Here is a 72089-nt window from a genome sequence, read left to right on the forward strand (position 1 = left end):
ATCTGTGCTTCATAGCTAAACCATCTGCTTTCATTACTGTGTAAACGCAATAACCCAGTGGGACTCTTAACGGTGTTGGACCTTAGACCTAGTGGGATACCTGGATGCATTACAGACCGTTGTGAACAAATATGGGTTGGGAGGTCATAGCCATTCTCTGGAAAAGGTTAGATCATGTGACCTCTAGTTGACTCTCTACACTTCCATAATCAACATTGGACACAGACAATATTATTGTTTCTTTGACAACACTACAGAAGTATATATATATGTTTGTGTGTGTGTGTGTGTGTGTGTGTGTGTGCTGGCCACTTGTATTTATATAAGGAGTGGTATGTACTATGGCTAGCTAACGTTGGTAGAAGTCTTCATATTCAAAACACATCAAATGCATGTTCTAGTTTCCAAGCCCATGACATTAAACAAAGGACAATGGACATGGCTTAAGTGACTTTTGGCCCATTTGCCAAAGCAATCATTCTTTAGATGACTCTAATCCATGCTCTCTACAACCCTGCTCTTCCTAGCACTTACTACTTAGCTGAGGAGCATACACTCCTGTGTACCTTCCCCCTCCAGTGTACTGCGAGTTTATTTTCATGCATGATGGTTGTAGCTGTAATTCATTGAGCTGTGTCCTACCTATGTGGATCCATGATAAGCACATGTGCTTACTGTTTCACTTGGTGTGGCAGTCTCTGATGACACTCTGGTTCATCCTTATCTTACGAGAAGGAAACTATGGCAAAGAGCATTAGATATGTCCAAGTTCTCTCAGCTAGAAGGAATAGGGCATGTTGCAGCTGCTGTCTCTTGGCAGGACAGGAGTCCATCTCTTACTCATGACTGCCACCTCTAGGGCCAGTTCCATGCCTGCCACAGGCTCTTGATCAGTGCTAACCAGGATTGTGCACTGCAGAGATACCAGGGGCCTCAGCATCTTTGCTGTGCCTCGGGGTGCTTTCTTTGAAGAGGAATGGAGCCCAAATCTTCCCCCCTGAATTTGCATCTATTTCATCTATCCTACTACATGTCCTCCTTACTAAGCAACATGTGAACTTTAATTTACAGCCTCTTTTAGGCAAAGGAAAACAGAGCTCTAACCTGACTGATAACGGGAAAGAGTTGATTGAGAAAGAAGGAAATTGAACAGAAAGGAATTGTTAAACCTAATGAAAACAAAATGTGCCCAACAGCACAACCCCAGAGCAAGTTTTCCTTGTCAGGCCAGTGCACTTTGTTTCTACTTAACTTGCAGCAAGAATAAACAGATGGGAGTGTCATAAACGAACAGATCACATGTGCAATCAGCTGACATCACAGCTAACAAAATTCTTGTGCAACTTGGCCCGGTACACTTGAGGAGGGAAGAAGCCTACAAGGACCCATTAATCTACAGATAGCAGCAAGGACAGACAGCATGAGCACAGCTGGAAAAGTAAGAAAAACATCTTACTGTTAGAAATATATTCTCCTTAATATGCAAAAAGATGTAGGTTCCTAACTCAGGAATAGCATGCACTGAAATGCAATATGAAACGTATGTTACAGTAGAACATATGCACTGGGCTACAGTGCAACTAGACTACTACTATATCTTTAATGAGAGTACATAGAATCCAGGTCTGGGAACGTCTTCATTTCCTCTTTAACTTTGCAGTAGGGGGAATTTATTCTCAGCCAACTGTGACTACTTTGTAAATAAGAAGTCTAAAAAAGATCTTTTATGTAAAGTCTGTGTTTACATTAAGATAACAATAGCCTGCTAGTCTTTGTAATCACATATTTTTATATGAAAACAGAAATGCTTTATAACAGGATTTGACTCCGGGAACTTAGTAGAACTGTCCCTGTAACCTTTAGATAAATTTCTAACAAGAGGTGGATTGATTTTAAAGCATTATGATTGTACACAGCAAGATTACATTACTTTTAAAATTGGGATTTCACAAAATTGCTAGAAATTCTATACAATAGTCTCTTCCCTCTTTAAAAAAATCATTCAGTTTTTTAAAATTTATTTATTTTTTATTATTATTTTTTATTTTACATGTCGGTCCCAGGTCCCTCTCCTTCCCTCTCTCCCTCCCTCACTTCCTCCCTCTTACCTTCTCTCCCCCCTCACATACAACCTGACCACCCTCCCCTCCCATCCCCCAACCCCAATTCCACATGTAGGGCAATGCCATCCATGTGGTCATGTAAATCTGTCAAGTCATTTGAAGTAGGCACTAGGGCTTCTCTCATGTCTCTAGGTTAAGGCAGTATCCCTTCATGGGGGATGTGTTCGCAAAGTCCTTTTGTGCACCAGGGATACATCCTGGTTCCACTGTCTGAGGTCCCTTAGACTGCTCAGTCCTTCTAGCTGAGACCCATGTTCAGGGGTGTCTGAGTCAGTCACATGCTGGTTAACCAGCTCTCAGTTTGTGGGCCCGTTAGCTCCTCCTTGTTCAGGTCAGCAGTCTCTTTGTGTTTCTGCAACCTGGTCTTGTCCTCTCTCTCTGCATCTGGATTCTAGTTCAACTCAATGTTTAGTTATGGGTGTTTGCTTCTGTTTCTAACAGGTACTAGATGAGGGCTCCATAATGGTGGATAAGTTAGTTGTTGACTCTCACTATCCGGGTAGGGCACTTATGGTAGCCTTTCCACAGTTGCTCAGATTGTTAGTTGGAGTCGGTCAGTCTTAAAGTTCCCTAGCCCTTTCTTTAGGTTCAGTTTTCTCTTCAAACCAATAATGGCTCCCTCTTTTATGTTTGTGTTCCCTCTCTCTCTCTCTCCCTCCCTCTGTCTCTCTCTCTCTCCTGTCTTCTCTTCCTACCCTGGCTCAATATCCAATGCTAAAAAAAACTGAATCATGTGTCATCACTAAGAATACACACTTAGCATAGGTGTGACATTTTCCACAAAGTCACAGTTCCTCGTTCAATCTGTGTGTGGCACCCAGGACATACAAGAGGTATTGATAATAATGAACTGATTAGTTCTATCTAATTGCTTAATTATAAAACCTATGACTCTGTTGGCACAGATGTCATTAAGAGTGGGTAAACTTCCAAAAGCTCACAGTGAGAACTGGGTGTTCTGTGCAGAGGCTTCTGCATATACAGTGTGATGCCATTCATATTGAAAGGATGGGTTGAGAGTCACAGAAGGGCCACTTGTCAGTATTTTTATTCTGATTCATATCATGGTTATGAATAAGATTGCTTATTACATCTCAAAGAAAAGTAGTTAGAAAAAAATGACTGAAAAAGTTAAGTGGGGAAACCCCAATTATTTCAACCAATCAAGAAATGAGGATCAGGGAATCCCAGGTTCTCAGGTAAAAGGTCAATAACAGCACTGTGGTGATTACAGGTTTGTATTTATATTTCCTAGAAGAATAAAATAATAATGTAGTTATTTGGGATTTCCCACCTGGTTCTGCAGCGGCCTTGCCCCAAATAAACAGGTAGACACTATATTAACTATCAAACTGTTGGCCAGTGGCTAGCTCTGTATTAATTATTAACCCATTTCTATTAATCTAAGTATTTCCAACTGGTCTTATTTTGCCAAAGAATGCCTGATGCATCCTTTCCTTCCAGTGGCTATATGCCCATTTTTTCTGGCCCACCTTTCCCAGAATTCTCCTCTTCACTTAGTCCTGCCTATCTCCCTGCATGTATTGGCCACAGTGTTTTATTCATCAACAAATAAGAGAAAATTATGCACAAAAGAACAAACCACATCTCATAGCCAGGTATGGTAGAACATCTCTGAAATCCCAGCACTAGGAAGGCCAAGACAGAAAGGTTCATAGTCAAAGCCAGCCTGGGATGCTTATTAGACTATTGTCCCAGAAATCCAAAGCCTGGGTGCTAACTCTGTGACAGAGTTCATGCCTGAATGCACAAAGTTCTGGGTTTTATCCCCAGCATCAAAAGTATATTAATAATTATCATTTTAGAATTAAACATACACCCAATGATTTTGGTCAAACAACCTCTTGCAGAATACCAGAGACAATCAAGCAAAAAAAAAAAAAAAAAAAAAAAAAAAAAGTATAAAAAAAAGTATAAGCAGAGCCTGAAGGAGCTTACACCAATTCTCCCAGGTACATTACATTTAGTTGAATTTTCCTGACCTTGGGCTACAGTGTCACCAGTTTTTAATGTTTTTTTTTAATTGTAAATGAGAAATGTGTGTTTGCATGTAACAATGGGTGGCAGACCCTGAGACATCTCATGGGGCAGTGATCTCCTTGGAGGTGATGTAACCTTTATCTCCCAGGTAATCAAGTGCAAAGCAGCTGTGCTATGGGAAATTCACAAGCCCTTCTCCATAGAGGACATAGAAGTTGCACCTCCCAAGGCCCATGAAGTTCGCATTAAGGTAACCCCCACTTTCACCATCTAGAAAGTTAGGTTTGAAAAACTCAGATAACTCCAGAGACCCATCCAAAACTCCATTAATAGCCCCTTTGAAGAGGCTTGTCCTGACAATGAATAAAGCTGTTACTAAGGCAAGCTATTGATAACTGCTAAAAGTTTGAAGTGACTAAAATATGTTTAACATAATCCCTGAAAAACAATTTAAATATTCTGTGTTTCTAAAGTGCTAAGCATCTTGATTCCAAAATGTAATTAGTATTAGGTAATTTCTAGGTGCTCTTTTCCGATTTCTATTTCCATAACAAGCATGTACTTTTGTATACTGTATAAAATACATATCTCAGGGTCAATGACGCTTAAGCTGTTTATTGCGAAAAGATAGATGTAAACACGAAAACGTTGGACCTATGTGGAATATTTGAATTTGGAATCAATGGGGAATGATTGGAAGCACAGGTTCAGAACAGTGTGTTAAACCCCACAGTGGCGAACTTAGCTAAGTGAACTGCATGTCTAATTTGTAGATGGTGGCCACCGGGGTCTGCCGATCAGACGATCATGTGATTAGTGGAAACTTTGTCACACCTCTTCCTGCAGTTTTAGGCCACGGGGAGCCGGTATTGTGGAGAGCGTCGGAGAAGGGGTGACTTCTGTGAAACCAGGTACAGAATCCTTTATCGTTGGGGCTTGGGTTTTGTTTCTGGTGCCAAGAGCATCATTCCCAGAAGAGGAAGTAGAGGCTGTTGGAGACATAATTATTTATCAGATAATAAACAAGAGCAAAAGTCGCCTTTTATTTCTTAGGGAAAATATTTAAGTCATTGTTAAAAACTGAGATTTCTGTAGTAAGTTATCACTTCTTTGTCATATTTTATTATGCTTCCTCTGAAGATAACTAGGATTATTATTTTAAGTATTCCTTTAATACTAAGAGAAGCACAATCACTTTGAAGAGCTAAACCCTGGGCGATGGAGAAATGACTCTGTGATTAAAGTCACATCCTGTTCTTCTAGAGCACCCAGTTGGACAATTCAGAATGACCTGTAACTCCTGCCCTAGGGGACCCAATGTCCCCTGCTGGCTTCCAAGGGCACCCACACACAAGTGGCATGCACACATTGGTAATCCCACATAAACATAAATAAAAATAAATCTTTTTTCAAAAGGAGAAAAAATAGTAATCAAAATACTTATTTCAATTTTATCATATGATCAAGATTAATTTGTTTTAAGTTTATTATACAATATGTCCTATGTTGTGTTTGGTTTTATTTTAGTTTTATTGTAACTGTTATATAAAATGTCAGACCTCTCCAACATCCTATGCTAACATAGTAAGTTGCCACTAAGGCATATATTTAAACTTAGCAGTGAGAATATACAAGATTTGATTAGACTAATATGTGAAAGTCCCCAAGAGAAACTGAGGCACACAACAAGGTTAACTGCTATTGATGGACATCTCCTCTTTCTCTTTGGAGATCTTCAGGCACATATAAACCTGGATGAATAGCAAGGCTGGGAGGTAACGACCCATGAGTTATAGTGCGGTCGGGTCCTATCACTAGGTGACTTTTCAAAGACACGCGTCTCTACGTGTGGGTCTCATGTGCTTGCTTCATTATTTCCTGGACAGACACTGAAGTCATTTTGTTGTTTCCCTGCAGGTGATAAAGTCATCCCACTCTTCTCTCCCCAGTGCGGGAAATGCAGGGTTTGCAAGCACCCGGAAAGCAACTTGTGTGCAAAAAGCGAGTAGGTTTCTAATGTCCTCTTGCACCATTAGGCTGCCCACTGCTTTCATCCTGTCTCATGTCTTTTTTTTTCCTGTGTTTCTCTGGCCAGTTTGGTACAGCTAAGGGGGACCATGCTGGACGGCACCACCAGGTTCACCTGCAGAGGAAAGCCAATCCACAACTTCGTTAGTACCAGCACGTTCTCGCAGTACACTGTGGTAGATGAGATAGCAGTAGCTAAAATCGACGGAGCTTCACCACTCGAGAAAGTCTGCCTCATCGGCTGTGGGTTCTCAACCGGCTATGGCTCTGCTGTCAAAGTCGCCAAGGTAAGATGAACTGTAGCCTATGAATAAGCCCATGCATACTGGAGGACCAGAAGGGCAGCAATTGCTCAAGGAATCGAGCGTGTTTTTGTAGAAGAGAAATAAGCCTCTCCAACTTATTGCTGTTATATAAGGATCAGGATAAACAAATAGGCCGAATAGATGTTTATTCAGGGAGAAATAACATACAACCTAGACAGATGAACACCAGCAAGTTCCACCAGATGTTCTCCTGTCCAAGTCCCACCAGCAAGACAGCATTCCCCGGGTCCTCCTCAGAACTCCTTCCACAGGTCACTTCCGCCCATGGATCCACCCCCAATGGGTGAGGTCAGTGCCACAGAAGGACTATCTCACTATAATTCCCCTTTTAGTCTAAAGAAAAGATTTAGGCTTAATACAAAACTATATACAAAACAATGAGTAACAAGTGTGCTCTAAGAAAAGGAAAATCGAGAACAAAATGACCTACATATCTAGTCCTAGGGTGAAGGCATAACAGAGTTTACAATAGAGTTGTCCTAAGCTGGAAAACGTAAGTCTAGTACCTAATATATCTAACTAGGAAGAGAGAATAATAGTTGTGATATTTTAATCTTCAAGCTCATCAAGACCTGAGAAGGAAAATAACGATACTAGAGTAGACAGGAAGTGAGGATGGACAACTTCCAAAAGGTGCAGCAAGGACAGAAACAGCAAGCCACCTGGACAGTCACCCTAGGTCTCACAGCAACGTTGGTATACCCAGTTTTGGCTAAGGCCAAGAGAACTTGACAGACCACAACAACATCAGGGAGGTAGAATGGCTGTCTTACCCTGACTTGGCAAGGTCCAGCAGTCTTTTATATTTGTCTCCTGCAAGCACATAGGACTGTATGTCCAAATCAGTGGTCAAGGTGGGGGCAATTATTTGCCCAACAGGCCATTAGCTGAGGCGAGAATGAACTCCAGCAGGAGCAACAACAATGTCCAACATATTTTTGGGAAAGTGCATGGTGCTGTCAGGAGCAACAGTGTCTCATGTCAATGGAGTACTAATATAAAAACATTTAAATGCCATGTTCTGCATGTCTATGAAGTGATTGAAGATTAAGCATCTATATCTGACTAATCTCATAGGTACAGGAAACATGAGTGAAGATAATCTGTAATATTCATGAACTTAGCTAAAAAAAACTGTTTAAAACTTCCCTGAGTAAAGCAGGAACAAATACTTAATATAACTATATACATATACATACATATAAATCCCTAAAATAGAGGTAGAGTAGAAATGTCAATCCAAGAGGTAGAACTATAAAGGGCAGCATGATAAATACCCCAAATTGTATCAATATATAAAATGTCTTGATACAAGAAAAGTATACATACACAAAATATGGTAAAAATAATGTGCAATAAACATCATAAGTGGAATGATTTCACACAATATAACAAAATATAAACTTAATTTTACATAGCTTACCAAATATAAGAATATATAACAATGTAAGCTGTAAAATACTATCTCATTCTTACTCAAAATCACAAGAAAAATAGGCTAATCTACCTATATCCCATCTAAACCATACCTTTCCCAACCATTCCCTATTCCTGTCTAAAAGATAAACCTGAGTGTAAGCATCACCTTCCATACCCAACCCTAAATAACTAAAACCAAGCCAAAGAAGATGACTATTATCCCAAAATTCCAAGGGTAGGGAAAGGGGGCGTCGTTATCTTAAGGTTACTTCCTGTTGAAATGGGATGATGATTGCTCCAATGGATCCTGTAGGAAGAAAATTTTTAGCAACCAAATTTCTCAACAGAACTGGCTGTGACATATGTAGCTAGTCACTGTGTGGCAGAAAATGCTTGACTGTAGTTCTATTTGCAACTCTGGCCAGCATGTAATAAGAAGGTGCATCATTACAGCTACCTAGTCATAAGTTGTCTCGAGCAAAACAGTCTCAAACTGGTTTTAGGGTGAAGTTATAGTTCAGATGCATCAGGTTGAGTCAAGTGGAAACAATGATGTGTAGCCCCATCTTCTTTCTGGAGAGTTCAAAAACTGCTGTTAGGAATTGTTATTATTCCTTGTGGAAAATTTACACATCAATATTAAAGTAAAATTTTCAAGTTTTAAGGTATGCATTAGGGAAAGACAAAACTAAGCATTAAAATGTGTGTGAGAAAATTAGTATTTCAGAGAGAAAATTGCGTATAAGAAATGAGTCCCCAATTTTGTTTTCTTGTGCCTTACACCAATTGGCTTCTTGATTTAAGGCAGAAACCATGAATTTAATCTTAACAACATGCTTGCATTTAGAGAAGGAAAGCCAAATCCATCTCCAGAGCCAGCATTGGTTTACATGAATTGGGACTTCAGGAATACTAGATAGTAGAGAGAAATAGATTTCTGTATAGAAATAGTTTACTACGATTAAATATTTTTACTATATATCAGATTCTGCTTCATTAAGTGATTGTTTCTGAAGAGCTGTCTTCTCTTCTGTAGGTACCTACAATTTCAGTGTCTTTTGGCTGTTTGATGATAGGTTTTCTCTGTTTTTCTGTAAGAACAAGAACAGAAAAATTCCCCTACGTTTGAGAGGTCTCAGCACACCTCATGGGACCTAATTTGTTGGATGTCTTGTCATTTCTCTTCATTAAGATGTTTCTCTTATTCAACTCGGATCTTGATTAACTTAGATGGTATCCATAGTTTTTCTTCTCCTGTAGGTACAAATGCAAAACCCTACCCCAACGGAACACATACCCTGCTTTCCATTCTGAGGTCAATACATCCTTGAACTACACTGGCTGATTTAGTTCAGAAGTTTTTTCTATTGTCCAGTGTCTTTCTGCAGCTGTTTTTCCTTTTTCATCAGCATTAAGAAAGTTTAATGTTAATAAAGCATTATGTAATCTGTGTTTGGGTGTCTTGGTTTCCTCCTGCCTGTTTATGGAGCATTTCTTTTAAAGTATGATTGGATCTCTCAACCACTGCTTGTCCTGTAGGATTGTGTGGTATACCAGTTATGTGCTTTATGTTATAATACTCAAAAAACTGTTTCAATTTGCTGGAGACATATGCTGGAGCATTGTCAGTTTTTATTTGTGCAGGTATGCCCATAATGGCCATTACCTCTAACAGGTGTGTGATAACAGAATCAGCCTTTTCAGAGCTCAGAGCAGTAGCCCATTGAAACCCTGAAAATATATCTATAGTGTGATGTACATATTTTAATTTTCCAAATTCTGCAAAATGAAACACATCCATTTGCCATAATTCATTCCTATTTATACCTTTAGGGTTACTGCCTGGTGGTAAAGGAGTTTGGTTATAGAATGAGCAAGTAGGACATTTCCTTACTATTTCCTTGGCTTGTTCCCAAGTGATAGAAAAATCATTTTTTAAACGTTTGCTGTTCACGTGGTGTTTCTTATGAAACTCTGAGGCTTCTAGCACACTTCCTATCAATAAACGATCAATTTCATCATTGCCTTGTGCTAGAGGACCTCGCAGACCCGTATGGGATCTGATGTGTGTTATATATATATAGGATGAGTCCTCTTTCTGATCGTATCTTGTAACTGTATAAACAATGAAGTTAATTCTGTATTTTCAGGAATAAATTCTGCAGTCTCAATGTGTAAAACGACTCTCTCTGTGTATTGAGAGTCAGTAACTATATTGAGGGGATCTGTAAAATCCATAAGTACCATGAGAATGGCATACAATTCTGCCTTTTGTACAGAATTGTAAGGGCTTTGAACCACTTTGCTAATTTTTCCTGATTTATATCCTGCCTTACCTGATTCATTTGCATCAGTGTAGAATGTATGAACTCCAGAAATAGGTATTTTTCTTACAATGCGTGGAAGGATCCAAATCGTTTTCTTTATGAATTTGATTCTCTCAGTTTTGGGATAGTTGTTGCTAATTGTTGCAAAAAGTTACTGCAAGCTCTCTGCCAATATTCATTACTTTTCCATAAGGAGGAAATTTCATTAGTTAAAGGTACTATAATTTCTGCTGGGTCCCTTCCTGTTATCAGACGAAGTCTTAATTTACCTTTTATAATCAAGTCAGAGATCTTTTCTATATATGTTTTTAGTTTTTTATTCTGTTTATGTGGTAGGAATATCCATTCTAATATGATATCTTCTCTCTGCATCAAAATCCCTGAAGGATATTCTCTAGATGGTAATATAACCAGAATACAGTCTAGGTTTGGATCCACACAGTCCACATGTGCTTCTAGTATCCCTCTTTTCTAATTCTAATTCCTTCTCAGCTTCAGCTGATAGTATTCATGTACTATTCAAGTCCTTATCTCCTTTTAGGGCCATTTTCAAGTTTTTCAAATCATGACCGTCTATCTCTCCTTGTAATTTTTGAAGATCATTAAGAGTCTGGTAGCAATCTCTTCTGATCTGTACTTTTTGTGGTCTAATTTTCTGTAGACCTATTTTATATCCTAAGTAGTTGATAGACTCTCCTTTTTGTATTTTTTCAGGTGCAATTTGTAATCCCCAGCGAGGTAAAACTTCCTTTACTTTCTCAAATATTTTTTCTAATATTTCTCCTTTAGAGTCAGCTAACAATATATCATCCATGTAATGATAGATTATGGATTGTGGAAACTGTTTATGAATTATTTCTAGTGGTTTTTGTATGAAATATTGGCACAGGGTGGGGATATTTAGCATTCCCTGTGGCAAAACCTTCCATTGATATCTCTTCACCGGTTGAGAATTATTGTAATTAGGTACTGTGAAGGCAAATTTCTCTTTATCTTGTTAATGTGAAGGTATAGTGAAGAAGCAATCCTATAAATCAATAACTATAACAGGCCATTCTTTGGTTATCAAAGAAGGCAAGGGCATTCCAGGCTGTAGAGAGCCCATTGGCTGGATAACTTTATTGACAGCTCTCTGGTCTGTAAGCATTCTCCATTTACCAGATTTCTTTTTGATCACAAATACAGGAGAATTCCAAGGGCTGGTTGATTCCTCAATATGTCCAGCATTTAGCTGTTCCTGAACCAGGCTTTCTAAAGCTTCTAACTTCTCAGAGTTTATAGGCCATTGTCCTACCCAGACAGTTTCCTCTGTTAGCTATTTTAAAGGCAGGGCTTTTGGTTCCTCTGTTCAGCACTTGTATTCTGTTTTTGAACAGCCTGGATATTTGGTATCTGTCTTGTATAGTACTTTATAATATTTTTTCCACAATCATGAGGTTGTTTATGTTTCCTATCTAATACTGGAGGAATGGTAATCTGTGTATTCCATTGTTGTAATAGATCACGACCCCATAAATTTATCACTACATCAGCCACATATGATCTCAAACTTCCTCTCTGTCCTTCTGGTCCTAAACATTCAATCCATTTCTTGCTTTGTTTTACCTGAGACAGGGTTCCAATCCCTAAGAATTGAACATTTACCTCATGCAGGGGCCATCTTCAAGGCCAAGATTTATTAGATATGATAGTTACATCTGCACCTGTGTCCAGTAAACTGTCAAACAGTCTATTGTTCATCTTAACTATCATTCTAGGCCTATGACAATTTATAGTGGTTTGCCAAAATATACGTTTTTTATTTCCTTCTGTCATGTTTGATTCAACTTCTGTCACTAGTTTGTCATCCAGAGTGGTATGAGTTTTCATAATAGGCACAGAATTTTCTAATTGTCCTGTGGGAGATTGTCTTCCACTGTGACTGGGAATGTTCGGGACACCTGTGACGTGGGGACCTTCAAGAGGCCCCCCAAGGAGTTTCCCGATGGTAAAGGATTTCCTTGCTTGTCTCTGGTCAATCTACACTCATTTGTCCAGTGTCTGCCTTTGCCACACCTTCTATATAACCCAGGAGGCTGAGGCCTTCTGTTTGATTCATTCCTGGGAGTGTTATTTCTAGGGAAGCTTTGCCTACAATTTCTTTTTAGATGTCCTATCTTACCACAGTTATAACAACTGACATGTTGATATCTCTTCAAACCTTTGGAGATGGCTTTTCCCTACCCAAGCTTCTAAGTCACCATAGTAAGGAGCTGTTATCTTGATGTCTTCTTTGACCTTTAGATATGGCTTCTCCTACCCATGCTTCAGTCTTATTGTCATTATACTCAATGTTGCCTGTATATAGGACCCATTTATCCAAGGGTGCTGACCGCAATTTTAAAGGCCACAGCACCTGTTTGCATTGAGGATTCACATTCTCATAAGCTAAAGATTCTATGAGTATTCGCCTAGAATCTATGTCTGCTACCTCTAATTGTACTGCCCTAGAAAATCTTTCTAGAAAGACACTAAAGCGTTCTCTAGGTCATTGCCTTATCTTGGTATAGGGTTCTATCCTCTCTCCTAATTCATGAACCTTATCCCAAGCATTCAGAGCTGCTGTACTGCATAGAGACAAGATATGTTCATCATAGGCAGCTTGGGTTTCTGGGTCAGCATAGAGACCCTCACCAAGAATTTTATCTTGGGGAGCTTTATAACCTTTCTTTAAGCTCTGAAGTTCAAGAGCTTTTGCTTCCTCTCTCCGTAAAACCCTCCATTCTAATTGAGAGGAGTTTTCAACGACAGCTGATATTAATTGATCCCAATCCTTAGGGGTTACCTTGTTAATCCTTGCCCATGATTCTACTAATTGCTTCACATATGGTGAGTGCATGCCATAAGAGACTACGGCTTCCTTTATACCTTTTAAATCTTTCATACTTATTGGTTCCCACTGATATGCAATGACACCTTTTGGGTGTTTTTTCGTTGCTGGTTTTTCATTAATAGATACAGGGAAAGCTCCCCTGACCCTAAATGGTGTTGAAAATTTTAAGTCTTTTTCATGCCCTGTTAACCTGTAGTTCTTCTTCTGATGTATCAGACTGAAGGTCTTCTAAAGCCTGAAATCTATTCACCATTGTTTCTTTGAGTGTCAAACTTCTTGAATCAAATAACTTTCTAGAGCCTTCATTGCATCAGTCAGTTTCTTAATTTCTCCAGCTACAAATGATTCCATGCTTGTAATCTTCTCATCCTTAGAAATTATCTGAATGGCATGTAAACTGCCTTCTCGAAACAATGTTCTATCTGCTAGCTTGCCATCATCCTCAGACATGGAAGAGATTCTATCATCTAGTCTTTCTATCTGATGTTCCAGTTTTTAAACTTATTAGTAGCTTCCTCCAACCAGGAATGAGCTGTTTCTGCTAGCGTGTTAATGCATTGCATTGTTTCTCTTCTGGTTATTGAGGTATCTGACATGAAACAAATTCTGTTTTTTACTTGGTCATTTTCATGTTCCACGGTTTGTATTCTACCTGTCAACTCTCCAATGCCATCTTCAATATTCTGAACCTTTCTTTCTATACTTTCTATGCTTTGAATTCTATCATTTTCAATGTTTTGAATCCTTGTTACTAAGTCTCCTATGGTTTGTACAAGTTCCTTATTGTTTGCTGTAATCTCAAACCATTTCTTTAAGAATATCATGTTAATGATAAAGCCCATTGCTATTACAAAATAAAAGTACTTATTGGTCCAGTCATAAGTTTCTTCTGTTAAAATCCCTTCTATATATGAAGTAAAATAATTCCTAAAGTCCTGCATTGTAAAATTATTTGCTATAGTTATGGAACAATTGATCTCAGATATTATATCAGCTTAAATTGCAAAGGATGTTACAATTACCTTAGGTGTAATTCTGCTGTCCTGGAACTTTGATGCTTTTAGTTGTAGATCTCAGCTTGTGGTAGTTACACCTGGAGATGTACCACCAAATAGTGTCTAGCCGCTGAGGCCCATCTGATCCCGGTTGTGCCCGGAAGTGTACCACCAAATGGCATCCTGCCAAAGAGGACCCGTTTGATCCCGGTTCTGCAAATTATGGCAAGCGAAATTTTGTTAGACAAACGAGTAAAAGGAGTCTTGTCAAATAGCCGGGACTGCAGGGCTAACTGCGGGAAAATGTACAAGCAGGGAGGGTGCCAAGCGCCTCTGGGCGAATGCAAAGTGCAGTGCAGAAATGGGCAAAAAATGAGAAGCAGTGAGTGCCTTCTCAGGCCTGCTTTGGCGGCAAAGATCTCCTTTACCGTAAGGAAGCGGCAAATGTGCCAAAGTTGTGGTGAGTCCACCTGGTTAGTCAAGGGACCCTGCCTGTTGGGGATGGTGGGGGAGGGGAGAGGTGTCTGTCGCCTGGGTGAAACACAGGTCCCCTAAAAATCCTAATCCCACTTCTGACACCAGATATTGCTGTTAAATAAGGATCAGGATAAACAAATAGGCTGGGTAGATGCTTATTCAGGGAGAAATAACTTACAACCTAGACAGATGAACACCAGGAAATTCCACCGGATGCTCTCCTGTCCTATTCATGCCAGCAAGAGAGCTTTCCCCGGCTCTTCCTCTGACCTCCTTCCACAGGTCACTTCCGCCCATGGCTCAACCCCCCCAATGGGCGTGATCAGTGCCACAGAAGGACCATCTCACTACACCAACTCCAGTGAGAATTCACTTCACACACTCAAGAAACGCTCTGTAATAGTATGCACCCAGTCTCCATAGTTCAAAGAGAAGCTGTTCTCTCATAGAAATTATGTGAGACATAGATCTTGAGCAGTAACATTTTACATATGCTGTAGTCTGCAATGCTCTGTTATGTCTCAGTCCCAAGATACACTTTGAGCAACTAAAGGTGTTTTTTTTTAAAGAGTCAGAAACTGTCAAGCTTGGTCATCTGGGACATATGGTAGGTTGATAAAGTGGTGATGCCATCATTGTTATCTCTAAAGAGAGCCCAAGTGGGAAGAACTGTGTGGCAAACGAGACTTTTATTTTTATTTTTTGAAACAATCTTATTTTACAGATCACTCCCAGTTCGCACTCCCTAGAATCTTCCCAAGCCCCCCACTGACCCCCACCATCCCACACCTCATCCACTCCCCATGGAGGGTCAGGCCTTCCATGGGGATCATCCAAGTCTGTCACATCATTTCGGGGAAGGCCTAGGCACTCCTCCATGTATCTGTGCTGAGAGAGTATCTCTACATAGGGAATGGGCTCCCAATGTACATTCTTGCAATAAGGATAAATACTGTTCCACAATCAGAGGCCCCATAGATTGACCAGGCCTCCTAATTGGCACCCACACTCAGGGGACTTGGTTTGGTCCAATGCTGGATTTTAAAAATATAGACCAACATTGTTACCTAAAGCCAGTCTGCCTGAATGGTGATACTTTCCTGAAAAGAAACCCAGGCTTAGTGATGAACCAGGACTTAGTGGCACTGTGACCTGTGCAGCCTCTCTGAACTGCCTGATGTCCCTTCAAAAAAACCGGGAGAGGACACCTGGGGAGGCAAAGAACACCTGGATGAGGCACCATCTTTGTTGACAGCCAGCTGTGGCCAGGGGTGTCTCCTTTGGCAGGAGGATTTGAACAAACCTTAACAGAAACATTTCCCCAGAAAACCTAGACTTTAATTGTGCTAGAAGTACACCTTTCCCTATAGTTTCTGACACAGCTGCTTAGTGGACTATCTATGGTAGTGTTAAAGACATTAATCCTTTAGCTAAACTCTACTTTGTGTGACGTATTATTTCCTAAGCAAGTTGTTAGCAGAGCCTTTAAAACATTGGTCTATTACTCTAGGATTCTCCTATGTCATTTTCACAGGTATATGGTATTGATTAAATTATTAATAGAAAATAAGCCCAAGAGGAATTTGAACACATAATGAAAATTGTGGTGATAGTGATTTAAGAGAAGGTAAATGTTTCATGTTCAATAACTACATTCTATATTTATTTTCTATGTCACCACCATATTTTAGATCTGGGAACACATACAGTCACTCATTCTATAGTTGGAAAGACACTACACTCTGTTGTAGCAGTCATGATGGATTCTGTTAGGTACTGATGCAGTCAGAGCAATTAGTTTGCTCTCTCCCAGCCTCACTCCATAGACCTGGACCAGGGCCACCACTGAGTGGGTCCTAGAAGACACAAGAGAGTTTAGCAAAGCATTTCTTACATTCAATACCTCATCCCTGTTCTTCTTCCCTGCTGACAAAACTACACAGATATGCACACATACAAGTACACAAGCACATACTCACTAGAGGCAATAATTTTAGGCGATAATTTTTAAAAATAGTTTTCTTCCCAGTGGTTGCAACATCTAGCATTGGCTTTGATTTTATGAAAGTAAATCCACTAAGATGAAGCTATTTACCTAAATTTTTGTTGCTTGCTGTTAGTAAGGAGAGATTAGAACTTCTCTCAAATTGTGTGCTGAGTCTGAAACTAGAGTATGTTATGTCTATTGCTTCCATCACAATTAAAAGCCTTGCTTTTTTCTTAGCAAGGTAGAATGTAGTTATGTGCCCCACAGCATTTAAGAACATTTGATGGATGAATATTGAAATAGACACTACTAAGGGAAAATTTGTTTCAGTACTTTTCATTTGCTTCTTTAAAAATTTGTCCTTGAAGTCCCCCAGAGATTATGTTGGCTCATGCTGGATTTCCTCTAATTTTCATAAATACATTCCTGATACTTTAAGTCAGGAATGACTTCTCAATGCTGCCTAGCCTTCTTCTGCTCTAATTACCCTGCTTGTGACAACTGACAGTTAGTGACCCAAGGAGTTCATGATGGATGGATAGTTGGATTGATTACACTGTAGCCTCTTGGAGTAACCTTGATCATTTGTTTCATTTATACAATTTGCTTTTGTGTATGTATAAGATGTTATTGAGTGGCTCTTAGAGATTAAAGCCATTTCTGTGTTGGATTCAAAGATCATTCACTACAGCTGATCTTAACTGGGGTTCCCCATTAGAATAGAAATGGGGTTTCTCCTGCAGAGAATTGAATTAACTGGTAGAGGCTGTTACTGGATCATGAAGGGGAGGGGAAACCTCTCCAGATATGGCTAATATTGAGCAAATTTTGAGAAGCAATGATGGACCACTTCGGGCAACTGTCACCAGAAGAGGTTTCACCAGCAGATGGAATGAAGTCTGGGTAGCCATGAGAAAGGACAAAGGAGGTACCTATTCACCCTGGAGCACTTTCTACAAATCACTGTTTCATCCATCTTTGTATTTTCTGAAAACACAGGTGACCCCAGGATCCAGCTGTGCTGTGTTTGGCCTTGGAGGTGTCGGTCTGTCTGTCATCATTGGCTGTAAAACAGCTGGAGCAGCCAGGATCATTGCTGTGGACATCAACAAAGACAAGTTTGCAAAGGCCAAAGAATTGGGTGCAACTGAGTGCATCAACCCTCTAGATTACAACAAACCCATTGAGGAGGTGCTCCAGGAAATGACCGATGGAGGGGTGGACTTTTCCTTTGAAGTAATCGGTCGGCTTGACACCATGGTAGGTACTGTGGCATACCTTGAGATCTGTCCTTCTGCCATCTATAATATTCTCTGGACAGCAAAATAGAAATCTGCTGCAGAAAGCTATTTTTGAATGGCAAAGGCTCATGTTCTGTTTGCTACTCAAATTTCTTATTTCTGATTTGATAAACTCTTTTTGTTAGTACTACAAACTTTTGTCAAGTAATTCTCCTCCTGTAACAGAGAAACGTTTTCAATGGAGCCTTTTCAATCAAAATCAATTCATCAAGCAAACTCAAACACAATTTCTGGTCTTAAGTTGACAAATATTATTTCCTTCAACATTCTTAATATTATTTAATATTTGAAATTAAATATTTAAACAAGCATTTTCAAGTTTCATTGCATGGACAAAAGGAATAATGAATTATTTGGGCCAATTATTGTAATATTAGCATAACATGTAGAGGAGTGACTTCTTCAATAGAACACCATGTTTCAACACAGAGACCGCACAGTGCTGAGCACCTGCAGGAAATTCACATATACATGTTGGAGTACATACCTTCTATTATGAATTCCCAGATTCTGCCATACCTCTTAATTGAAGAGATATACATTTTGTAATTAAGTTTGTGATCTACATGGCATAGTACATATACCATATTTACCATGGATCCACCTGAAATGTGGTAACCACTAAGTTAAGGTGGGCTGGGGATAATGATAAGAAATACTATTGCTAAACTTACTGTGCTTGTATTTTTGAGATACATGTGGTACTACTTTCAAATATTTTAAATGCCATCCATTGCTAAAGAATACTGTTCCAGTTACATGTCACCCAAAAAGAGACCTCTAGAATTCTAGAGCTATGACCTATAGACCTAACAAATCACCATTACTGAGGTTATCCAAAAAACCCTAGCAGAGTTGGTGACAGAGAATGTCTGTGGTACCCTGAGAGTGACCCTTTTATCAATCTTGAATTGAGAGAAGATGGGACAAATGATAGATCCATGAAAGGATAGCATCTCCTCTTTGGACAGAGAGTCCTTCCAAGCTAAGGGTTCTGGCTTTTCCCAGGGCCATAACTCTTCTATGATTCACTCTGTTTTCCCTATTTACTCATCTTAAACTGGGGATGTCAGTTGATTTGAAGATCCAAAGGTCTGATACCCACATGTTCTTGGAACATTTTTTTTTCTAAATGTCAAAAATCAAAAGACCAGTCATCATAAATATTGGAGGATTTAAATAATTTCTTCTATAGATGTTAGAAGGAAAAAATCAAGTGAAATATGAAAATTTCCTGGTTTTCTATAGATAACAGAATAACGTCAAACCAAATGTAAAACCAACTAATGCATGACTGTTTTTGATATGAGCACCAGAATAGGAATTATTAACAAAGGAGTTTTCCAAATGGATGAGAGACAACTTTTGATGCTGTCCTCATTACATCTGTATCATCAAAATTTCTGGTTCTGAGTATTAACTTCAAAAGTGTAATTAATGAACAAATGAAGAGAATTAACTTACTCATAGATTGCCTGAGAGTTACATGATTAAGAAACAATATTCTCCTTGGAAATACAAGACATTCCATGCTCTCAATGAGTATTGTTTCTTCATTAGTGTGTAAGGAAGATGTAATGATAAACTCATTCATTCACTCTTTTATTCACAAAATTATCCTGTACATTTTTTTCAAATGACATGAAATTGTGTATGGTGAGTAGACACCACAAAAGAATCCACTTTAATATTATTTTTCTTCCAGAATTCTTCCCTGTTAAGCTGCCATGCAGCATGTGGTATAAATGTCATTGTGGGGGTACCTCCTAATGCCCAAAACCTCTCGGTGAACCCCATGTTGCTGTTGCTGGGTCGCACCTGGAAAGGAGCAATATTTGGTGGTATGTATTTACAGCTAATGATCAAGTTCTGCTTGTCTTCTGTCAGGGTGGACGTGTGGATGTGTTTGGAGATCAGAGGACATTTGATGTCCTTACTTGGGAGCCATCTGTCTTGTTCTTTGAGAAAGGAGGCCACAGTGGCCTGAGGCTCACAGTCAGGCTATATGTCCTGGCCAGCCAGTCCCAGGAATCTACCAGTTCTTCTCTCCAGATCTGGAATTACAAGCTCCCCAGCACTGAATCAGATGTTAATACTTACTATTTTTTGTTTGTTTTGTTTTTTATTCTGGAGAATAAACTCAGTTCTGTGACAATCCCACCCCCAACTCGACAAAAAAAGAAAAAAAGAAAAGGAAAACAAAACCTCCCAGAGATTGGAAGTTATTGAAGAGAACCTCTTAAAAATTGTGCAAGGGATGATGAAGTGTAGCATTTCACAGTTGGTCTCTTCTGATTGGGTGGAGGTGGGAAAAGACTCAATTTTTTTAAGGGTCTGGCCACTGGGAGTTACCACACCACAGTGAGTATATGGGCAACACAAATTGGATTTGGTATATTTTCCCCCATCTCTGGTGTTGTTAAAAGCATTGGGTAGTAAACCTGGGAGGTGAATGTAATCAGGTGCATTATGTGAAATCCCAGATAATCAATAAAAATATTGTGTCAGAAAACAAAAAAAGAACTTCATTCACTGAGCCGTCATCCTACCTTTGAGTGTCAAAATTTTAACTTACTTTGGTATTTCTTCAATTTTGTAACAGAAAGGTTCATATATTAGAAGGCAACATGGTTTAAAAACATGAAAATCACTGTTCTCTCTACAGCAAGAGCTGAGTCAGGGAAATCCCAAGACAGGCTTCTCTGTCCCCACAAACCAGCCAGGGCTTTTCTGCCTGCATCCTCTTGTGTCTTTGAGAGGCCCCAAAATGCCTCATAGGATGCAGGCAGAGTTTATGCCTGTGCTCATTACCTGAATCTGGACAGCTCCCTTCCTCTGAGTACAAACATCCACAATGTAATTTCCCTTGGAAGAACTAATAAGCGGCCCTCATTGGCCAGAGGCCCTGCGTGTCAGGTGACATCATGAGAATGTTGGTGCAGGGCAGGAGGAGTTGGAGCCTCTGGACTTCTGCACTTTTAGGACCTTTGGTGCCTTGGGAAGTCTCCCTGTCTAACTCCCCTGCCTGCAGTGAGTGCATCTCACAGTGATGCTGCTCTCCTTCCAGGGTATAAGAGTAAAGATGCCGTCCCCAAACTTGTGGCTGACTTTATGGCTAAGAAGTTTCCACTGGAACCATTAATCACCCATGTTTTACCTTTTGAAAAAATAAATGAAGCATTCGATCTGCTTCGTGCAGGAAAGAGGTAAGCTTTAACAATATATTTATAGTTATGGGTAGGGGAAATATTATTATTATTATTATTATTATTATTATCATTATCATTTTTGGTTTTTCAAGACAGGGTTTCTCTGTATTGCCTTGAAGTCTTTCCTGGAACTCGCTCTGTACACCAGGCTGGCCTCAAATTCATAGAGATCTGCCTGCCTCTGCCTCCCAAGTGCTGGGATTAAAAACGTATGCCACCAAAGCCCAGCTAAAAAATATCATTTTAATGACAGGAGAAATGGTTCACAGAAAATAAGTAGAAATGGGGACAAGAACAAATATGGGGTCCCTGGCTTCTGTCACCAGTTCAGGCTCTACACACAGATGTGTGAGTTTGGGCAATTTACAAACCTAAGCCTCAGTTTTCACAGTTCTCAAATGGAGAAAATATGATAGCCTACCTTATAGTGCTGCTGTTCAGAATGAAGTTTAAATGAAACAAAGACTAAAAAGTTTCAACAAACTCTGTGGTAAATAGCAAAAATAAATATTATTGTTCACTGTGGCAGGTCTTACACCAGGCTTGCAGGCTTTATATTATTTAAGAATTCTAACTGTGAAGCAAAATCTAAATGGCAGTCATAGTAAGATGTTCTGCGTGAGTTTAGAGCAAGAGAAGGCATGAAAGATCAGAAGAAGGTGGACTGCCAATTCACCCTCGTCACAGGGACGGGCATGGAATGGTTGGGAACTTGGATGGATTTTTATTGAGACTTGTGACACATGCTTTATTCACTCACATGTGCAAACAACATCTTATGTTTCATATTTCAGTATCCGCACTGTCCTGACATTCTGAGACCATAGTGACGCCTTCCTACTGCTGACACCTCCACTCCACTGAATCACAGCACCAGTCACATCACAGCATTGATTTTGTTCCTCAGAGAAACTAACAATAAAGTACTCATGCAAGCATTCCACGTGAAACTGGATTTTCTATGAAAGTGTTTTCAACCCTAAGCGAGAGTTATCACACCTCAGCTGGGGAACTGGTGGATACCAGTCTTCCTTCTGATTTGAATCACCTACGCCATCTTTCCTACTGAGCACAGTACATCTTGTAACTTCTTGCACACTTTTCTCTCTGGAATCCACAGTCACAGGAACTCAGTGGAGCAGAGAGATCTTTCTGTGCAGGTACACACAGGATCTGTGAGCTCAGCCTTCCAGCCACACTTTCCACTGTCTGTACTTTATTCCTCATGAAATATGTGAGGATCGGGTAAAAGCACAGCATGTCAGGGAACATGGAACTGCTATCTTAAATAAGAGCAAGTCTGAAATTCTGACTCAGCACTTCCAATAATAATAGTATGTGATAGACGGGCTGCAAGTTATACATGTGGTGTTTAACAAGCAGGCTGCTATAGGACTAGGGAGCCAGGCCATAGTTCCAAGAACATAATTCTAGACCTTAAGAAAGATAATTTGATAATTTCTTATGTTCACTTATCAGTCATTGTGTTCCCCATGCTGTTATAACCATACTGAGAATTCTCTTTAAATATTAAAGTAAAAATTTCCATCCTGATAGGTTAAATGTTGTATATCAATTTTTAACAACATTCAAGAAGTGGATCATACAGTAAAAAGAAAAAATGGTGAAGTAAGAATGATAATGAATTGAGGGAAGTTTAGCTGAAGTCAAATACTCTTCTTAGGAGATCTATGTGTCCTTGTATGAACAGGTATGTGAACGTTGGGGGAAGTATGTGTACTTGTATGAACAAGTATATTGACTTTGGAGAAGTATCTGCACTTTTATGAACAGGTATGTTGACTTTGAAGATATGTATACACTTGTATGAATAGGTGTGTTGTCTCTGGCAGTGTATGTGCACTTGTATGAGCATGTATGTTGACTTTGAGATGTATGTGCAGTTCAATGAACAGGTATGTTGACATTGGAGATGTATGTGTACTTGTATGAGCATGTGTTTGAACTTTTGGACATGTATGTGCACTTTTATGAACAGGTATATCCACTTTGGAGATGTGTGTGCTCCTGTATGAACAGGTATGTTGACTGTAGGAATGTGTATGCACTTTAAAGGACAGGTATGTGGACTTTTGAGATAGGTGTGCACATGTATGAACATATATGTGAACTTGGCTTGCTTATTTCATTCACCTGGAACACAGTATCAGAAAACAGTGTGCCTGGCACTGGTATACTTATCAAGAGAGCCCATGGGTTTCTCAATATTTCATAAGACTAAGTCAGAGCAAACTTGGAGTGACAAAAATATCTTATTTCTTTACCTCTGACTGCTCCTTCAAGTATCCAGCATGCTAGTGACAGATACAATTTAAGTATCAAATCTGATTAGACAGATCACTAGATATACCGTGTGAGTGTGTGAGTATGTGTGAGTGTTTGAGTGTGTGTGTGTGTGTGTGTGTGTGTGTGCACATGTGTGTGTACATGTGGAATTGGAGATCAGTGCTCGATATCCTCATTCACTGACATATGAATACTTCTTCTATGTCATTACCACCCATCCCTCACCTCTCAACTCCTCTTCTGTTCCCTTCTCCCAAAATTATGATCCTTCTTTAATTATTGTTGTTACACATGCATGTGTATTATCTTAGCATTTCTACTGCTATGCTCAAACACCAGGACTGAAAGCACTTGGTAAGGATAAGATGTTTTTCAGCTCACAGTTCCACATCACAGAGGGAAGGCAGGACAGGACCTCAAACAGGGCAGTAACCTGGAGCTGATACACAGACCATGGAGGAATGCTGCTCACTGCCTTGCTCACCACGGCTTGCTCAGTTGGCTTTTTTATAACACCCAGGACCACCAGTCCAGAGATGATACCACCTACAATGGGCTGGAACTTCCCACATTGATCACTAATTAAGAAAATGCACCACAAGACAGTCTTATGGAGGCATATTGTCAATTGAAAGTCCCTCTTCCCAAAAGACTCTAGCTTGAGTCAAGCTGACATAAAACTAGCCAACACAGGCATGTATATGTGGGTTCACACACACACACACACACACACACACACACACACACACACACACACACACACAGAGGAGGAGTCCTCCAAGAACCTCTTTCCATCATCTCAGCCACATGCAACTTCTCCATTGGTTCTGGGGATCTGAACTCAAGTCCTCACGCTTGCACACTTACCACTTTACAAACTGAGCCCTCCCCACAGCCCTTCACCAGCTAATTCTCATCTAAATATGGTATTTAAAGACACTTCTCACCCAGATGCTGGTAACAAACAGCCTCAAGGTAATATGAAAAAAAGGGTTTGAAGCAAAGAGGTTCTTAGTTGTATGTAAATATGAATAACAATGTCACATAGGTGATGCCACATTAAAGGAAAGGGAACAGGAAGACTTTGGGAAATAAATTTTAGAATGAAGTTTTCTTCTGAAGCTTCAGAAAAATTGGAACAGTATGAGAGGTAGAGGGGGAGGTAAACCCTTCATCAACAAAGAGACGGAGGAGACAAGTAATGAGACATAGTAATAATTAGGTTTGGCAATGCACTTGATATTTTTAAAGGCCCACAGATTTTTCAAATAGAATTTTCTGTACCAAATCCATAACTAACAATCAGAGGGACTGTTATTACCAAGCTGTCTGACATCTACCCTTGGTCATCCTTTGAATGAAGGGGGACCGCATATCTCTGGCCTCACTTGGAAATGGAGCTGCTCTGATCTTATTTTGATAACTAAAAATTGTTGTTTGAATCCTGTATTTAAAACCCCTTATGGAACTATTCAAAGTAGATATAAATAATTTTCCATTTATCCAGAATATAGAACTCTCTGAACATTAGATCTCCACTATTTTCTGGTTTAAGTAGGATTAACAGATAGCATTGTGCCATCATTCTTCCGTGCCTTCCCACAAGTCAAGCACCTTCCCCAAGAGACTTCCCCCCTCTACCCATCATCTCCTTACTCTCCGTTCCATGAGGATTTTTCTGAACAATTACCCATGCTTACATATAAAAGTTGATTTTATAAAGATCAAAAATTGGAAATATAAAGATAACTGCAAGGATTAATTATATGACACATTTTTTTGAAGTGCACAATAGTTTCTGTTTCCCTGTGTGAAATGTACCACACGGTCAATAGTTTGGAGCTCACCCATTCATTGCCTTATGGTGTTGTAGGTCAAGAATCTGGACATGGCAGATCTGGTTTGTCTATGGTGTCAAGGTATCCTTTAAGTTGCCTGTATTACCTTCTGAAGCTTGGGGACACTCTCAGTAAATTAACACTTGCTAATTGAATTTGAAATAATAGAAACCATATGAGTAGGTATTTATTATAGGTAGAATTTGTTCACTGTATATAGCACTGTGGCATCCATTCTTTTAATGACTCTCAACCAGGGAAGGTATCTCGACCTGATCCCTGCATCTTCTTACAGTCTCATCTACTGCTTTACCCTCCAGTCTACAGTGACACAATCTCATGAGATACAATAAGAGCCACTATGCAGATCTTATACCTTTCAAAATGACTGATGATTAATGTTTTAAGTACTGAAAGAATTCGTACATTTGCAGTTATTTCTTTGCAACCTTTAAATGCACAGTCATAACCATTAAGTCAAAGACCAAGGAGCGAAGTAGGGATGGAGGTATATCTCCAGGCCTCCTCTGAGACTGAGGTTGGGCACATCACCATAGGGTGCTATAGCATGACTTGGGAGAAAGAGGAGGGGAGCTAAATGTCCACTTAAAGGACCACAGTCACAGAACTCTCATATGACTTCTGTCAAAATGAAAGTAGTAGAGGAAGGGACTGGAGATGTAGCTCAGAGGTTAACAGAACTGTGTACTCTTTTCCACAGGTCTTTAGTTCAATTCCTAGCAACCACATGGTGGCTCACATCCTTCTATAATGAGATCTGGTGTCCTTTTCTAGTGTTCAGGGTAACAAACAGGCAGAACACTATACATAATAAAAAATTAAATCTTTAAAAAGTAAGTGGTGATCGAGATCTGAGTGGAAGGCAGAGGTGACTGAGCATGCACAATATCTCAAGGGACTGGGGAAGCACTTGGGAGCCCAGCACTGGCGGGAGGCAAGGGTGAAATGAACAGGGTATAACTAACTGAATGAAAGGTAGAGTGCCAAGCTTCAACATTTTCCAGTTTCCAAATTGTCACCCTTTTAATGTTCACTTCTATTTGTGCTGATGGGGTTGCTGAATTTTGTTTATCATGTTAGTCATCTGAGAAATCTTGGACAATATTTATGTGATGATGGCTATGCCCATTGCCACATAAAACCTGTGAATCACTGTGGCAGTGGGATAGCCTTGTGTCTTGGGTTGACCATGACAATTGTCACAAAGTCATCACTAACAACTCCCCTTCCACTCTCCCATGTCCTAGAGAGGTGTGTAGCTGCAGGATCACCCTGCTTAGACAAATGCCAGCCACATCCAAGGCAGATGGACAAGCTCTATAAAAAGCAGAACACACCAGTGGCTAAGTCTTCCTCGACAGAAAGCTCTGAGCTGACAGAACTTGATGTTAATTAACTACCACCAGCTGTATGGCTGTGGCCTATTTTAGTGCTATCACCAAAAAGCACAACATAGTAAAATAGTGACTAAATCCTTGTGATTTTGTGGCTCTGTAAGCCATAGTATTAGAAGTGCAAAGGTTGGAGACAGTGCCATTTGTAAGATTTGGTAGAATCCAGTGGAAATTACTGTCTGTAGCTGAAACAGAGAGAAGCAAAGCCCATGTTACACAATGACAGAATACTTTAGTACTTAGTGTTGACAGTTCCATTAATTACTTGCTAAAATATTTGAAAGTGGCAATCACTTTGGAGTGGTTTTATATAAAGCTTCAGTAATGTGGGAGTTGACAGCTGCAGAAAACTGGTACAATATTTTGTGTAATATCACATGAAATATACCATAACACTAACTTAATGCTTTCTGTCAAATTGTAAGTATATACATATGAATTTCTTTTAATATTAGGGTTTCTTGTTTTTTTTTTTTTTTACTTAGTCACACTTACTGGAAAATATCAGGCATTAACAGAATTGGCTTAAGTCCCTGGATCACATGCTAAATGGAAATATTAGAATCCTGATCTGCAGCTGTGGAAGAGTTCATCCAAGCAAGAAATTTTAAGTTATTCACTCTGATAACAAGTATTGAGAAATTGCCCTTTCAGTGGAAGCAAAACAGAGAACATGAAAGGTCATTCTTATGTAAGGCTTGGTTCTGACTCACCCCACACCTGGACTGCACAGTCCCACAGCAGGGACTCTAGCTACCTTCAATGAATCTGTAGCATCAAACTAGATCCCTATAGTCTCAGACTGAGTGTGTTGTTCACTGTGATGTTAAAGTAAATATCTTGGGATGCCTTGTCTGGGATCGGAGTAGAAGGAGAGGAAAGTGTGGAGTAAAGAATGAATGGTTAGGGCTTCTCTCCTGTCTCTCAGTTAAGGCAGTTATCCCTCCATGGGGGATGTGTTTATGTATGGGTGTTTGATCCTGTTTCCAACAGGCATTAGTTGAGGGCTCCATGGAGAAGTTAGTTGTTGATCTCACTCTCCGGGAAGGGCATTTATGATAGCCTTTCCACAGAAGCTGAGATTGTTAGTTGGGAGCAGTCTTGTAGTTCTCTCGACCTTTCTTTGTGTTCAATTTTATCTTCAAACCAATATTGGCTCCCTCTTTTATGTTCTCTCTCTGTCTCTCTCTCTCTCTCTCTCTCTCTCTCTCTCTCTCTCTCTCTCTCTCTCTCTCTCTCTCTCTTGTCTTCTATTCCTAACCGGGCTCAATTTTCCTAGTCACATGTGTTTTCCTTTCCTCCCCCTTGTTTTCTCCTACTTCTCTCTCCATTCGCTGCCCCCCACTTCCCCTGAGCTCTGGGGGACTTGTCACTTCCCGTTCTGTGAGGGAATTTATATGAATCTCTTAGAATACACCTTGTATCCTAGTTCCTCTGGTGATGTGAATTATAGGCTGGTGATCCTTTGCTCTCAGTCTAAAATCCATATATGAGTGAGTACATACTGTGTTCCTCTTTTTTGACTGGGTTACCTCATTCAGGATGGTTTCTTCAAGTGCCATCCACTTGCCTGCGAATTTCAAGACACCATTATTTTTTTCTGCAGAGTAGTATTCCATTGTGTAGATGTACCACATCTTCATTTTCCATTCTTCAATTGAGGGGCATCTAGGTTGCTTCCAGGTTCTTGCTGTTACAAATAGTGCTGCTATGAACATAGTTAAACAGATGTCTTTGTTGCATGGATGTAATCCTTTGGGTATATGCCTAAGAGGGGGATTGCCGGGACCTGTGGTAAACTGATTCCCATTTTTCTGAGGAACCGCCATACTGATCTTCAAAATGGCTGTATGAGTTTGCATTCCCACCAGCAGTGTTGGAGTGTTCCCCTTTCTCCACATCCTCTCCATCATGAGTCATCATTGGTGTTTCTTTTCTTTTCTTTTCTTCTTTTTTTTTTTTTGGAGATATATATATATATATATATATATATATATATATATATATATATATATCCAAGTCCATTTAAATGAAAACAAACATTTATACACAATGTTTGGGAATTTGGGCGTCATTCTTTCCAAACTACTTCCTGCTGGTAAGGGGCACTGTCATGGGGGGGATTCAAAGAAGATGCAGAAATCCTGGTTGTAGTCTGTAAGGCTGCTTTGTCCAGCTGTTTTGAATGTAGGATCACCTGGTACTCTGTTCAGGTGGTCTGGCTTGATCAAACCACATTAGTCTGAAAGGAATCCACAGCTTTTCATTTTCTGTGAAAACAGAAATAGAAATCCTTTTCCCCAGTAACTTGTCCTTCAACTTAAATTTTGGAGTCAAAGCATTTTTTAAATTTATTATTTTACATGGCGATCCCAGTACCCTCTCCCTTCCTCCCTCCTTCCCTCCCTCCCTCCTTCCCTCCCTTTTACCCTCTCTGCCCTCTCACATGCACTCTAACCACCCTCCCCTCCCATCCCTCACCCCAATTCCATATGTAGGGGAATACCATCCAGTTGGGGTCATGTAGATCTGACAGGTCATGTGAAGTAGGGACTAGGGCTTCTCTCCTGTTTCTAGGTTAAGGCAGTTATCCCTCCATGGGGGATGTGTTCGCAAAGTCCTTTTGTGTACCAGGGATACATCCTGGCACCACTGTCTGAGGTCCCTTAGACTGCTCAGTCCTTCTGGCTGAGACCCATATTCAGGGTGGCCTGAGTCAGGCCCATGTTGGCTTCCCAGCTATCAGTCTGGTGGCCTGTTAACTCCTCCTTGCTCAGGTAAGCTGTCTGTATGTGTTTCTGCCCCCTGGTCTTATCCTCTCCATCTGCATCTGGGTTCTACTTCTATTCAGTGTTTATGTATGGGTGTTTGCTTCTGTTTCCAATAGGCTTTAGTTGAGGGCTCCATGGTGCATGTGAGAGGGCAGAGAGGGTAAAAGGGAGGGAGGTAGGGAGGGAAGGAAAGCGGGACAAAGGGAGGGAGAGGGAACTGGGATCGTCATGTAAAATAATAAATTTAAAAAAAAGCTTTGACTCCAAAATTTAAATTCAAACACAAGTTACTGGGGAAAAGGATTTCTATTTTTGTTTCCACAGAAAATGAAAAGCTGTGGATTCCTTCCAGACTAATGTGGTTTGATCAAGCCAGACCATCTGAAACAGAGTACCAGGTGATCCTACATTCAAAACAGCTGGACAAAGCAGCCTTGCAGACTACAGCCAGGATTTCTGCATCTTCTTTGAATCCCCCATGACAGTGTCCCTTACCAGCAGAAAGTAGTTTGGAAAGAATGACGCCCAAATTCCCAAATATTGTCTATAAATGTTTTTTTTCATTTAAATGGACTTGGTTGTATAAAATAAATAAATAAATTTTTTAAAAACCTGAAAAATAAAAAAAAAAAAAAATGAATGGTTAAAGAAAGAGCAGTCCAACAACCTCAGGACTTGGCATTTCTTTTGAGTAGATTCAAGCTTCAAGAAAGCAAACACCAATAGAGAAACAGTAAAGTGTTACATTGCATGTAAAAAGTTCAAAAGTATTTCCCATTAAATGTTCAAATAAGTGTAAATAATAGAAAGAGATGGAGCCTGGGGCTCTTCATATTACCATATCACTGTCTCTCCCATTGCTTGGACATTTCAAGGAATGTAACACCAAATGATGAGTTAATTCCAAGCCTGTGGCCTCTCAGCTTTGCATATCTGTTTTCTTAATTTTCTGTTTACTTCTCACATCAACAATCCTCAGAAATACACTCATTTTAATAGTATAACTCAAAGAACCTTGACCACAATATTATTCACTGTCCATAAACAAGACACAGTGTTCCCACCACTGCCTCCTAGAAGTTCCCTTAGCCCAGTGTGGTTCATCTGCCTACATAGGCTTCCAATACAACATAGATCTGCCTTCTTTCAGGTTGTTTTATGTAATCTATAATTTATTAATTGAACCATATATTTGTGTGTGTGTGTGTGAGAGAGAGAGAGAGAGAAAACATGTCTGGATTCTCCTTTTTCCATGTGGGTCCCAGGGACTGAACTCAAGTTGTCAAACTTGGTAGCAAGCTCTTTTATCCTCTAATTCAACTTGCCAAGCCTATTCTATAAGTTTACATGAATCCCTCCTACCCCTCCCCCACTCTATTGCCTAACCCTGGTTCTTGTCTTCCATAGCTTTAGTTACACAGGTTCAATAATAGTTTGACAGTATTACATGAAAAATTCTAGAAATAATTATAAGCTCACCACTGTGCAACAATATTTTTGAGAAATAAAGTGTTTACTATTTTTTACTAGTTAATAGCCCACTGAATTTATTTTAAAAACCTATACCTTCTCCAGAGGATGGGCATGCCATTTTTAATAATCACTATAAATCACTATAAATTCTCCAGACATGTTTTCCCTCTTTTCAAATAAATTACTAAGAGAATATCTAGTCCATATGTTGTGTGAAAAATGAACAGTGTACAAAAATAGCAAAGCTATTTTCAAATGTAATTGTCCCACTATACATTTTCACTAGTGCTGGATGTGAACTCCCGTCTCATACCTCAGTACATCACAATGACATCATCTGGTAGAGAGTCATCTTTGTCTTCCTATCATATGTTTTTTTGCTTTCATTTGCTGCTCTACTGTACTCTATTTTACTCATTTACCTGAGAGAAAGCCAACTTTCTGAGAGTGGAATTACTACTCAACTTGGTGGCAAACACAGGCATTGAATTATTTAATATGAACTTTGTAGATAGCATTAGGTTTTCCTAAGTTTAAATTTTGTAATCATGAATAGAAATTAGATTTTTAGCATAGTCTACTTAAATTTAAGGGGATGATCATATGCATCTTGCCTTTGTTTTATTATTTCTTGAGTTACATTAACACTTTAATACTATGGCTTTGTATTCCCCATGCATACACTACACTGTGATACATAAATTATTCTATGTATTGTTGAGTATGAATAGTCACTACTTCATTAAAGATTTTTGTTCCTATGTGCATGAAATTTTAAGTTTTCCTGTGAAGTATAAGAGTTATCTGAGCCATCAATACGAATATTCCCAAATAAATGGATAAAACAGGTTTATTTCTCTTTGAGAAATTTCTAGAACTATGGCCCATATAACCCTGACCTTGTATGAAGTTTAAAAATAAACACTTAATGTTTTAATTAGCCACTGGGTACTCCAATTTTGTTTTGTCTTGGTTCCCCTTTGACCAAATGCCAACTTTTAGCATCAACATTTGCTCACTTCATTTAATCTGCCAAGTTCATCAATATTAAGTTGTAAATGCCACTTTTGTTGTAGCATCTCTGGTACATGTATGTGAGGCTCCCTTCCTTTGGTTTGTAGACTGATGTTGCTATTTCTGTTTTTTTAATAAACAGGACAAACTAGTGAGAGATTTTTCCATTAGAATGATCTTCCATGAGAACTGTCTTTGCTTTTATTGATTTATTTCCTCTGTTTGTTATTATAGATTCCCATTTTAACTATATTAAATTCTGGACTCAATTCTATCTGTTGTTATTGTTTATTTACTTATTTTGCTTAACTGGAAAAAGGCTTGTATGGTAACTTAAGCGTTTATTCTTTCTTTTCTTCCAACCATTTGGTGTTTCCATCTCAAACCTAATTTAGCTTCATCAAACATTCGTTTTGTAATCTCTTTTAAATGTGTGGGAATACTTTAGGTGTCCGCGGGATATAAATATTAAGCTTTATTGTGACACTTTGTGTAGTACTACAGTTGCCCTCCATCGTCTTCCTTTGTTCCCGCCACCATCACCTTCCTCTCCTGGACAGCTCCCCATCCCTTCAACTTTCATGTCCTTTTCTCAACTCAAGACAAAACTTGTGACATTTGTCTTTCTTCCTGGGCCTAGCCCTTACATTTAACATGGCCCCTCTTGCTCCTTATCTTCATGAAGACATCATAATCTCCTTAAGTGCTGGTAGCAGTCATCCACCTTCAAGCAGTACTGCAGCTCTCCACAGAAGCCACAGGGACTGTGCCTCTCCATTTCCCTCCCTCCATTCTCAGTGTGACTGTCACCATCCAGTTTACTCCTAACGCCATTGGTATTAGATTTGATGCAAACAGCAAGACATGTCTTCCACACAGGCCTTCATTTTGGCTTCCGATGTTCCTCATGTATGTGTGTTCAGATTTCCATCTGGCATCGTAACCCTTGTGCTAAGGAAATGATGTAGAGTGTGACTGAGAAGAGAAGAGTGCTCAGCGGGAGCGAGAGGGGACAGGAAGGAGTAAGGGGTTGGTGAACATAACCAAAGTACATATGGACATGCATGAAAATGGTAAATGAAACCTATCATCATGTATAATTAATATATGTTGATGAAGAACACCAAAGACAGAAATCCCTAAGATATTTTTGCCTCACAGAAGTGCTTAGAATATATTCAGATATTGTTTCTCTAAAAATTGTTTTTGTCTTCATTTCCAACAAGTGAGAATTTAAGGAAAGGACTTCTCTTCAGCATGTTTGCTCTGTGACTTGTGTGTTTTCTGATATAACAATATCTTCAGTATTTCCCCCCATCTTTAATATTCACTGAGCCTAAGTACAACGTGTCTGGTATGGTTACTTGCATGTGCGTGTGTATGTGTGTTCAGTTCACATATGTGAGGGAAGTTCTCAGAAATCTTGTATCTTAAGTCAATTTTGCTTCATTAGCTTTGGCAAATTCTTTTCCACATTGTTCTCTGATACTTAGGTTCAGGAGTTAAGTTCTACACACACCACTTTAGATTGGGCTCTATAGTTCTGCATTGTGAATGGCTGGGTCTCTTCTTGGACTCCATTTCTTAGATGTTAGACTATTTGACACTCTATAGCTCATGATGCTGGAATAGTTTCCCATTCCTTTTCCTTTCATTCATATTGTGTAATTTCTATTGTTATATTTCTTTTTTCTTCCTTTCCTTTGCTGTGCTCAGTGTTTTAACAGAATCATCAAAGGAACAGTTCCTCGTTAGACAGTACATTGAAATTTTTACTACATTTTCACTAGACTGCTCTGAATCTCCATGTGCTACTGAAACTCCTGACATTTTCCTGTGAGATATCTGTTTTTACTCCTTTTTAAGCATAATAAAATCTTTCTCAAATCCTTGTAAATTCTTAATCATATATGGCTCCTTTGATTGATTAACCTAATATAAAGAATAATTTTTTTTTACATTTTTTACTTAAACTTTTTATTGGCTGCCAGGCATCTTGATTAGAATACCAGAAACTGAGCAATATATTAGTTAGGTCAAGAAATGTGTGACTCTTCTGTAATACTATTGCTCTAGTGCTCAATAGTCTGACTATGACAGGACAAGGCAGGACTGGAGCCTGACAGGAGGCCACGTGGATATCTATGGCGTGGGCTGGTACCTGAGGTCATGTGGATGTTCGAGATCCATGCTGCCACTGGGGGATGTGTTGAGGGTGGTCTGTGTTCTCGGCTGCTGCTGGAGGCCATGTGGATGTCTGTCATCTGTGTCACCAGTGGCTGCTTTGGGCAGGGAAGCTTCGTTAGCAGTGATATTGATGACCACAGACTCAGGATGAGAAAGAGAGCCATCGAAGGCTTCTGTGGCCATGCTCCCTCCATTAAAAATTTTAAAAAAGAAACAGTACGTGAAGCTATTTAAGATAGTCTTTAAAAGTTGTGATTAAAAAACGCTGAAATGTAGCTTTTTAGAATTGATAACTTCTGAAGGGGTTGGAATAGAACAGAGTGGAGAAAGACTGTTATCTTTAACAGGCTAGCCTCTGGGAGCCTGACCATGATTCAGTGAGTATATGGGCAGAATCAGTTGTGCTGGGTGCACTTTTTTCTTTCGGAGAGGAGAGCACAGGGTCAACCTAGAGGAATGAGAAGTAAGGGTGATTCAGGCACAATTTTAAAAGTAAGCAATGACTTCAGGAATTGTACAAATAAACAGCTGGAAAAAAATAAGGAAGACAACTCAGGATATGAAAGAATTCACTGATGAACTGGAAGTTCTAAAAAGAGGAACAGTAAAAAAAAACTCATAAATGAAAATGTCAACAAACCCAATTTTAAAAACTCAGTGAGATGACCCAGCAGGCAAAGACACTTGCTATGAAAGCCTAGGGTCCTGTGCTCAATAACCAGCACTCAAGGGAAGCAAGAAAGAAAGACTCGCTCCAGAGCTGTCCTCTGACCCCCAAGTGTATACTGTGGCAATTAGGTCCAAATATATAGGAAATAACTTTTTAAATCCTCAGTTGAGAGCCTCCCCAGAGCAAGCAGAGGGACGGATATCAGAGCTTGAGGACTAACCTTGTGAATCATCCCATTCTAGCAATAACAAGGAGAAATAAGAAACCATAACCAGAACTTCCAATGATTTGGGAACAAATTCAAATAGCCTTGAGCAGTCTGCAGACTGACCATGAAGCCCATCATGACTCAAGTGGCATTTTCACATGACTAGAAACCTGATTCTAAAACTTGTGTGCAAGCACAAAAACATTCTGAGTCTCTGAGGAATGCTGGGTGCAAAGAGCAATGTTCAACACACAAGAGCACTTGGCTTCAAGGTATACTAGAGCCCTAGTAACAAAAGCATGACAATAGCACAGAACAGACCATAGGCTGCAGAATAGGAAACAAGAATGTAAACAAAACAAGGCGGGGGGTACCTGAAGATTCCTCATAGAAGCCATGTCTGCACTGAGCATCCTACAGATTATGGAGAGGCTGGAATAGTCAGCTCTAGAGCCAAATTATCCTGGGTTATCTTAGACCATTAAATGGCCATTTATTGCCCACCTGTGTTTGTGACTTCTTGTGACTAGTGAGTAAATGCTTTTGGAATATGCAAACAGCCTGTCTTCCATCAACCCAAAACCTAAGAACATCATCAGATCACATATGACACCCCAGTTCCCCTTTTAGCCCACTGACTGACCTACCCCTATCTATGTATTTGAAAAGTGTTTTGATTTGCACTTTGTTCTGTTTCCATAACAACTTCACAATCCTGCTATTATGATGGAACATAGAATTTTGTCTAACCTATATCTGAACTCCCAGCCTATGCTAATACTAACACTTAGCTGCAGAATGAACTCTTATTTCCCTTGAGGTGAGATCTGTGATTGTAGACAGTGATCTGGTGACATGGCAGAGAGGGAGCGAATAGGAATTATCCTTAAGATCAGTTGTTCAAAATCCAGGGTCCTTTGACCCTTGATGTTCTTATGACCTGCCTACTGTGTTCATACCAGAAAACTTAATATCCGCAAGCCCACAGGTCTATTCCTGAAGTCTTAGAAAGGGCATTGCTGGATCTGAATACTTCTCTTACCTCATCTGTAAACTGAGAAAACCTTCTCTATAATGTTGCCCTTAAGATCATGCAATAATGTATGAAAAACAGCCACTAGAGATTTTGGAACATAATAGATACTAGCTATTTACAAATCCATGCTTCATAGCTAAACCGTGTACTTTCATTACTGTGTAAACTGAATAATCCAGTCGGACTCTTAAAGATGTTTAACGTTAGACCTACTATGATTTCTGGCTACCATATAGACCATTGTAAACAAATACAGGTGGTGAGGGTAAAAGCTATTCTTTGGAAGAGGTGTCTAATTAGATCATGTGACCTAGACATAGACATATACAACATTGTTTCTTTGACAACCCTACGGAAGTGTATATATGCTTATGTATATACGTTGCCCGCCTCTGTTTATATAACGAGTGGTTTGTAGTATGTCCTGCTAACATTAGTAGAATACTTATTATTCAATAGACATCAAATGTGTGATGGGAGATGCCATTATGTATATATGTTTCTCATACTGGTTAATAAGTAAAGCACTGTTGGCCAATAGGAAAAGAAGATAGGAGGGACTAGGAGAAAAGGAGGAAAGAGGAAGGAGTGAGGAGGAGTCAAGATGGAGAGTCTGGAGAGAATAGAACTGCCAGCCGCCTCTCACTGGTAAGACCACGTGGAAATACATAGAAATGGGTTAATGCTTAAGACAGAGCTAGCCGATAAGAAACTAGTACCTGGCAAAATACAGAGTCTCTGTGTGTTAATTGGGGCTGGCGCAGTGGCAGGACAAGACAGGCAGCAGGAGGAAAAACCTTATTCCTTACAAATGTGTGTTCTAATTCTCAAGCCCATGACATTAAACAAAGGTCAATGGACATGTCTTAAGTGAGTTTTTGTCCATTTGCCAAAGCAATCATTCTTTAGATGACTCCAGTCCATGCTCTCTACAACCCTGCTCTGAGTCTTCAGTCAGAACCAGGCTTTCTCTCCTAGCACTCACTACTTAGCTGACAAGCACACACTCCTGTGTACCTTCCTCCTTCAGTGTACTGCGAGTTTATTTTCATGCATGATGGTTGTAGCTGTAATTCATTGAGCTGTGTCCTACCTATGTGGATCCATGATAAGCACATGTGCTTACTGTGGTCATGGCAGTCTCTGATGACACTCTGGTTCATCCTTATCTTACAGAAAAGGAAACTATGGCAAAGAGCTTTAGATATGTCCAAGTTCTCTCAGCTAAAAGGAATAGGGCATGTTGCAGCTGCTGTCTCTTGGCAGGACTGGAGTCCATCTCTTACTCATGCCTGCCACCTCCAAGGCAACTCCATACCTGCCACATCTCTTGGTCAATGCTAATAAGGGGTGTGTCCCGCAGAAATACCAGGGGCATCAGTATCTTTGATGTGCCAGGGGTGCTTTCTTTAAAGAGGAATGGAGGCCAAACATTCCTCCCTGAAGCTCTGCCTGTCTACTCCATGGCCTCTCTTCCTTAACAGACACCACCGTGTGGACTTTAAGTTACTGCTTCTTTTAAGCCAAAGAAAGCAGTTCCCACCTGAGAAAAAGAAAGAGTAGAATGACAGAGAGGGGGGATGTAGAGAAAGGAAGTATTGAACGTAATGAAAGCAAAATGTGCTCAACAGCACATCCTCAGAGCAAAGTTTCCTTGACAGGCCTGGGCCCTTTCTTTCCACCTAATTAGCAGGGAGAATAAACGGATGGGCATGTCATAAAGGGCCAGATCACAAGTGCACTCTGCTGACACCACTGCTAACAAGATTCCTGTGTATCCTTGGCCTACAGGGACCCATCAATCTCCAGCCAGCAGGACAGACAGCATGAGTACAGCTGGAAAAGTAAGAAAAATTTAAATGTAAATTAAAATAGTATTTTCAGAGTATCATAGTTAGAATTCATTTGTTATTTAGTTAAGGTTTTAGAAAGTATAGTTTATAATATCACAATAACAAGATATTTTATATTTCTTTAATAAATTTAAAGATTGTGATGTAGGAGGGGATACTATAAATATTTGAAATAAATAAAAAGAATACTTAGACTCTAGATCTGGGAATGCCATTGCTTCCTCATTAACTTTGTAGTAGGAAGAATTTGTTCTCAACCAACTGTGACTACTTTGTAAATAGGAAGTTTAAAAAAATCTTTTATGTAAAGTCTATTTATATTAACATACCAATAGCGTGCTAGTCTTTGTAATCATATATTTTTATATGAAGACAGCAATGTTAAGTCTGACCAGAGTTTCATAACAGGATTTGACCCCGGAAACTTAGTAGAACTGTCCCTGTAAACTTTAGATAAATTTCTGACAAGAGGTGGATTGATTTCAAAGCATTAGGATCATGGACAGTAAGATTACATTACTGTGCCACTGGGATTTGGACAGCTCACAAAACTTCTAGAAATTCTATACAACAGTCACTAATCCTAAGAGAAACTGTCAACACTATGAATACATACATATGGTACTAAGTTTACACAAGCCACAGTACTTTGTTCAATGTGTGCATGGTACTGGGACACACATACACTCATTCGTAATAACTGACTGATCTGTGATGTCTCATTGCTTAATTATAAAACCATATGTTTCTGTTGGCACAGGTGCTATTTTAGGAGTGGGTAAACTTCCAAAAGCTCACAGTGAGAACTGGTAAATGTGCAGAGGCTTCTTTACACAGTGTGGCACCATTCATAATGAAAGGATTGGTTGAGAGTCATAGAAGGGACCAGGTGTCAGTATTTTTATTCCAGTTCACACTGTGGTTATGTTTAGGATGGTTATGTTTAGAAAAGTAGTTAGGAAAAAGAATGACTAAAGTAGTTAAATGGTAACCCAATTATATCAACCAAACAAGAATTGAGGGTCCAGGGAATCCCAGGCTCTCAGGTACAAGGTCAATAACAGCACTGTGCTGATTACTGGTTTGTGTTTATATTGCCTAGAAGAGTAAAATAATAACGTAGTCATATATGGTAGAATATCTCTGAATTCCCAGCACTAGGAAGGCCAAGACTAGTTCAAGGCCAGCCTGGGTTACTAATTAGAATTATTCTCAGAAATCCAAAGCCTGGGTGCTAACTCTGTGACAGAGTTCATGCCTAAATGCACAAAGTTCTGGGTTCTATCCCCAGCACCACAAAATTATATTAGTAATTATCATTTAGAATTAAACATATACCTAATGATTTTGGTCAAACAACCTCTTGCAGAACAGTACCAGTGACAAGTAAAATAGTGTAAGCAGGGCATGAAGGAGCGTACACCAATTCGCTCAGGTGCATTACATTTAGTTGAATTTTCCTGACCTTGGGCTACAGTGTCGCCAGTTTTTAATTTTTTTTTATTGTAAATGATAAATGTCAGTTTGTATGTAACAATGGGTAGCAGACCCTGGGACAGATCTCATGGGGCAGTGATCTCCTTGGAGGTGATGTAACCCTTTATCTCCCAGGTCATCAAGTGCAAAGCAGCTGTGCTATGGGAAACTAACAAGCCCTTCTCCATCGAGGACATAGAAGTTGCACCGCCCCAAGGCCAATGAAGTTCGCATTAAGGTAACCCCCACTTTGACCATCTAGAAAGTTAGGTTTGAAAAACTCAGAAAACTCCAGAGACCCATCCAAAACTCCATTAACAGCCCCTTTGAAGAGGCTTGCCCTGACAATGAGTAAATCTGTTACTAAGGCAAGCTATTGATAACAACTGCTAAAAGTCTGAAGTGACTAAAAAGCATGTTTAACATAATCCCTGAAAACAATTTAAGGTGCTTTTTTTTTATAAATAGCTAAATATCTCGATTTCAGAAAGCAATTAATATTAGGTAATTTCTTGGTACTCATTTCTATTTACATAAAATAGCATGCACTATTGTATATTGTATAAAATACATATTTTATGGAAACTTACATAGATGATCATTGACATTTAAGCTGTTTATTTGGGAAAAGATGGATGAAAGCACAGGAAAATCTTGGACCTAATCAAATCTTTGAATTTGGAAGCAATGGGGGAATGTTAGCGAACTCCTTAGAAGCACAGGTTCAGAACAGTGTGTTAAACCACACATTCTGGAACCTCCCTGATTGACCTCTCTGTCTAATTTGTAGATGGTGGCCACGGGGATCTGCCGCACAGATGATCACGCGGCTACTGGAAACTTTGTCACACCTCTTCCCATAGTTTTAGGCCATGAGGGAGCCGGTATTGTGGAGAGCGTCGGAGAAGGGGTGACTTCTGTGAAACCAGGTACAGAATCCTTTACCCTCCGGACCTGGGTTTGGTTCTGATGCCAAGAGCATTATTCCTAAGAGAGGAAGTCGAGGCAGTGGGAGACGTAATTAATCATATAATCAACAAAAAGCAAAAGTCACCTTTTATTTATTGTTAAAAGCTGAGATTTCTGTAGTAAGTTATCACTTCTTTGTCATATTTTATTATGCTTCCTCTGAAGATAACTAGGATTATTATTTTAAGTATTCCTTTAATACTAAGAAAAGCACAATCACTTTGAAGAGTTGAACGCTGGGCGATGGAGAAATGACTCTGTGATTAAAGTCACATCCTGTTCTTCTAGAGCACCCAGTTGGACAATTCAGAATGACCTGTAACTCCTGCCCTAGGGGACCCAATGTCCCCTGCTGGCTTCCAAGGGCACCCACACACAAGTGGCATGTACACATTGGTACTCCCACATGAACATAAAAACCATACAAACTTTTTAAAAAGTAAAGATAATTCACTATTGAAGTTCTCATTTTAATTTTATCCTATGATCAAGTTTAATTTCTTATGTTTATTAGAAAATATCTCCTATATTGTATTTTGTTTTGTTTGTTTTTTTTTTTTTTGTAACTGTTATATAAAATGTCAGATCTCTCCAACATCCTATGCTAACATAATAAGTTGGCAACTCATTGCCACTAAGGCATATATTTATGCTTAGCAGTGAGAATATACAAGATTTGATTAGACTAATATATGGGAAGTCCCCAAGAGAAACTGAGGCACCCAACAAGGTTAACTGCTATGGACATCTCCTCTTTCTCTTTGGGGATCTTCAGGCACATATAAACCTGGATGAATAGCAAGGCTGGGAGGTAACGACCCATGAATTATAGTGCGGTCAGGTCCTATCAATAGGTGACTTTTCAAAGACACGCGTCTCTACGTGTGGGTCTCATGTGCTTGCTTCATTATTTCCTGGACAGACACTGAAGTCGTTTTGTTGTTTCCCTGCAGGTGATAAAGTCATCCCACTCTTCTCTCCCCAGTGCGGGAAATGCAGGGTTTGCAAGCACCCGGAAAGCAACTTGTGTGCAAAAAACGAGTACGTTTCTAATTGTCCTCTTGCACCATTAGGCTGCCCACTGGTTTTGTTCTGTCTCATATCCTGTTATGCCTGTGTTTCACTGTAGTTTGGCAGAGCCTAGGGGGACCATGCTGGACGGCACCACCAGGTTCACCTGCAAGGGGAAATCGATCCACAACTTCCTCAGCACCAGCACTTACTCCCAGTACACAGTGTTAGATGAGATAGCAGTGGCTAAAATCGCGCAGCTGCACCACTGGAGAAAGTCTGCCTCATCGGCTGCGGGTTCACAACCGGCTATGGCTCTGCTGTCAAGTTCGCCAAGGTAAGATGGACAGTGGCCCATGTGATGAGAACATTCAACTTCCAGCCTCCATGATCTCCCAGGGTCCAGGCTAGGGACTAGACAGCAGGTAGGTAGGGTTTTTCTAAAAGGGGCCTGAGAGTTAGAGGGAAATAAACTGGTTCGCACATGCGTTCCTCTGATGGCTCTCTTCAAGAAAATGTTCTTCCCAAACTTCTTTCTCGAAAGCTCTATTAAGATTTCTTTCTAAATGTTCTCTCCTCTAAAGTTCTTACTTCAAAACCTCTCTTAAAGTTCTTCTTAAAATTTCTCCTTAAAATTCTCTAAAGTTCTTTCTAAAATGTCTCTGAAAGTGCCTTCTTCTAAAGGTTCTCCTGAGGTCTTTTCCTATCACATAAGGCTTCTATATCCACAGGCTCATTTATAACTCATCTCTCTGAGACAGGAAGGAAGGTAGGATCTTGGGAAAAGCAGGTGCCTCAAGTCTATTCCTCTGGATGTGACTTGCAAAACATCCTGACAAACTTAAGTCTCAGGGGGATGTGATTTACAATACATACTGTTAATTCATTAAAGCCCTATATCAAAGGGAAACCTAAGCCTAGGTAGTATGTGATCTGGAGGATGTAGCTCTTACTGCTGAGACCCAGTGGGAAGGAATTCCTGTCTCTGGGGCCCATTTGAGAATACAAAGCACCCAGCATATATTTTTTATACACACTCAAATTCATAGTAACAAATGTTCTCCAGTTGATACCTAGAATATTAATTGGTTCTTCTGTAATAAATGACAAAGGCTCACAGCACGCATGTACCAACCTGTGTGCATAGCGCTGGGACATGCATCAGAGTGTGTTTCTCCACCTGCAGAAAGAATCCATTCCACACACTGAAAGAAGCTCTGTGACAGCATGCATCCAGTTCTGGCTAGTTCCCAAAGAGAAACTGGCCTCTCACAGCAATTATTTTAAACTTACATAGATCTTGAGCTGTGGCATTTTACATATGCTGTTGTCTGCAATGCTCTGTTACGTCCCAGTCCCAAGATACACTTTGAGCAACTAAACATGTTTCATAGAGCCAGAAACTGCCAAGCTGGCCATTTGGGACAAATTGGACGTTGATAAAGTGGAGATGCCATCACGGTTATCTCTACAGAACGCCAATGCTGGGAGAAGTTCACAGCACTTTCACAAGTGTTTGTATAATATGGACCAACACTGTTACCTAAAGCCAACCTGCCTGCATTGTGCAACTTTACTGAAGAGAAACCCAGGCTTAGTGGCTCTGTGACCTGTGCAGCCTCTCTGAACTGCCTGATGTCCCTTGAAAGAACACCAGGTTGAGGCACGGTCTTTAACAGCCAGCTGTGGCCAGGGCTGTCTCCTTTGTCAGGAGGATTGTGAACAAACCTTAATAGAAACATTTTTCCAGAAAACCTAGACTTTAATTGTGCTAGAGGTACACCTTTCTCTACAGTTTCTGACCTAGCTGCTTAGTGAGCTGTCTATGGTAGTGTTAAAGACAGTAATCATTTAGCTAAACTCTAATTTGTTGTATAATATTTCCTAAGCAAGTTTGTTGGAGATCCTTTAAAACATTGGTCTATTACTCTAGGATTCCCCTACATCATTTTCACAGCTTTATGGTGTTAATTAAATTATTAATGGAAAACAAGCCCAAGAGGAATTTAAACCCATGAAGGAAATTCACCTGCTTATTTCAGATGAAAATTATGCTGATACTGGGTTAAGAGAAAGTAAATAATTTATGTTCAATAATTGCATTCTATATTTATTTTCCACATCACTGAGAAATATTAGAGCTGGAACTCATGTAGTTGCTAATCCTATATATTTGTTCTCTTCCAGGCTTACTCCATGATTCTGGAGCATGGCCACACACTGAGAGTATCCTAGAAGGCACAAATACTTCATCCCTGTCTTCTTCCCCATAAACATAACCTCACCCACATCCACACATGCACCCATGTATGCACACATGCACACACACACTTGAATTTATAAATTTTAGGTGAAATATACTAGTATCTTCATTTTATGACACAAAGATCCAGAGAAATAAAGCTGCTTGTCTAAACTTTTATTGCTTGGTATTAGGAAAGGAGAGATTAGAACTTCTCTCAAATTGTCTGCTGAGTCTGAAACGAGAGTATGTTACTGCTAAAACTTCCATCACAATCAAAGGTGTTGCTTTTTTCTAGGCAAGGTAGAAAGTAGTGATGTGCTTAAGAATACCACTTAAGAACATTTGATGGATGAATAATAACACTAAGAAAAATGGAGTGAGAATATTGGGAACAGGTGATTGATTGTGTTTACCGAGTAACTAGAAGGTGATCAAAGCAATGAAGATTCTGCTTTTTCCAGTTTTTGTGGCATTTGCCCTAAATATAGTTAGTACTTGTTCAATTGCTAATCTGCTTCTACAGGAGGACTGAGTGAGCTTATTTGCAAGCCATTGGTTCTCCTGATCATGGATTTCAATCATTCTTATTAAAATACAGACCAGTATTTGTTTCACTAATTTTCATTTACTTCTTTAAATATTCACCCTTAAGGTCACATTGGCTCATGCTGCATTTCCTTAAAATTTCATATCCACCTTCCTGTTGCTTTTAGCCAGGAAAGACTTCTCAATGCTTTCCAGCCTTCTGCTCTAGTTACCCTGCTTGGGACAACTATTAGTGACCCAGTGAGATCACGATGGAAGGGTAACTGGAATACACTGTAGTCTCCTAGAGTAACCTTGATCATTTGTTTCAGTTATACAAACTGCTTTTGTGTGTGTTTAAGATGATGCTGTGTGGCTCTTAGAGATTAAAGTCATTTCTGTGTCAAGTTCAAAGGTTAATTGGGGTTTCCCATTGGAATAGAAATGGGGTTGCTCTTGTAGAGAATCAGATTAATCCGTAGAGGCTGTTACTGAATCATGAAGGGGAGGGGAAACCTCTCCAGATATGGCTAATATTGAGCAAATTTTGAGAAGCAATGATGGACCACTTCGGGCAACTGTCACCAGAAGAGGTTTCACCAGCAGATGGAATGAAGTCTGAGTAGCCATGAGAGAGGATAAAAAGGAGGTACCTGTACACCCTGGAGCACTTTCTACAAATCACTGTTTCATCCATCTTTGTATTTTCTGAAAACACAGGTGACCCCAGGATCCAGCTGTGCTGTGTTTGGCCTTGGAGGTGTCGGTCTGTCTGTCATCATTGGCTGTAAAACAGCTGGAGCAGCCAGGATCATTGGTGTGGACACCAACAAAGACAAGTTTGCAAAGGCCAAAGAACTGGGTGCAACTGAGTGCATCAACCCTCTAGATTACAACAAACCCATTGAGGAGGTGCTCCAGGAAATGACCGATGGAGGGGTAGACTTTTCCTTTGAAGTGGTCGGTCTGCTTGACACCATGGTAGGTACTGTGGCATGCCTTGAGATCTGTCCTTCTGCCATCTATAATATTTTCTGGACAGCAAAATAGAAATCTGCTGCAGAAAGCTATTTTTGAGTGGTAATCGTCCATCTCATGTTTCCTACTCATTACTTAATTCTGGGTTATGGTAAACTCTCATTTTGTCAGTTCTACAAACTTGTGTCAAGTAATTCTCCTCCTGTAACAGAGGAAAGCTTTCAATGGAGCTCTTTCAGTCAAAACCAATTCATCAAGCAAACTCAAACATTCTGGTCTTATATAGATGACTTACACAGAGATGGAGTTTTCCTTCGATGTCCTTAATATTATATATTTGAAATCAAATATTCCAAAATGCATTTTCAAGTTTCATCATATGGCCAAAAGGAATAATGAATAATTTGGGACCAAGTACTATTTTATTGGCATAAAACATGTAGAGGAGTGACTGTTTTAATAGAATACCATGTTTCAACATAGAGACAGCACAGTGCTGGGCACATAAAAGCACCCACATATGCATATTGGAGTATCTATATTAGAATTCACAGATTCTGCTATACCCCCTAATTTGAAGGCTTGTTTTTAGGCTTTTTTTGTGATCTACAAAACATAATGCATATAACATATTCACCATGGAGCCACCTGCCATGTGTTAAGCACTAAGTTAAGGTTGGCTGGGGGTAATGATAAAAAATAATATTGCTAACTTGACAGTGCTTGTATTTTTGAAATATACATATTACTTTGAAATAGTTGCAAGTACTATTCATTGCTAAAGAATAATTCTCTAGTTACATCTCTCCCAACAAGAGATCTTTAGAATTCTAGAAAATGACCCTAGATACCTAACACATAACCATTACTGAGGTTCTCCAGAAAGCCTTGGCAGAGTTCATTAAAGATAATGGATATGATACCCTGAGAGTGACCCTTTTATCAATCTAGAATTGAGAGGAGATGCCACAGATGATAGAAGATCCATAAAAGGATAGCATCTCCTTTTTGGACAGAGAGTCCTTCCAAGCTGAGGATTCTGGCTTTTCCCAGGGCCATAACTCTTCTGTGATTCACTCTCTGTTTTCCCTATTTGCTCATCTTAAACTGGGATGTCAGTTGACTTAAAGACACAAAGGTTTGATACCCACATATTCTTGGAACATTTTTTTTCCCTAAATGCCAAAAATCAAAAGACCAGTCATCATGAATCTTGGAGGATTCGAAATCATTTTCTACTATTGATGTTTTAAAAAACCCACTTGAAAGATGAAGACTTCCTGGATGTCTACAGATAACAGAATAATGTCAAATCAAATGTAAACTTTGGAAGCAAAACCAACTAATGCATTCCTGTTCTTGATATGAACACCAGAGTAGGGACTTATTAGAACTAGAGCTTGGCAAATGGAAAAGAGAGAACTTTTTGATGTTGACATCATTACATCTTCTACATCAAAATTTCTGGCTCAGAGTGCAAGCTTCAAAATTATACTTAATGGACAAAAGAGATTGTCTGAGAATAATGTGATAAGGAAAACAATATTCTCCTTGGAGAACCAAGACTTTTCAAGCTCACAATGAGACTTACTTCTTTATTAGTTTGTAAGGGAGAATTACACTTGAATTCGTTCATTCACTCTTTTGTTTGCAAAATGTTTTTCACACATTGCTTCATATGACCTAAAACTGTGTATCATCAATAGATGTCAAAAGAAAATCAACTTTAATTATTGTTTTATTCCAGATGTCTGCTCTGATAAGCTGCCATGCAGCATGTGGTGTAAGTGTCATTATAGGGGTGCCTCCTAACGCCCAAAACCTCTCGGTGAATCCCATGTTGCTGTTGGGAGGTCGCGTCTGGAAAGGAGCAATATTTGGTGGTATGTATTTACAACTAAGATCAAGTTCTGTGTGCTTTCTTGTGTGCCAGGGTGGACATGTGGATGGGTTTGGAGGTCAGAGAACATTTGATATCCTTATTTGCCAACCAAAAGTCTTGTTGTTTGAGACAAGGGGTCACAGTGGGCTGAGGGTCACAGTCAGGCTAGACATCCTGGCCAGCAAGTCCCAGGAACCTACCAGTTCCTCTCTCTCCAGATCTGGAATTACAAGCTCCCCCATTACTGAACCAACTGTTTAGTGTTACTGTTTATATATTTAGTTTTGGGTTTTTATTCTGGAGATCAAACTCAGCTTCTGTGACAACATCTCCCCCTGTCCCTGCCCTTTCCCATAAACAGTCCAGACATTGGAAGATATTGAAAAGAACTCTTAAAAATTGTTCCATGGATGCTGACATTCAGCACAGTTGGTGTCTTCTGGTGGAATAGGGGTGGAGAAGGACTAATTTTTCTTTAAGGGGCTGGCCACTGGGAGATTGACCATTGCTCCGGTGAATATACATTGGACTTGGTATATTTTTTCCCTTGGGAGAGGTCACAAGCATTGTGGGCTGAACCAGGGATGACTGGGAAGTGGGTGTGGCCTGTTTCATTATGTGAATGTGATCAGAAGGCATTATGAGAAATTTCCAGATAATAAATAAAAATATTATATCAGAAATCAAAGAAGGAATACATGTATTAACTGAGCTACTTCTCTAGCTTAGAGGGTAAAATTCTTATTTCAGAATTTATTCACTTTAAACAGAAAAGATAAGAAAACAGAATGCAACATGGTTTAAAAACATGAAAATCACTGTTCTCTCTACAGCAAGAACTGAGTCAGGAAATTCCAAGACAGGCTTCTCTGTCCCCACAAACCAGCCAGAGCTTTTCTGCCTGCTTCCTCTTGTGTCTTTGAGAGGCCCCAAAATGCCTCATAGGATGCCGAAAACCCAAGGCAGAGTTTATGCCTATGCTAATTACCTGAATATGGACAGCTCCCTTCCTCTGAGTACAAATAGCCACAATGTAATTTCCCTTGGAAGAACTAATAAGCAGACCTCATTGGCCAGAGGCTTTTTCCTCCCGCCACCTGGTCTGGTCCCGCTGCCGCGCCAGCCCCAAACAATACACTGAGACTCTGTATAAGATATAATTCTGTTGGCCTGGTTACTTGTTTCTTATCCACTAGCTCTGTCTTAATTATTAGCCCATTTCTATGTATTTCCACCTGGTCTTACCAGGGAGAGGCGGCTGGCAGTTCTTCCTTCTCCAGACTCTCCATCTTGGCTCTCCTTACCACTTCCTCTTTCCTCCTTGTCTCCTAGTCTCTCCTATCTTCCTTTCCTATTGGCCAACAGTGCTTTATTCATTAACCAGTATGAGAAACAAATATACAGAATGACATCTCCCATCATTTCCTCTTTTCTGTCTAAATAAAAAGGGTTTTAACCTTAACATAGCAAAATATATAACATAACAGTTATCAAATAAGAATCACACTTAACAATATTTAGTTCATTAATATTTAGCAAGATTAAAAAACTATTCTATCATCTATCCTAGATTTGTGAGTCTAAAGTCCTATATGTAACTTATCCTTAAGCTTAACTAAGGAAAACTATAACCATAACTATCTGTCTTCAACTCCTTCAAAGACCACAGAAGGATAATATATAAACTCTATAAATGACAGAGACATCTTAATTTGTCAGTCACCTGAAGTTCTTCTGTAATCTTCCATCTTCAGGCCATAGGCCATAATGTGTCTGGCAGACTCTTCATCAAAGCAGGAAACTTTAAACTGTCTTCTTGTATTGGCAGTTTGTCAGTCACTTTCCTCTGTGTTCTGCAGAATGTCTGGCAGACTCTTCCATGAAGCAGGAATTTTATAGCAATGTCCATCTTCAATCAGCAGTCACTTTTCTGTAGGTCCTTCATGTCCAGTTTATATAGCATAAAGTCAAACAGTTCAGACAAGAGCAGTATCTAGTCCAAATGGCTGGTCTTGCCATATTGAAAGCAAGCTCCATTATTAGTTTCTTTAATGTCCATCTTCGATCATCCTCTCTGATGTAGGTGGTGTTGCCAGGAGCATTTATGTCAGGTGACATCATGAGAATGTTGGTGCAGGGCAGGAGGAGTTGGAGCCTCTGGACTTCTGCACTTTTAGGACCTTTGGTGCCTTGGGAAGTCTCCTGTCTAACTCCCCGGCCTGCAGTGAGTGCATCTCACAGTGATGCTGCTCTCCTTCCAGGGTATAAGAGTAAAGATGCCGTCCCCAAACTTGTGGCAGACTTTATGGCTAAGAAGTTTCCACTGGAACCATTAATCACCCATGTTTTACCTTTTGAAAAAATAAATGAAGGATTTGAGCTGCTTCGTACAGGAAAGAGGTAAGCTTTAACAATATATTTATAGGGGGCTGGTGGGGGGAAAATATTATTTTAATGACAGGGGAAATGGACAACAGAAAATAAGGAGGGATTGCATAGGAACAAATATGGGGTTCTTGGCTTCTGTCACCTATTCAGGCTCTACACACAGATGTGTGAGTTTGGGCAATTTACAAATCTAAGCCTCAGTTTTCACATTTCTAAAATGGACAAAATATGATGATAGCCTACCTTATACTGCTGCTGTTCAGAATGAAGTTTAAATGAAACAAAGACTAAAAAGTTTCAACAAACTCTGTGGCAAGCAGCAAGAATAAATACCTATTATTGCCCACATTCATTACACTAGGCTTGCAGGCTTTTCCTTATTTAAGAATGCTAACAATGAACCAAAATCTAAATGACAGTCATAGTAAGATGTTCTGTGTGAGTTTAGAGCTGGAGAAAAGGCAAGAGAGATCAGAAAAGGTAGATTGCCCATTTATGGACTTGACTTTGACCACAGGGACGGGCATGGAATAGTTGGGAACCTGGATGGATTTTCACTGAGACTCATGACACATGCTTTATTCACTCACATGGGGACTGTGAGTCATGAGAATGTGGAAACGACATCTTATGTTTCATATTTCAGTATCCGCACTGTCCTGACATTCTGAGACCATAGTGACGCCTACTTCTGACGCCTCCACTCCACTGAATCACAGCACCAGTCACATCACAGCGCTGATTTTGTTCCTCAGAAGAATTGACAATAAAGTACTCATGCAAGCATTCCACGTGAAACTGGATTTTCTATGAAAGTGTTTTCAACCCTAAGCGAGAGCTATCATGAATCAGCTATGGAAATGGTGGGTACCAGCCCTCCTTCTGATTTGAAGGACCTATGCCATCTTTCTTACTGAGCACAGTACATCTTGTGACATCTTGCATGCTTTTCTCTCTGGAATCCACAGTCACAGGAACTCAGTGGAGCAGAGAGATCTTTCTGTGCAGGTACACACAGGATCTGTGAGCTCAGCCTTCCAGCCACACTTTCCACTGTCTGTACTTTATTCCTCATGAAATATGTGAGGATCAGGTAAAAGCGCAGCATGTCAGGGAACATGGAACTGCTATCTTAAATAAGAGCAAGTCAGAAATTCTGACTCAGCACTCCAGCAATAATATGAGATGGATGGGCTGCAAGTTATACATGCGGTGTTTAACAAGCAGGCTGCTATAGGACTAGAGAGCCAGGCCACAGTTCCAAGAATGTAATTCTAGACCTGAAGAAAGATAATTTGACAATTTCTTATGTTCACTTATCAGTCATTGTGTTCCCTATGTTGTTATAACCATACTGAGAATTCCCCTATTTTTTTAAATGTAACAACTTTATACCAATACTTTAAATGCTTGCTGTCAATTATCTAACAATATTCAAGAAGTAGATCATAATAAAAGGAGAAACTGGTGTGATAAGAATGACAACAAAATGGGGGAAGTTTAGCTCAAGTCAAATACTCTTTTTAGGAAACATGTGTGTCCTTGTATAACATGTATGTTGAGTTTGGAGACGTATGTGTACTTGAATGAACAAGTATGTTGAGTTTGGAGACATGTGTGCTCTTATATGAAAATATATGTTGACTTCGAAATATGTGTGCATTTGTAGGGACAGGTATGTGGACTCTTGAGATGGGTGTGCACATGGATGAATATATATGTGGACTTGGCTTGCTCATTTCATTCACTTGGGCCAGGGTCATAAAAGAGTGTGCCTGGCACTCATATACTCATCAACAGAGCCCACTGGTTTCTCACAAGACTAAATCAGAGCAAACTTAGGGAGACAAAAAGAAGTGGTTTCTTCACCTCAGCCTGCTCCTTCAAGTATCCAGCATGTCTGTAACACAGTATTATTTAAGTATCAAAGTGATCAGGCAGATCACTAGATACATAGTCTCTCTCTCTCTCTCTCTCTCTCTCTCTCTCTCTCTCTCTCTCTCTGTGTGTGTGTGTGTGTGTGTGTGTGTGTGTGTGTGGGCCTGCATGTGGAATTGGAGGTCAGTGCTGGGTATACGCATTCACTGACATATGAATATTACTTCTATGTCATTACCACTCATCCCTCACTTCTCAACTCTTCTTGTGCTCCCTTCTCCCAAAATTATGATCCTTCTTTAATTATTGTTGTTACACACACATGAGTATTAGCCTTTCTACTGATGTGATCAGACACCAGGACCAAAAGCACTTGGTGAGGCAAGCATTTTTTTAGCTCACAGTTCCACATCACAGAGGGAAGGCAGGACAGAACCTCAAACAGGGCAGGAACCTGGAGCTGATACACAGACCATGGAGGAATGCTGCTCACTGCCTTGCTCACCATGGCTTTCTCAGTTGACATTTTTATAGCACCCAGGACCACCAGCCCAGGGATGACACCACCTACAAGGGGCTGGAACTTTCCATATTGATCACTAATTAAGAAAATGCACCACAAGACAGTCTTATGGAGGCATATTGTCAATTGAAAGTCCCTCTTCCGAAATGACTCTAGCTTAAGTCAAGCTGACATGCAACTAGCCAACATAAGCATGTATATGTGGAACACACACACAAACACATGCACACACACACACACACATGCACAAACACACACACACACACAAACACACACATACATACACGCACACACACAGGAGTCCAAGAACCTCTTACATCATCGCAGCCACATGCAACTTCTCCATTGGAGCTGGGGATCTGAACTCAAGTCCTTATGCTTGCACAGTTACTACTTTACCAGCTGAGCCCTCCCCACAGCCAATCACCAGCTAATTATCATCTAAATATGGTATTTAAAGAAACTTCTCAGTAACAAACAGATATCAAGCTGCATTAAAGTAATAAAAAAAAAGTGAAACAAGGAGATTCTTAGTTGGTTGTAAAGGTGAATAACAATGTCACCTAGGTTATGCCACATTGCAGGAAAGGAGCCAGGAAGACTCTTGGAAATAACTTTAAAAATGAAGATTTCTTCTGAGCTTCAGAAAAAATGGAAAAGTATGAAAGCTAGAGGGAGGTAAACCCTCATCAGCAGAAAGGAGGAGACAAGTAATGAGAACTAGTAATTAGGTTTGGCAATGTAATTGATACATTTAAATACTCAAACATTTTTCAAATGGAATTGTCTGTACCAAATCCAGAACTAAGAACCAAAGAGACTACTACTAAGTTGACTGACATCTACTCTTTGTTGTTCTTTGAGGTGGGGACAGATATCTCTGGCCTCACTTGAAAATGGAGATGCTCTGACCTATTTAAACCTGTTATGGAACTATTCAAAGTAGAGAGGAATATTTTTACATTAATCCAGAATATGGAAAACTCTGAAGACTAAATCTTCATTACTGTTGGGTTTAAATGGATTAGCAGACAGCATTGTGCCATCATTCTTTTGTGCCTTCCCACAAGTCAAGCTCCTTTCCCAAGAGACATCCCTACAACTACCCATCATCTCCTTACTGTCTTTGCCATGAAGATTTTTATTACCTATTATCCATGTTTATACATAAAAGTTGAATTTGTAAAGATCAAAACTTGAAATATCAAGACAACTGCAAGGAATTAATTGTATGTAACATTTTTTTTCAAGTGCATGGCAGTTTTCTGTTTCCATTTGTAAAATGTACCACACAATAATGGTTACAGAACACAACCGTTTATTGCCTTATGGTGTTGTAGGTCAAGAAATACATTTATCTCTCACCATTCTACACACTAGCTTCAAGATACCATCAGAACTCGTCTGCCAAGCTCTAGCTTCCTGACCTGCACATAGATGCTTTCTCTTCCTACCTTTCTTAGCCTAGGGATCAGTTGTCCTCACACATTTTGTAAGAGTACTGCTCCACTCAGGAGTGCTGGAGTTCCTACTGAAGATCTCAACCTCAAAATCCATCATGCTGCAAATTAGGCATCATCATAAGTATTTAGACAACACACAACCACATTACTATAGCATTCTATGTGAGGAAAACATTGCTATCAAGTTTGCAGTCTATTACAAAATATTAATAGCAACCTGAGTGCCTTGCCTTTGAGTGTCTTTCATGGAAACATGATGCAACTCAATTCTCGCTATGTGGAGAATGGTTTAAACAAGTCATGAAAATGTATATGGATATATATGTATACATATATATCTTCACACATAAATGTATAAATGTATATTTTTCAAACCTAGAATCTACTTGTTAGTTCTGAGTTGGTGTTCACAGTGTGGCTGCATGGGTGGTGAAATAACATTATAGGAGTGACAGACATAGGAGTGTGGGGGACAAGAAAATGTTAAGAGTTTGAAAATATATTGCTTTGAATTGATTATTTGCCAATCTGTGATGTACTCAAAGTGGGAGATTGGGTTCAATAGTTTCAAAAACTGCCTTTGTATAACACTACTAGTTGAATTCTGACACAAATGCAGATTTTACTATAAACAACAAACTCAACCAGATGATGTAGCACATAGCTGTTATTCCAGGACTCAGAAGGTGAAGACAAAAGGGTCCCAGATTTGAGACAATGCTGGACTATATAGCAAGACCCTATCTCACAAAAACAAGAGAGGGAAAAAAGACAGAGGGAAGAAAAAGGAGGGTCAGGAACAACAACAAATCTGCAAAAAATATTTGTTAACATATGTAACGAGTACGGTTTTTCCGCCTGCTGCCACTGGTCTTGTCCTGCCGCCACGCCGCCAGCCCCAAATAATACACAGAGACTCTGTATTTGATACAATACTGTTGGCCCGGTTACTTGTTTCTTATCGGCTAGCTCTGCCTTTAATTATTATCCCATTTCTGCTGATCTATGTATTTCTCTTACCAGGGAGCCGGCGGCATACTGCTTTCTTCAGACTCTCCATCTTGACTCCTCCTTACTACTTCCTATTTCCTCCTCGTCTCCTAGTCCCTCCTATCTTCCTTTCCTATTGGCCAACAGTGCTTTATTATTAACCAGTATGAGAAACATATACAGAATGACATCTCCCATCAAACATATGTGATGGGTAAAGAATTACTCTCTCTAGTATCCACATGTTCCCTTATTTAGGAAAAATTCAATACAATATACAATAACAGAAACTTCCAGAAGAGAAATCTGAGTCTAAGAAGCATATGACATGGTTCTAAGACTTAGCAATGATCAACTACAAAATACGTACAGGGCTATCTCTCTACTAACACTATGTCTCGTGTTCCCCATAGTCATATTAATCTTCGCGGTTCCTGGCAGCCACATAGCAATATTTATTAAAATGTAAAATCATACATGTCTATTACCCCAACAATATTACACTTGGGAAATAAGGCATCTGTGTAAAAAGATAAAAGGACAAAGATCTCCTCTTATAAAGAGGAATCCTTGGCTATTTTAACTAGAAGAATAAAGAATTCTAACTTCATATCTGGAAGTACCCCAATCTACAAACAGAACAAACTGCATCAAGTAGGATGTTTCCCCAACCACACATGGCCAGGTTCAGAATAATGTGTCCTATGATCCAATCTTTGTGACAGTCAATATCAAAAGTAAAAAAATTCCCAGTAATTCCCATGCAAATTTGCATTCCTATTAAGAAAGAGATGTTTAGGGCAGGGTGAGTCCCATAGGGACCTAGTTTGAAAATAGTGAAGGTACTGAAGGGAACTTCCTAAGTGCAACTGTTGGGTTTCATCTGCTACAGTGGGACTTGTGAGTAGAACACTTACCAACACCTCATAAAGAAAGTGCAGAAGAACAAAATGAAAGTTTCAAATGCCAACTGGAATAAATTTGGTACATTGTAACCGCTGTTGTCAGTGGATTCAGTGAATTTCTGTTTTCTTTTTGGATTTGTATTGCTGTTTTTAATCCTTGGGCCAAATAATCATCATAATAATACTAACTGCCCCAGATGTTTAAAATGTCAGAGGTAATTGTCAAAAATATTTTGTCTGTGTATCGTATTACTCAGAATTATAAATCTGTTCTTCTCACTGGATCAATTCAGGAAACTAAGCCTATATAATCTTAGTGGTGTCAGCTCCTGGGTCCCAGAAGGGAAGGCTCTAGGCACTGAGAAGACAGCACCGTGAACATGAAAACACAGGAAAGGGAAGCAGCTTCTGCAGATGCTCCCAGGTGCCCCTTCTACTGATGCTCTGGGACAGGATCAAGGCAACCAGGAAACGCAATTCTACCAAAGATAAAGAGCCCAACATAAAATGTTCATTTAGTGTATGCATTACCATTGCTTTACTTGTTTGTGTGCGCCAAGGTCTAATACACACTGGCCTCTAATTTGCTAATTTCCTGCTTTTCATTCACTAGGACTAAGACTACACTTGTGCCTGACAGTGACACCATCCAGCACTAAGTCTTCCTTGACAGAAAGTTCCAAGCTGACAGAACTAACTTGATATTACTTAACTATCTCCAGCACTGGTATGGCTGTGGACTACTTTAATGCTATCACCAAAAAGCACAACACAATAAAATAGTGACTAAATGCTTGTGACTCTGTGGTTCTGAAAGCCCTAGTGTTAGAAATCCAAAGGTTGGAGACAGTGCCATTTGTAAGATTTGGTAGAATCCAGTGGAAATTACAGTCTGTAGCTGAAACTGAGGCAATCAAAGGCCACCTTAAACAATGACAGAATACTTAAGTACTTACTGTTCTGTTAAGTAATTGCTAAATGATTTGAAAGTGGCAATCACTTTGGAGTGGTTTTGTATCAAGATGCAGTAATGTGGGAGTTGGCAGCTGAAGAAAACAGGTGAAATATTTTGTGTAAGATCACATGAAATGTACCACTTTCTATCTTATTGTAAGTAGGGTATGCATACGGATTTCTTTTATTATTACAGTTTCTTGTTTTTTACTTAGTCACTTATTGGAAAATATGAGGCATTAGGAGAATTTGTCTAATACCCTGAATCACATGCTATATGAAAATACTAGAGTCCTGATCCACAGCCTGGAAGAATTCATCCAAGCAAGCAATTCTTAAGGTATTCACTCTGATAACAAATATTGAGAAATTGCCCTTTCAGTGGAAGCAAAACAGAGAACATGAAAGTCATGCTTTTGGAAGGCTTGGTTCTGATTCACCCCACACCTGGTCTGCACAGTCCCACAGCAGGGACTCTAGCTACCTTCACTGTATCCCTAGCATCAAACTAGACCTCTATAGTCTCAGACTGAGTGTGTTGTTCACTGTTGTGTTAAAGTAAATATCTTGGGATGCCTTGTCTGGGATCTGAGTAGAAGGAGAGGAAAGTGTGGAATAAAGAATTAATGGTTAAAGACAGAGCAGTCCAACACACCTCAGGACTTGGCATTTCTTTTGAGTAGACTCAAGCTTCAAGAAAGCAAACACCAGCAGAGTAACAGTAAAGTGTTGCTTTGCACATAAATAGTTCAAAAGTATTTCCCATTAAATGTTCAAATAAGTGTAAATAATAGAAAAAAGATGGAGCCTGGGGCTCTTCATATTACCATATCACCGTCTCTCCCATAGCTTGGATATATAAGGAATGTAACACTGAATGATGGGTGAAATCCAAGCTGGGGGACTCTGAGCTTTGCGTCTCTATGATAACTTAATCTTTAATTTACTTCCACACCAACTTTCCACATAAATACACTCATTTTAATTGTATACCTCAATGAACCTCGGCCACAATACTATTCATCATCCACAAACAAGACACGGTGTTCCGACCACTCCCTCCTAGAAGTTCCCTTGTAGCCCCTTGTGGTTCATCTGCCTACATAGGCTTCCAATACAATCTAGAGCTGCCTTCTTCTCTCAGGCTGCTTTATGTAATCTATAATTTTGTTGCTTTATTGAACCATATTTGTGTGGGTGTGTGTGTTGAGAGAGACAGAAACAGAGAGAGAGAGAGAGAGAGAAAGGGAGGGAGAACAACTTGAAGGGGTCTGGTCTCTCTTCTCTACATGTGGGTCCCATGGACTTAGCTTGGGTTGTAAATATTGGTAGCAAGCTCTTTTACCCACTGATACAGCTTGCTGAGCCTATTCTATAATTTTACATGAAGCCCTGCTACTCTACCCCACCCTACTGCCTAACCCTGGGTCTTACCTCCATAGCTTTAGTTATGCAGGTTCAACAATAGTTTGACAGTATTACATGAAACTTCTAGAAATAATCATAAGCTCTCCACTATACAACAATATTTTTCAGATATGAAGTGTTTACTAGATTTTTTTCTAGATGGAAGCCCACTGTATATATTTAAAAAAAAATTATACCTGCCTCAGAGAATGTGCATGTCATTTGCAATAATCACTGTAAGTACTCCACACATGTTTTCATTGTTTATTTAAAAAAAAAGATAGCAAGGCCAATTTCTAATGTAATTGAACCACTTTGACTTTTATCAGCGCGGGATGTGAACTCCAGCCTCATACCTCAGCAAATCTCAATTACGTCATCTATTAGAAAGGCGAATTTGTGAGAGGGAGGTCCGGCCACAGCTGGGCACAGCATCAGAAGGAGGTTTGAGCTACAGGCTTGAGCAACACAAGTGAGCAGCCCAAATCCCAGCCCAGAAGCAGTGTCACAGAAAGGACCGAGCTTTAGGCCCACAGAAGTGTAAAGAGAGCCACGAAGCTCAGATCCAGGAGCAGCATCAGAGCCCATACGCAGAATCAGAGGATGGCCTGAGCTTCAGGCCTGGGGCAGTGTCAAGAGAGCCATGAGCCTCAAAACCATGAGCAGTGTCAGAGGGAGGTCCTGGTCTCAACCCCCGGAGTGAGGAGTGATCACCGGGTGAAGCGAAAGCAGTGCATTTTAGCAGTAGCTTCCAGAAACTACCACAATAAGTTCTTATGGGAAAGATCACCTATGTCCCAGCCAGCATCCACTGCCATTTCTCGGTGGGAGATACATTGACTCAGCCCATCTACACCTGCAACCGGAGGAGAATCCACCTGAGCTGTAGCCCCACCCGTGCAACAAGGAGTGACAAACTGAGCCTGGGGCCCACTTCCACCAGGAGGATCGTTCTCCAGAAGCTCTGCTCTACTTGTCTCTGGAGGAGCAGTCAACACAGCCACAGCTCCCAACTTTACCAATTGCAGAAAGAGAACCCCTGAATTAGAAGCTCCACTTATAATGATTCGAGGAAGAGATGGGTAAACAAAAAGGTAAGAACACGCTCAACAATATAAAGAACAATATGGCACCACTAGGAACTAGTGTTGCTACAACAGTAAGACCGGAACATTTCAACACAGATGAAGTAGAAGAAAATGACTTTAAAAATAACTTTATGAAGATTATTGGGGCCCTTAAAGAGGAAATGAAAATTTCTCTTGAGGAAATGGAAGCACAGACAAACAATAAAATTGGAAGATGTCAACAAATCCCTTAAAGAAAACTAAGAACAAGCAATCAAACAAATGAAGGAAAGGATTCAAGACATGAAATCTGAAGTAGAGGCAATAACGAAAACACAAACTGAGGGAATTCAAGAAATGGAAAACTTGGGTAAATGATCAGAAACCACAAATGCAAGCATAAACAAGAGACTACAAGAGATGGAAGAGAGGATTTCAGGCTTTGAGGATAACTTGGAGGAAATAAATTCATCTTTCAAGGAAAAATTAAAATACAACAAATCTTCAATAGAAATCATGCAGGAAATCTGGAACACCATGAACAGATCTACCTTAATAAATTATAATAGGAATAGAAGGAGAAGTCTAATTCAAAGGCACAGAAAATATATTCAATAAAATCATAGAAGAAAACTTCCCCAACCTAAAGAAAGGGATGCCAGTGAAAATAAAAGAGGCTTACAGAACACCAAATAGACTATACAGAAAAAGTCCCCTAATCACATAATAATCAAAACAATACAGAATGAAAGAATACGAAGAGCTTCAAAGGAGAAGGGCCAGCTAAGGTATAAAGGCAGACCTATCAGAATTACACCAGACTTCTCAATGGAAGCAATGAAAATCACGAGGTCCTGTTCAGAGGTTATGCAGACACTAAGAGACCACGGATGCCAGCTCAGACAACTTTATCCAGCAAAGGTTTTGATTACCATGGACAGAAAAAACAAGATATTCCCTGATAAAACCAAATTTAAACAATACCTATCCACAAACCCAGCACTACTGAGTGTAAGGAGTAAGGCTTTTCCTCCCGCTGCCGCGCCAGCCCCAAGTACACACAGAGACTCTGTATTAGATATAATTCTGTTGGCCAGTTACTTGTTTCTCATCAGCTACCAATGTCTTAACTATTAACCCGTTTCTATTAATCTAAGTATTTCCACGTGGTCTCATCTTACCAGGGAGGAGACCCAGACCTCTGTTCTCTCCAGTATCTCCATCCTGACTCCTCCTTACTACTTCCTCTTTCCTTCTTGTCTCCTAGTCCCTCCTGTCTTCCTTTCCTATTGGCCAACAGTGCTTTATTCATTAACCAGTATAAGAAACATATACAGAATGACATCTCCCATCATCTCCTCTTTTCTGTCTAAATAAAAAGAAGGATTTTAACCTTAACATAACAAAATATATAACACAACAGTTATCAAGTTAGAATCACAGTTAACAATATTTAGTCCATTAACATTTAGCAAGATTAAAAGAAACTATTCTATCATCTATCCTATATATGTGAGTCTAAAGTCCTATATGTAACTTATCCTTAAGCTTAACTAAGGAAAACTATAACCATAACTATCTGTCTTCAACTCCTTCAAAGATCACAGAAGGATAGTATATAAACTCTAGAAATGACAGTGACATCTTGCCTCGTCAGTCACCTGAAGTTCTTCTGTAATCTTCCACCTTCAGGCCATAGGCCATGGTATTCTAGCAGACTCTTCAGCAAAGTAGGAAACTTTAAACTATCTTCTTGTATTGGCAGTTTGTCAGTCACTTTTCTCTGTGTCCTGCAGACTGTCTGACAGACTCTTCCATGAAGCAGGAACGCTGTAGCAATGTCCATTTTGAATCAGCGGTCACTTTTCTGTGGGTCCTGCATGTCCAGTTTATACAGCATAAAGGCAAACAGTCCAGACAAGAGCAGTATCTTGTCCAAATGGCTAGTCTTGCCAAATTGGAAGTAAACTTCATAATGCGTTTCTTCGATGTCCATCTTCCTTTCTGACGTAGGTGGTGTTACCAGGTTCATTTATGTCTCACTGTCAAGAAAACCCCTAAACTATTTTAAATGCCATATTCTGTAGGTCTTTGAAAGTTTTGAAGAATGCCTATCCATCCCAAATACATCTTGAAAATCTAAGTAACTGAACTCTAAGATTTGACTATCATAGGTAAATATCTAATATCTATACTAATTTATACATTGCATTTCTAAATGAGCTTTATAAACACAATACCTAAACAAGAGGAGAAATATACATATCACAAAATTGATCTTAGATTTGTATCAATAAATGAAAATCCATTCCAACACAAAGTATTCATATCTATACCATAATTCCCTTTTTACCTTTGAAAAGAATTGGCTGTGATCATTAACCATATATAACCAAGCCCACTTAAATGAAAACAAACATTTATAAACACTATTTGTGAATTTGGGCATTTTTCTTTCCAAACTGCTTCCTGCTGGTAGAGGGCACTGTTTTGAAGATCCAAAGTAGATGCAGAAATCCTGGCTGTAGCCTTGTTCAAGCTGTTTGAATGTTGGATCACCAGCAACTCTGTTTCATGGGGCCTGGCTTGATCAAACCACATTAGTCTGGAAGGAATCCACATCTTTTTATTATCAGTGGAAACAAAAATAGAAATCCTTTTCCCCAGTAACTTGTCCTTAGAATTAAATTTGGAAGTCAAAGCATTTTTAAAATATATAAATTGAATTGATCTAGCAGCAGCATTTGTTTTAATAGTTGTTATTTCCTCAGCAGTCAAAAGGTACAAAGACAATATAATACTGTACAATATCCAGATTCTCTCCATCTTTACATGGCTTTTATATTACTCTTATTTCTTTTACTTGTATTTTTTCATTTTTTGAGACAGGGTTTCTCTGTCTAACTCTTATCTGTCCTGGAATTTACTTTGCATACCTGGTTTACTTGGAAATCACAGAGGTCTGCTAGCCTCTGTCTCCTGAGTGCTGGGATAAAAGGTGTGTGCCACACCCAACTACTTGCTGTATTTTCAAAACCATTTTATTCCTTTTCTTTCCCATTTAAAGCCTACATATATTTTAGAACACACTGTAAACCTTTATTGGTTTTCTTAATATGAATCTGTCTTTACTGTAAATCTTTATCTTTTTTTGGTCATGAGTCTTTTATCTGGTAAACAACAACATTGCTAAAATGAAAGTCATAGCTGTATTAGCTGCAGCCGCTGTCTAGCCAAGATGGTGGCAGGTAACTTTACTGCCAGCAGTGAGAGCTGTGCTCACTGCCTTGGTTTGCGCTGCCATCCAGCAGCATATTGCCGACTTGGAGATGTGGTCAGTGGCATTGCCAGCTCTGATACATACCAATAAATTGTTAGCAGTGTTTTTTTAAAGCTGTGTGTTTTTTTGCCGCTTATGCTGAGTCAGGAAATCTCTCTTAAAGGAGCTGTGCAAATATCTGCTTGTCTCTCGCAAATCAGAGTCCAACCCAGAAAAATGCTGCTACCAAGAAACCTTGCTTGTCTCTGTTCTTTTGTGTGTAAAACCCTTTTTTTTTTAAGCTTTTGTTAAAGTTTAAGTGGAAGTTCTTATTAGCCACGTGGGCGCCATAAGTAAGGGGTATTGTTTTTCCTCCCGCCGCTGGTCTTGTCCTGCCACCGTGCGAGCCACAATTAACACACAGAGACTCTGTATTAGATATAATGCTGTTGGCCAGGTACTAGTTTCTTATCGGCTAGCTGTGTCTTAATTATTAACCCATTACTGTTAATCTACGTATTTGCACATGTTTTCATCTTTCCGGGGGAATGGGCTGGTCTCTCCATCTTGAATCCTCCTGCCTACTTCCTCTTTCCTCCTTGTCTCCTAGTTCCTCCTCTCTTGCTTTCCTATTGGTCAACAGTGATTTATTCATTAACCAGTATGAGAAACATATTTAGAGAATGACATCTCCCATCCCTCCACTGTTGGTGGGAGTGCAAATTTGTACAGGGATTTTGGAGATCAGTATGGCGGTTCCTCAGAAAAATGGGAATTGGTTTACCACAGGACCCAGCAACCTCCTCTTAGGCATTTTTCCAAATGATTCACATCCATGCAACAAAGACATCTGTTCAACAACATTCATAGCAGCATTATTTGTGATAGCAAGAACCTGGAAGCAACCTAGATGCCCCTCAATTGAAGAATGGATAAAGAAGATGAGGCACATCTACACAATGGAATACTACTCTGCAGAAAAATTAATGGAATCTTGAAATTTGCAGGCAAGTGGATGGCACTTTAAGAAACTATCCTGAATGAGGTAACCCAGTCACAAAAAGAGGAACATGGTATGTACTCACTCATGTATGGATTTTAGACCTAGATCAAATGATCACCAGCCTATAATTCACACTGACAGAGGAACTAGGATACAAGGTGTATTCTAAGAGATTCATATAAAGTCCCTCACAGAAGGGTGAAGGGACAAGTCCCCCAGAGCACAGGGGAAGTGCCCCCCCCACTGAGTTGAACTAGAACCCAGATGCAGACGGAGAGGAGAAGACCAGGTTGCAGAAACACATAAAGACAGCTGACCTGAACAAGGAGGAGCTAACGGGCCCCCAGAATGATAGCTGGGAATCCAGCATGGGTCTAACTCAGGCCCCTTGAATATGGTTCTTAGCCAGAAGGACTGAGCAGTGTAGGGGTCCACAGACAGTGGCGCCAGGATGTATCCCTGGTGCACAAAAGGACCTGGTGAACACATCCCCTATGAAGGGATACTGCCTTAACCTAGAGACAAAAGAGAAGTCCTAGTCCCTACTTCCAATGACCTGAATGATCTACATGACCCCAACTGGATGGCATTGCCCTACATGTGGAATTGGGGTGGGGGGATGGGAGGGAAGGGTGGTCATGTTGCATGTGAGAGGGCAGAGAAGATAAAAGGGAGGGAGGGGGAAGAGAGAGGGAACTGGGATTGACATGTAAAAAAATATGAAACATTCACCCAACAAAGACAAAAGCAGATATCAATATCTAGAATTACATTTATTCCAGATGCCTAGATACCAGACCAGAAAAATAATCATTAACACCCAAGACAATATATCTCTACCAATACCAGCATCCCTGCTACAGTGGGCCATAAAATGCAATATAGCTATAACAAAGGGAAAACACTACAAAATATCTATTATGTGTATTCCCAAGGACCTGAAAAATGCAAATCAAAACTATATTGAGATTTTATCTTAACGCAGTCAGAATTGTTAAGATCCATATAATAATGAGAGCTCATAATGAGTGGATATAGGCAAAAGGGGACACTCATCCATTGCTAGTGGGAGACAAATTTGGGATAGCTACTATACAAATTAGGGTAGCAATTATTCAGGAAGCTTAAATTGCTCATGATCCAGAATACTCCTCTTGGCCATACAAAGGCCTCTACATCCTACTACTGAGACACTTACTCAAACATAGTCATTGCTGCTCTATTCATAATTGGCAGAAATTGTAAACAACCTAGATGTCCAAAAAGGGATTGGTGTTAAAATAAAATGTGGTATATTTCATTGGAATATTACTCAGCTGTTCAAATCAACAAAATCATGAAATTTTCAGTTAAATGAATGGATTTAGAAGAAAATAACCCTGAGGGGAGTTAACCCAGCCCCAGATAAACAAGTGTTGTATGTATCAGCTTATATGTAAATGTTATCTTTCAAGTATTTGACAACCATGACATTATTCATATAACTCCAGAGTATAGCGATGGAGCAAGGAACTGGGGCAAGGATGGATCTCACTGTAAAAGAGAAATGGAAGAGATACCTTAGGAAGGGGAGGGGAGGGAAATAATGGAATTGAAAAAAAAAATCAAATGGAGGAGGCAAAGGAAAGTGAGGGCATAGAGGGACCATGGGAGGAACAGCTAAAACTATGAGCTATTTGAGAGGTCATTCGGAACACCAATATAGTGGAAGCTTCTTAAAATATGCACATTTATGAAAAGAATCTAAATGGAATCACCAAAAACAAGTTGGAAAGACAAAGCCCCTAGTAGACACCTCTCAGCACAAAATAAAATCACAAGAAGAAGAATGAAATTGGGTCAGGGATGATAAAGAATTTAGGTTAAGGGAAGGAATAGTGGAATAGTGGAAGGAATAAATAACACTGATAACTTAAAAAAAAAAAAGTCTTATGCTATAGAAGCACAACACACACACACAAACACACACACACACAAGAACACATATATTGGAGTTGCCAACAACAGAACTACATGACTTTAATAGAAACATAAGCTATCATATAAAAAGCTGAATGCCAAAAAAAACAAAAGAAAAGAAATTTGAAAAGAAGAAGCCAAACTGTCACTAATTGCTGATATGATTTTTATGCATAAATGACCCCAAAATTCTACCAGAAAACTCCTACAGCTGATAAACACCTTCAATATAGCAAGATACATGGTTAACTCAAAAAATCAGTAGCCCCCCTATATTCAGATGACAAATGGGCTGAGAAGGAAATCAGAGAAATATCACCCTTTCTAATAGCCCCAAACAATATAAAATATCTTGGGGTAATTCTAAACAAACAAACAAAACACCTGTATGACAACTTCAAGTCTTTCAAGAAAGAAATTAAAGAAGATATCAGAAAATGGAAAGATTTCCCACGTGCTTGAATAGGTAGGATCAACATAGCAAAATGGCAATCATATCAAAAGTAATCTACAGATTCAATGAAATTCCCATCAAAATTCCAGTACAACTTCACAGACCTTAAAAGAGCAAATTACTTCATCTGGGAAAAAACAAAAACAAAAACAAAAAAATCAGGATAGCAAAAACAAAACAAAACAAAACAAAAAACAAAAACAAAAACAGAAAACACCACCAACAAAAACACTATACACTAAAGGATCATCTGGGGCATCACCATCCCTCACCATCCTGACTTTAAGGTCTACTATAGGGCTATACTAATGGGTATTGGCATAAAAGCAGACAGGTAGACCGATGGAATAAAATCTAAGAACCAGATATCAACTCACACACCTATGAACACCTAATTTTTACTAAGAATCTAAAACTATAAAATGGAAAAAAAGAAAATATGGTGCTGGTATAACTGGCTGTCAACTTGTAGATGAATGTGAATAGATCCATATCTATTGCCATGCACAGAACTCAAGTCCAAATGGATCACAGACCTCAATATAAATCCATCCACACTGAATCTCATAGAAGAGAAAGTGGGAAATACATTGGAATGCATGGGCACAGGAAACCAATTCCTAAAGACAACATCAGTAGCACAGACTCTGAGAGCAGCAGTTAATAAATGGGACCTTCTGAAACTGAGATGCTTCTGGAAAGTAAAGAACACAGTCAACAAAACAAAAATGGCTTCCTACCACAGGGGAAAAGATCTTCACCAATCCCACATCTGATAGAGGGCTGATCTCCAAAATATACAAAGAAGTCAAGAAACTAGAAATCAAAACGCCAAATAATCCAATTTAAAAAATGGGGTACAGATCTAAATAGAGAATTCTCAATAGCACAATCTCAAATGGCAGAAAGACATTTAAGGAAATGTGGATCATCGCTAGTCACCAGGGAAATGCAAATCAAAACTACTCTGAGATTCCATCTTACACCAATCAGAATGGATAAAATAAAAAACACCAATGACAGATTATGCTTGAGAGGATGTGGTGAAAGGGGAACATTCCTCCATTGCTGCTGAAAAAATTAGACCCTGCAATACTATTGTTGGGCATATACCTGAAGGAGGCACATTATGTGTAACTAGGCTGGCAGGAAACTGCTCGTAACAGACATTTGCTCAACTATGTTCATAGCAACATTATTTGTAATAGCCAGATCTTGGAAACAGCCTAGGTGCCCCTCAACTGAAGAATGGATAAAAAAAATTTACACAATATAGTACTACTCAGGGATAAGAAACAATGACATCCTAAATTCTCAGGCAAATGGGCAGAACTAGAAAGAAACCATCCTAAGCGAGGTAACCCTAAAACAAAAATACAAATATAGTATGTACTCACTCATAAATGGATACCTGACACAAAGCAAAAGATACCCAGCATACAAAACATAGCTCCAGAGCAACTTAAAACCTCTTCCAGAAACAGATGGAAACAGATGCAGAAATCCACAACTAAACAATGGGCCAAGCTCCTGGAGTACAATCAAAGTGAGAAAGGAGCAAAAATATGAACAAAGCAGTCAAGAACATGGTGTGGAAAATCCACAGAATCAGCTGACCCATGCCAATGAGACATCAATGACTCAAATCTCAGAAATGAGGAGCCAGCATAAGACAGAACTAGACTCCCTTACTACAGGTAACAACAATGGTGTGACTCAGACAATATATGAGGCCACTGGCAGTGGGTACAAGACCTAACATTAATGCAAACTTTCATAATAGAGGTCATTCTACATGGAGAGATACCTTGCCTAGCCTAGACACAGGAGTGTGGGAATGAAGTGGTGACTTGGTCCTGCCTGAACTGGATGATGGGACTGACTTAGTAGACTCCGTATGTGGGTCCTTACCCTTTCCTTCGACCATATAGGAGGAGGAGGTAATGGAGGGATTGGGAGGAAAGGAGGAAGGAGGATGGGATTGGCATGTAAGAAATAAATTAATATAAAAAGTCAAAGAAAAGAGAAAGGCAACTTCATACCCTCACCACATCACAGTGACATCATCTGTCAGAAGGGCATCCTTAGTCTTCCTGACCAATTGTTTTCATTTCATCTAAGTAAACTCCAACTTTCTGAGAGGGGAATTTCTCATGTTGGTGCCAAACACAGGCACTGAATAATTTAATATAAACTTTGTTGATAGCATTAGGTTTTTCTCGGTTTGAATTTTATAATCATGCATGGAAATTAGATTTTTACAAATCTACTTTCATCTATAAGAATAGTAATATGCATCTTCCCTCCGTTTTATTATGTGTTATATGCATTCTGTGTTGAATTACGTCAACACTTGAAAACTAAATAGGCTTTGCGTTCCCCATGTGGACTCTACTAGGTCATAAATAAATTCTTTTGTGTGTTGTCCAGCATGAGTTGTCAGTGCTTCATTAAAGATTTTTGTTTCTATGTACAAAATCTTCAGGTTTCCTCTCAAGTATCTGAGTCATCTCAGCTATCAATACTGATAGTACCAAATAAATTGGGAGTTACAAATAACACTGTTTTCTGAAATTGATAAAATGGGTTTATTTTTCTTTGAGATTTTTCTAGAATTATAAACCTAACACCTTGGCAAGTAATTGACTTTGTATGAATCTTGACATAAAATTTAATGTTTTAATTAGACACAGAGTTCATCAGATTTTGTTTTGTGTTGGTTCACCTGGACCATATACCAACCTTTAGAATCAAGATTTTCTTTCTTCATTTAATCCGCCAAATTCATCAGTATAAAGTTGTTTGTAAATGATACTGGTGTTTTAACATCTCTGGTGCATGTACGTATGGTTCCCTTACTTTGGTTCCAGGATGGATGTTGTTATTTAGTGTTTAATAAACAGGACTGACTAGTGAGTGATTTTCCATTAGAATGATCTTCCATGCCCATCTTACCCCTGCCAGAATGGCTAAAAATAGAAACACCAGTGATGACTTATGTTGAAGAGGATGTGGAGAAAGTAGAACACTCCTCCACTGCTGGTGGGAGTGCAAACTCATACAGCCATTTTGGAGATCAGTATGGCGGTTCCTCAGGAAAATGGGAATTAGTTTACCACAGGACCTGGCAATCCCTCTCTTAGGCATATACCCAAAAGATTCACATCCATGCAACAAAGACATCTGTTCAACTATGTTCATAGCAGCACTATTTGTAATAGCAAGAACCTGGAAGCAACCTAGATGCCCCTCAATTGAAGAATGGATAATGAAGATGTGGCACATCTACACAATGGAATACTACTCTGCAGAAAAAAAATAATAGTATCTTGAAATTCGCAGGCAAGTGGATGGCTCTTGAAGAAACCATCCTGAATGAGGTAACCCAGTCACAAAAAAGAGAAACACAGTATGGACTCACTCATATATGGATTTTAGACCTAGAGCAAAGGATCACCAGCCTATAATTCACATCACCAGAGGAACTAGGATACAAGGTGTATTCTAAGAGATTCATATAAAGTCCCTCACAGAACTGGGAAGGGACAAGTCCTCCAGAGCCCAGGTGAAGTGGGGGGGGGGGACAGTGAATGGAGAGAGAAGTAGGAGAAAATGAGGGGAAGGATAGGAAAACATGTGGGACCAGGAAGATTGAGCCTGGTTAGGAATAGAAGATAGGAAAGAGGGAGAGAGAGACAGAGGCAGAGAGAGAGAGAACATAAAAGAGGAAGCCAATATTGGTTTGAAGTTAAAACTGAACACAAAGAAAGGTCGAGAGAACTACAAGACTGCTCCCAACTAAAAATCTCAGCTTCCGTGGAAAGGCTATCATAAATGCCGTTCCCGGAGAGTGAGATCAACAACTAACTTATCCATGGAGCCCTCAACTAATGCCTGTTGAAAATAGGAGCAAACACCCATACATAAACACTGAGTTGAACTAGAACCCAGAAGCACATGGAGAGCACAAGACCAGGCGGCAGAAACACATCCAGACAGCTTACCTGAACAAGGAGGAGCTAATGGCCACTAGACTGACAGCTGGGAAGCCAGCATGGGACTGACTCAGGCCCCCTGAATATGGGTCTCAGCCAGAAGGACTGAGCAGTCTAAGAGACCTCAGACAGTGGAGCCAGGCTGTATCCCTGGTGCACAAAAGGACTTAGGAACATATCCCCCATGGAGGGATAACTGCCTTAATCTAGAGACAGGAGAGAAGCCCTAGTCCCTACTTCACAGGACCTGTCAGATCTACATGACCCCAACTGGATGGCATTCCCCTACATATGGAATTGGGGTGGGGGGATGGGAGGGTAGGGTATTTAGAGTGCATGTGAGAGGGCAGAGAGGGTAAAAGGGAGGGAAGGAGAGAAGGAGGGCTGGGGGGAGTGAGGGAGGGAAGGAGGGAGAGGGAACTGGGATGGACATGTAAAATAATAAACTAAATTAAAAAAAATGTTTGACTCCAAAATTTAAGTTGAAGGACAAGTTACTGAGGAAAAGGATTTCTATTTTTGTTTCCACAGAAAATGAAAAGATGTGGATTCCTTCCAGACTAATGTGGTTTGATCACGCCAGACTGCCTGAAGCAGAGTACAAGCTAATCCTACATTCAAAACAGCTGGACAAAACAGCCCTACAGACTACAGCCAGGATATCTGAATCTTCTTCGAATCCCCCCAAGACAGTGCCCCTTACCAGCAGCAAGTAGTTTGGAAAGAACGACGCCCAAATTCCCAAATATTGTGTATAAATGTTTGTTTTCATTTAATTGGACTTTGTTATATAAAATTAAATAAAATAAAAAAAATTGAGGGCTGAAAAAAAAAAAGAATGATCTTCCATGGGAATCATCTATGCTTTTATTGATTTCTTTATTTCCTCTGTTTGTTACTGTGGATTCACTTTTTTTACATATATTACACTCTGGTGCAATTATATTTTTATTAGACCAATAAACTCCCTTAAACATCTTTACATAGATGAACAAGAATTCTGCATCCTACACAAGTACATCACAATTTACACAATTAAACAAATGAAACATATAATTGTATGATTGAATAAATACTCCACAGAACACACACACATAGTTAAGTTACTAAATGTAACTTCTGAGTCCATATAATGTTACTTGTAAGTATGTTTTTGGAAATATTTGCTATCAAAAACCAAATGATATTGTCTTACCTGAAGGTGACAGAACTAGACATCAAACCCAAACTGGACACCTGATCCACTTGAATGACAGACTCTAATAAAAAGAATTACCACCAAAGCTCATTCAGAGGTGAGGAGAGGAAGGAGGCAAGGATGAGGGAGACAGGGAGGGAGGCAAGGAGAAAGGGAGGAAGGCAGGGAGGGAAGATGAATTGTCCTTAAGACCAGTTGGTCAAAACTCAGGGTCCAACATCCTTCAATGTTCTAGTGATCTATCTGCCTACTGTGTCCACAACATAAAACTCTCCTCAACACCAGCCTGCCCACAGTTCTGTTCTTTAAGCCTTAGAAAAGGCATTAGTGAATCCCAATACTTCTTTTTACCTCATCTGTAAAATTGGTTGAGAAAACCTTCTTTGTAATGTTGTTCTTAAGGTCAGGTAATAATGTAGGAAGAACTCCCAGTAGAGGTTTGGGAGCACAATAGATACTCATAGCTTCCTACAAACTGTGCTTCATAGCTAAACCATGTGTTTCCATTACAGTAATTTAATGGGATTCTCATAGTTGTTGGGCCTTCAACCTAGTGGGAGGCATGGCTACTATACAGACCGTGATATCCCACAAATGACTCAGATTCCATCTGGAGCCTATTCTGACTTACAAGACATTAGAATTCAAGCTTGCTTGCTCCAGTCTCATTGAGAGCCATGGAAAAGTTCTGACTAAGCCCATGAGATAGAGTATATTATCTCTCTAATGAGCTACTGATGCCAGATGTAGGCACATAGGGTTAGGGAATAAAGCTGCTTGCTGCTAGAAGCAACCACATGATAGATTGCTCCTTGATTCAAGCACAGTGCAGGGAGGTAGTCAGTTGATAACGTTGCTCTTTGTTCTGCTCTGCCTCTAGTTTGTATATAAGCAAGGTCTACATTAAAGTCGGGACTATCTGGTATGCTGAAATGCATGGACCCTGCAGTACTACCGAATCGATCCTGTGTTTCTATCTGTTTCTTTTATCTGACTTTTATCAATCCTCATGCCCCTACTCAGGTAACCCAGATGACTCATTGGAGCATGCTCAGACAACAGACCATTGTAAACAAATATGGGTTGGGAGGGTGATAGCCATTCTCTGGAAAAGGTTAGATCATGTGAACTCTAGTTGAATTTCCACACCTGAATAATTAAAATTGCACACAGAAACCATTATTGTTTCTCTGACAACCCTAGAAAAGTGGTCATATGCTTATGGATATGTGTTACCTACCTATGTTCATATAACAAGTGGTATGTACTATGTCCTGCTAACATTGATAGGATACTTGATATTCAATAGACATCAAATGCATGTTCTAGTTTCCAAGCCCATGACATTAAACAAAGCACAATGGACATGTCTTAAGTGACTTTTGGCTTATTTGCCAAAGCAATCATTCTTTAGATGACTCGAGTTCATGCCCTCTACAAGCTTGCTCTGAGTCCTCATTCATAACCAGGCTTTCTATCCTACCAATTACTACATAGCTGATAAGCACATATGATGGGAGATGTCATTCTATAAATATGTTTCTCATACTGGTTAATGAATGAAGCACTGTTGGCCAATAGGAAAGCAAGATAGGCGGGAGTAGGAGGCAAGGAGGATTCGAAGAAGTAGCAGGGAGGAGTCAACATGGAGAGACTGGGGAGAGCAGAACCACTGACCCACTCTCCAGTAAGATTAGACAACATGGAAATACTTAGATTAATA

The 72089-nt window shown here is 39.6% G+C and overlaps 2 pseudogenes; both read left to right on the forward strand.

Annotated features, from left to right (window-relative positions):
* Window positions 1-1379: 1379 nt before the first annotated feature.
* On the forward strand, window positions 1380-22015 carry LOC127217831 (alcohol dehydrogenase 1-like; annotated as a pseudogene).
* A 12037-nt stretch (window positions 22016-34052) lies between these two features.
* On the forward strand, window positions 34053-49982 carry LOC127217746 (alcohol dehydrogenase 1-like; annotated as a pseudogene).
* The last annotated feature ends 22107 nt before the right edge of the window (window positions 49983-72089 follow it).

Source organism: Phodopus roborovskii, unplaced genomic scaffold (genome assembly GCF_943737965.1).
Source record: "Phodopus roborovskii unplaced genomic scaffold, PHOROB, whole genome shotgun sequence".
NCBI classification, from domain to species: Eukaryota; Metazoa; Chordata; class Mammalia; order Rodentia; family Cricetidae; genus Phodopus; species Phodopus roborovskii.